The 72,089-nt window shown below is 36.3% G+C and overlaps 1 protein-coding gene across 2 annotated transcripts; it reads right to left on the reverse strand.

The window, feature by feature from the left end:
• Positions 1-12,587: 12,587 nt before the first annotated feature.
• LOC18995765 (vacuolar protein sorting-associated protein 9A) lies at positions 12,588-50,556 on the reverse strand. Of its 2 annotated transcripts, none has more exons than XM_006846545.4 (5): positions 50,062-50,556; positions 33,939-34,086; positions 19,955-20,125; positions 15,883-16,062; positions 12,588-14,006 (listed from the first exon to the last, which is right to left on the reverse strand). In XM_006846545.4, the coding sequence occupies exons 1-5, from the start codon at positions 50,169-50,171 to the stop codon at positions 13,260-13,262; spliced, it is 1,356 nt and encodes a 451-aa protein (XP_006846608.2). In that variant the 5' UTR covers positions 50,172-50,556; the 3' UTR covers positions 12,588-13,259. The 2 variants fall into 2 exon arrangements, with proteins under 2 accessions (XP_006846608.2, XP_020524304.2); XM_020668645.2 differs by having other exon boundaries at positions 33,924-34,086.
• Positions 50,557-72,089: the final 21,533 nt, after the last annotated feature.

Consider the following 72,089-nt stretch of genomic DNA (forward strand, 5'->3'; position numbering starts at 1 on the left):
TTTATGACTTCGGATCTTAATCTTCAGAGTGAAGGTCAAATTGAAATTAAAAAAAGATAAAAAGCATATGCGATATACAAAAAATAGGGGTTTTTATAGTCAATGTATTTATAAGGAGATAACAATCACTTCTACTTATTAAACGTCATATTGAATGGCTTGAGCTAATCATATAGTCTGAGAAATTTCTTCTTGGAATTTTTAAGTCATTTCAATAACACTCTTTTAACCACCCAATTTGAAATCTAAGGTACAAGAGTAATAGCGATCTTCTTGTACAAAAAGTAAATGGTTTCTTTATATATATATATATATATATATATATAAGGTTTATATAGAGCCGATGCTCTAAACAATCAAATTTGAGCCTATCTCTAAAATTTCACTTGAAGAGATTGTTTTGATGCTTAAATATCTTCAATCAAGAAGCATGGACACAAAAAAAAAAAAAAAACGATTCATGTATTGGAAATAGTGTAGTTTGTAATGTATTTTTGGACTGTCAATTTTCAAGATTTTCAAGTTTTTATAGATCTGTCGATCTACACTATTTCTTAAGCTTTAAACTTTGTAAATAAATATAAAAAGATATTTTAAGGCATCACAAATATTTTCAATATTGAAACTACATTTCTCGATACTATTTGAAGGTAGGCTCTAATTTGATTGTTTAGAGCCTAGGATCTATACAAACCGCACCTATATATATATATATATTTGAAAAAGCTAACAATAGCTGGGCAGCTATAACGAAAAGTAATATAGGCGGAATTCCAATCGTCGGCTTTTCATCAAATGGTTCAAACTACATATCACTATTTTAATTTTAATTTTGTTTCTATAAATCTTATTAAGATTAATTTTTGGGTGTATATACCTAACACTATTGCGCACCATATAAAAATATAAAATAATTATTTTCATTAATTTAAAATGTCCAAATTACCTCCATCATTTTTTAGGGGTATTTCGATCATTTTGCATTTTGGAAAATATTTTTTATATATTTCATAATTGGGCACCCTATTTTATAGTACAACCGTCTAAAATTTCATTTCGATCCGATTTCTAGAAAAAAAATTGAAATTCATATAGCTATATACATTCTAAACCACATGATGAAGATCTGACCGCTCCCATTCAACTATATTTAACCATTTTTGAAATTTAAAATTTTATAATTAGATATAAAAATAGATTTTGAGATAATCCTAAGAACATTTTACATCAAAATTATATACCATGATAAAATTTGAAGGTGCACCTTACCTCTACAGCTACGGATGCTTATCGACGAAAATAAATAGTGTTTTTTCACCTATAGGCTCATCACCGTCCGAAAAATCGATGGGCATGCGTTTTTTGATCCCCACAGAAGTAACATGTCCGTGGAGGTACCGTCATGGACATACTAGGTTCGTGACAGTAAAACATTCATGTGAAACCGCAACAGACGAGGTCCGTTCAATAAACCAACACAGACATAGTAAGTCTATGGCGGTAGCGAAAAACTGTAGCATTTTTCCTATAGGCATTTTTTAGGTTATATATATATATATATATATATATATATATATATATATATATATATATATATATATATATATATATATATATATATATGGAAGATACTACAAAATTCCTATAGGCAAAAATGAACAGTGATTTTGCCTACTCTCATCACCGTCCAAAGTTCATTGTACTTGTCACGATTGTCTGATAGTATTTTATTTTTAATTATTTTTCTACAAATCAGAATGACCAGAAATTTGGAGCGTATATTCATCAAAAATTGATGAATCTATGAAAAATATCAAAAAAATATTTTACATGAACTTTGGGGTTATTTTGGTCAATTTATTTTCTACAAATTATTTTTTTTATATTTTTATTAGGTGTGCTTCACTAAGATGTACATACTCTCCAAATTTTAGGTCATTCCGATTCATATTAAAAAAAATAAAAAATGAAACACTACTAGACAATCGTGACCATGTGATGGACTTTGGAAAGTGATGAGGGTAGGCGAAATCACTATTCATTTTCGCCTACAGATGTTGGAAAGATTTTTCCATATATATAGGAAAAGGCTAAAATTGGACCACTAGCTTGTATGAACATATGAGCCCAACGGCCCAGATTGAATCTAGGCCGTTCTGACGGTCACGACCTCATTTCGTATTTTACTTTTAATTTTTTTTATGCAAGTCCAAATAACTTGAAATTTTAGGCATTCATTCTTCTCATCAATGCACACCTAATAACAATATTTAAAAAATAATTCGTAGAAATAAATTGACTAAAATACCCTTGAAACCTTTCAATGGTATTTTGATCAATTTATTTCTCGTAAATGTTTTTTTTTATATGTTTATTAGATTATCCTATTTTTTAATAACATATGTCTAAAATTTTAAGTTATTTAGATTTGTAGAAAAAAATTAAAATTGAAATATGAAATGAGGTCGTGACCGTCAAATCGGCCCAAATTCAATCTAGGCCATTCGGCTCATATGAACTCATATGTTCCTATGCGCTAGTAGGCTAACCTCAGCATTTTTTCATATATATATATATATATATATATATATATATATATATATATGATTTCATGCAACGATTGTATAGTAGTATAATGCAACTATCTTAAAAAACCGTGTTAGAGACATTTTCTTTACACAAACTTTTAAATGTACACTCTTTTAATTCTAAAGAACAACCACACACACAAAAAAATTGTGTTAGAGACATTCGCTTGACACAAATTTTTAAATGTACACTCTTTTAATTCTAAAGAACAATCACAAAAAGAAACTTTTAAAAAAACACCCCAAAAAGTGTTTTTTAAGCCCAGGTAATATAAGCCGTCCATTTTAGTGAGATGGTTAGATATAGGCCTTAGAATGATTTTTTTATTCTCAAAATTTTTAAATAGCATTATCATCATTAGATTAACAGCGCTAAATAAGAAAAAAGTACTTTCGAATTTTTCAAGGTCAAGATCTTGAAGTTCACCAAATGGACTGTCGAGATTCATTGTTGGAGGCCACTAATTTTGATCATATCTAGGATGCAAATTGAGTTGTTTTTCTTCATAAGATTGATTATTTGGATGAAGAGAATGTGTTTGCAAATTTTGGGGTCATACAAATGCCAAAAACATGGTTTTCTAGAGATGCGGTTGCATTATACTATTATATAATCATTGCATTAGATCACTACCTTATATATATAGTATAATCCAACCACGCTTCTAAAAAACTATGTTTGTGGTATTTGTATGGCCCAAACATTTGCACATATACTCTCTTTATCTCGACAATCTAAAAAAAAAGGTTCTATTTGAACCTTATATATGGACTCATTTGGTCAAAATCAGTCCCCTCCAACAACGAATCTAGACCATTCATTTGGTGAATTTCAAGATCTTAGCATCTACGAACTCAAAATCATTTTTTTATTTTTTAACATTGTTCATCTAATGATAATAAAGCTACCTAAAAAATTTGAAAAAGAAAAAAAATCCTTCTAAAGCCTAGATCTAAGCATCTTATCAAAATGGGCGACCTATGTTAATTGGGCTAAAAAATGCTTTCGAGGTTTCGTTTTCAAGTTTTTCCTTTTTGTCATTATTCATTAGAATAACAAGAATGTATATTTTAAAAAAGAGTGTATAATTTAAAATTTGGATAAAACAAATGGCGCTAACATAGCTATTGAAGGTTGTTGCATCATATTACTATACAACTGTTGTATGAAATCATTGCTCATATATATATATATATATATATATATATATATATATATATATATATATATATATATATATATATATATATATATAAAGAGGCCATTAACCTTTTCTACAAGAAGGTCACAATTAATCTTGACCATTGAATATGAAATTGGATGGTTGCATTTATTTTATTGACCATGCAAAAACTTCAAAAGAATTTTTTCAAACTTTGTGATACACCCGTGCTATCTGATTTAACATTAAATGGTTATAAATAATTATTACTACCATGTATCAATGGTAAATGGTCTCGTCGTATACAATCCTTACATATATATAAGACACTACAAAACGCTTATAGGCGAAAATGAACAGTGATTTTGCTTATCCTCGTCACTGTTCAAAGTTTATCGCACGATCACGATTATATAGCACTGTTTCATTTTTCATTTGATTTCTATATATCGGAATGACCTGAAATTTGGAGTGTGTGTTCATAAAAAATAGGAGAATCTACTAAAAATATAAAAAAACTATTTTACATGAAAAATTTGATCAAAATACCCTTGAAAATTTTCGGAGGTATTTTGGTCAATTGTTTTCATAAATTATGTTTTTTATATTTTTATTAGGTGCGCCTCAAGGAACCCTTTCTTGTGTACAACAAAAAAATGGCATACATCTCTCTTAGAGATAAGGGATTAAAATCTGGGCTCTACAATCACCAGCCTCTCGGCACCCTTTCTCTAATCTCGGGTTTGATCTTATACACGCTTCATCATATTTTACTAACAATGGTATCAGAACGATCAGGTTCCATCTTCCCTAATTTTACTCTGAGTTTTAAGGATAGAGCTTATGTGATTTGTTTCTCTGTGTTTGTTATTACTTATGCCCAATTCTTGTATATAAATCGTGCTTCCTATTTTATCTTTATTGACAGTGTTACTTAGAGGATAAGTTGCTATCTTATCTTGATTCACTGTGTTAATTAAAGGATAAGTTGCTATCTTATCTTGATTTACTGTGTTAATTAAAAGATAAGTTGCTATCTTATCTTGATTCACTGTGTTAATTAAATGATAAGTATCGTGTCCTCCCTTTGTATTGATCAATTCCAAATCACCTCTATCCCAACTGTTATTGGAACAGCGTCTGTTACCAAAATCTTCAACATACTGAAGGATATGCCTGCACACTCTACTTAAATATTCCCAATATTTTAGAATTGTCAAAACCATATTTTGAGAGATTACTTGGGTGTGCCCTTTGGCATGAAGCGTGCCCCTTGGTGCATGCCCTTTTGAGACGTGCCTTTTGGCTTGAGAGAGATTACTTGGGTGTGACCCTTGGCAACGTGCCCCTATGTCTTGTCTTCTAAGGCTTCAGTAAGAGCCTCCGCCCAGGTTCATCAAGTACATTTACACTTTGAAAGCAATGGAAAATCTTGCACAAAGAGAGTTGAGAACGAAGATTCAAAGCCATCGAAACAGTGGTTGCTGGTGGTCGCGAACAGATTGCCTGTTTCGGCCACAAGGATTGGCGAGGAATCCTGGTCTTTGGAGATAAGCGCTGGTGGTCTAATCAGTGCTTTCTTGGTGTGAAGCAATTCGAGGCAAGGTGGATTGGATGGGCTAGTGTAAACTGCTCAGAGTTCACAGAACTCGGCTTCATCTCATGTTTCTCTTTTCTAGGCTTCAATAACTTGAAAGTGAAGAAAGTGCCTTCCTAGATAATTAGTTGAAGAAAGCAAATCATCAAGGCAGGCAACACAAACATAAAGAAAACCAGAAAGAGCAAAATTTTCTTCCTTCTGCTTTGTACGGTTAAAAGTAAATCCAGCAGAGAGGCTGAATCATGCGAAGAAAAGCTCTTGAAAGTGACACAGGTGCCTTTCTAAATTGTTAGTTAAACCAAACCAGATGGAAGTTAAGCTACCATAGAAACACAGAGCAGAAAAAAAAAAAATAGGCTCCAATCTTTTGGATTCACAGTAAATTGACGTAACTTAAATCTATTTTAATTTAGCAGAGTAATGTTCAGAACTTGTTTACCCTCTTAAATCCGTTCAGAACTTGTTTACCCTCTTAAATCTATTTAAATTTAGCAGAGTAATGTGCAGAATTTGTTTATCCTCTTTCAAAGCCATAAGGTTTGCACAAGCTCTTAAAACACAGGAAAAAGAAAACTCATTTGGAGGTATGGGCTCTTCTACCATTTCTCGAAACAATCTCAGAGCTTCTTCACAGTTCTCTTCCTCTGTGTAACCCCTCTCCTGGCTGTAAACACCACTATTATGTAACCCCTCTCATGGCTGTAAACACCACTACATCTCTCTCTAGGGTTCGATCAAACAATTGGCGTGGATTTTTAATTAAGTTGTTCTTTATATAGATATCAATTAAGTTTGTGATAATGACAATATCAAAGTACAATTCGGCTGCTTTGATGATAAACCCATTAATTTGTTCAGCAAATTCGAGGTGATTCAGGCCTGCAATTGCCTTTAGAACTGCTCTAATGGTGAAAGCATCAGGGTGATAATGAGAAGTTAGCATCTCTACAAAGAGTTGCAGAGATGAATCGAAATAGGCTTGTTTTGTAGAAGCAGAGATGAAGATGTTCCATGTCTATCTTCAAGGGGCATTGAATTGAAGAAATTTATTGTTTTCTCAAAAGGTTGGGATTTGGAGAAGATTGTGAATTGGGTATTTTTATTCAAAGTAGAGAGAGGTTTCTCATTCCATGTAGTAGAGAGAGACTTGGTTTCAAGTAATCTATAACCTCATTACTGTCACTGAATTTAGAAGGAGAATTTTGAATCGATGTAGAGAGGGAGTGGAGTTTTTTTTTTTTGCCTCTCTGAGCATGAATACAAAATGTGGCTAAATAAACGAGTGAAGTTAATTCTTGTCTCTGGTTTTCCTGTGTTCCAGAATAGGCCCATGAAAACGGTTCCCTGAAACAGGAAATTGCACCATGGTCCCAAATGGACCAAGAGAAAAACTCTAACAGACGAATCTATCTCTCTACAACGAGAGCAAGAGACAGTAGTTGCCGGAACTCGAACCAGAGTAACCACCAATAATAGTTTCCCGGAATAAGGGGAGATTTAATTTTTCTCACTCAATAAAAAAATAAAAAAAAATAAAAAAAGCCAAGAAGAGGTTTGAGATTTGACTTTCTCACGCAATAAAAAAAAGGTTTCTCTCTAAAAGGAAGGAGAGAGAAAGCATTCGCGAGTGGTGGTTTATTGTTGGGTTCGCGCGCTTGATTCTCTCTCTACAACATGCGCATGCATATGTATGCAGAGATATACATGTTATCTGGCTCCAATAGAAGTTAAAGAAGCGATAAGTAAATATCATTCTTCTTTTAAAGAGTGATTTTTTCATTGTGGCTCGGTTGAAGGCCTTACATTGGTGCCTTTACTGACATTATTAAAAACAATGTTGTACCTACTTCTAATGTCGAGAATCTCATCAGTGATTTTTTTTTCTTTTTTAGTCTTTCAAAGGGGACAGTTCTCAAAAGATCTGAAAGGCACTACTAGGGGCTAGGATTTATTTGAATTGAGACTGCATGCCATCATACAGCTGATGTGATTGAGCCTATGTGGATTGCGGTCCAGACTGGAATAACCAAACCAAAACCAATGTTAAATGATTCAAAGAAGTCTCATACTCTGCCTTAGTGAATGGCTGACACCCTACTTGTAGTCCTTGCAATAAAGGCAAATGTTTGGGAAGTATCCCCAATGGTGAAGGTGATCCATGACAGTCTAATGCAAGATTGCTAGTCAGTAAAAGGTGCAAACCCTCTGCAGAGGGATATCCCAAAACTAGGCACATTGAATGTCGCTTCATGTCGAAGGTTGCAGCATGCTTTAGAAGAATTTGATAAAGAAAACTCCATATCCTATCATCTGGGTAATGGATCTCAATTGCTATTATTATTACCCAGATGATGGGCTATGAAATAAATAGATTGAATCGTTGTGTGTATGTCTTGAAGAGTGGGAGTAAATTCATAATACTCTCATTATATATAGTACTGCTTCTATTTTTGCCGTCTAGATAAAGCGCTTCATAGATAACTTGAAGCTGCAAATAATCGACGGGCCGATCCAAATATTTTGTGATAAATAAGGTACAATTAAATTAATACAAAGTAGGGCAAATAGCTTCAAATGAAAACATATAGATATCCAATATCTCTACATTCAGGATGCAGTTGAGAAATGTGAAGTAATTGTTACTGTTGTCTAAGCACATTAGCTTAATGGGACTTAAAAAAGTTAAAGTCGGACAATTTTCATGAGTGAGAAATTCGCATTAGCGTGAAAATCCTAATGGTAGACGCACTTAAGGGGATTTAAAAAATGTTTAAGTCATGCAGTTTTCATGAGTGAGAAATCCGCATTAGTATGAAAATCCTCATGATAGACGTTTGTTATGAGAGGTAAATTTACAAAAGCATGAGAAAAACCTCATGACAAAATATTTCTTAAAGGTCATATTCAAAAGTGGGAAAAAATCTCATGACAAGATATTTCTTAAAGGTCATACTCAAAACTGGGAATATGTATGTGACTTATTTTGCTTGGCCAAGTGGGAGATGTTGACATGCATGGCTATGAGGCCTTACGTGTCTTAGCCTACATTTGTAGGAATTCCATATGTAAAAAAATCATATCCATATAAATGTAACCCTTCATCCAACGGTCATATCCATATGAACGTAACCCTTCAGAAACCCGTTGGAGATCAGGGAACCCTTTCGTTTATCAAAGACCCGTTGGAGGTGAACGTAACCCTTCAGAAACTAGTTGGAGATTAGGGAACCCTTTCGTTTATCGAAGACCCATTGGAGAAATACAACAGTTATCCATTTCTTCTCCATATAAAATGGGAAGCCAGAGAGAGGATGTGTATAACAATAAAAAAGGCATACATCTCTCTAAGAGAGAAGGGATTAAAATCTGAGCTCTGCGATCACCAGTCTTATATATATATATATATATATATATATATATATATATATATATATATATATATATATATATATATATATATATATATATATATATATATATATATATATATGTGTGTGTGTGTGTGTGTGTGTGGGATATTCTAAATTGTACAACCCTTAAATTACAAAGGTTTCAAGACACTAACTTTCAAAATGCCATTGTACTTTTATGAAAATTTCAAATTTGTCCTTGCTTAATGGTAAAATTACCTATTTAGATAATTTTTAATAAAAAAGGAATGACTGTTTTGATAAATATGATTGTTTTGATAAATACGCCTATGACAACCCCTTCGAATTTGAGGGGTTGTTATATATATATATATATATATATATATATATATATATATATATATATATATATATATATATATATATATATATATATATATATATATATATATATATATATATAGAGAGAGAGAGAGAGAGAGAGAGAGAGAGAGAGAGAGAGAGAGAGAGAGAGAGAGCTGAGGCTCTAAACAATCAAATTGGAGCCTACCTCAAAAATTTCACTAGAATAGGTTGTTTTGATGTCCAAATATTCTCAAATTAATCATCTCAACATCAAGATGCATGAATATGAAAAAAAAAACTGGATTTCAAGTTTTGAAAATAGTATATTTTGTAATGAATTTTGGATCGTCAATTTTCAAGATTTTCATGTTTTCATAGATCGACTAGTTTTTAAGTTTTAAACTTTATAAATAAAGATAAAAATATATTTTAAGGCTATCACAAAGATTTCTAGTATTGAATATAAGTTTATTTAGAGCCTCATATATATATATATAGGAAAATACTTCTGTGAGCCACTTCTGTGAGCCAATGGGCTCACAAGAAAAAATTAACCTAATGGCCCAGATTGAATCTGGATCGATCTAACGATCACGGATGCCCTATAGTGTTTGAATTTTAATTTTTTTCTATAAATCCAAATCACTTGAAATTTTATATGTATTGATAAGAAAATAGGAGAATATTCGAAAAATATTAAAAAAATAATTTGCATAAAAGAATAACCAAAATACCCCCATAAATTTTTGAGGGTATTTTGATTATTTTTAATGCGGATTATTTTTTTTATATTTTTATTAAATGTAGCTTGATGAGAAGAATATTCGCCTAAAATTTCAAGTAATTTGGATTGGTAGAAAAAAAAAATTAAAATTCAAACACTCTCGACCGTCAGATCTGCCCATATTCAATCTAGACCATTGGGCTTATACTATTCTATGAGCTAGTGGGCGCACCCTAGCATCTTATATATATATATATATATATATATATATATATATATATATATATATATATATATATATATATATATATATATAAAGTTTATATAGAGCTAAGGCTCTAAACAATCAAATTAGAGCCTATTTCGACATCAAGATGCATGAATATGAGAAAAAAAATAGATTTCATGTTTTGAAAATAATATATTTTGTAATGAATTTGGGATCATCAATTTTCAAGATTTTCAAGTTTTCATAGATCTATCGATCTACACTATTTTTGAAGCTTTAAACTTTATAAATAAAGATAAAGATATATTTTAAGGCTATCACAAAGATTTCTAGTATTGAAACCACATTTTTTGACACAATTTGAAGGTAGGCTCTAATTTGATTGTTTAGCGTCTAGGCTCTATCCTATATAAAACTTAATAATCCATTAAAATGCAAATTTTAGGCTTCATAGCTAGATGTGATCTTCTTTATGAGTTGGTTGCTACTTCTAGAAGTTACTTTTTTTTCATGAGGGAACAATGGTGAAAACAAGTACTGTTGTCATCTTTATGAAGATATAATTAGGATATGTTATTGTAAATGTACACAAGAAAAAAAAATACAATCACTTAAACGTTCAAAATAAAAATATAAATTAATAAAGTTTATTTGCACTTACTTCCCTGTCATTATATTTTTATTAGAATTTCGGTCGTCCACTTAACTTATTATTACCTGTTAAAAAGAAATTACAAAAACTACAATATTCCGTTCCGACCATTCTAATATTACCCTTATTTATTATAAGCGTAACTATCGATTGCAACTTGCGAAACGAGAGCATAGTTTCTTCCAGCGTTTTAAAAAAAGCCGAGCCCGGTTCGACTCGGAAATCGTGAAAAGGGAACGGATCGTCCAAAAAATCGGAAATCGTTCGGTTCTAGAGAGAACCGGACGATTCTGTACAGTGAATGGCCGATTCACTGTACGGAATCGGCGAGTCCGAACAGTGAATCGGCGATTCCGTAGGGGCTTTTTTTTTTTTTTTTTTTTTTTTTTTTTTTTTTTTTTTTTTTTTTTTAATCCATGATAGTTTTTTTGTAATACTTGATCGATTTTTTTGTAATCCATGATCGAATTGTTTTTGTTTTTTTGTAATCCATGATCGAATTTTTTGGTTTTTTGTAACCCATAATAGAATTTTTTGTAATCCATGATCGAAATGTTTGTTTTCTTTTCTTGTAATCCATGATCAATTTTTTTGTTTTTTTTTTTTTTTTTTGTAACCCATGATAGAATTTTTTGTAATCCATGATCGAATGTTTTGTAATACATGATCGAAATGTTTGTTTTTTTTTTGTAATCCATGATCGAAATGTTTGTTTTTTTTTTTGTAATCCATGATTAAATTTTTTGTTTTTTGCTTTTTTTGTAACCCATGATAGAGTTTTTTGTAATTCATGATTGAATTTTTTGTAATCCATGATCGAACTATTTTTTTCTTTTTTTGTAATCCACGATTGAATTTTTTGTTTTTTTTTGTTTGTTTTTTTTGTAATCCATGATCGAATTTTATGTAATCCATGATCGAATTTTATGTAATCCATGATCGAATTTTATGTAATCCATGATTGAATTTTTTGAAAATTTGTGATTTTTTTTATTTAATCCATGATCGAATTTTTTTTTGTAATCCATGATAGAATTTTTGAAAATTTGTGATTTTTTTTTTAATCCATGATCGATTTTTTTGAAAATTTGTTTTTTTTTTTTTTTAATCCATATTATTCAAAGAGAAAACGAGAGAGATGATGATTCTGAAGCCACCCTATCCCAGCCATATTATTCACATATCGAGTCCCAACAGCAACAGTATAAGGATGAACACGAAATACTGTAAATTAAATACTGAATGGCGGTTCATGCAGGGAAAGAACATATCAATATTCGCATATTCATTCAAAAACATGAAAATTCTTAATAGAGTACCCTCATTTTTTATTGAATTCCTAAAAAACAATATTTATAATGAATTTTAATAATTTTTTCCAATTTTTTTAAAGCTTTATTCTGACCGATTCACCCTATTCCCGATCCGAATCGCCGATCCTGATAAGTTTTTTGAAAGCCCGATCCGGGTCACCGATCCGTTTCTTAAACCATTGGTTTCTTCTATTCCCTCGATCAGAAGAGGAGGAACTCTTCCAATTATATAAAGGGTGTAATTATGTAATCTTTATATTGAGATTAATTTATGGGTTGAAGAGATTACACCCAATATTTGTGGTACTAAAATTAATTCTAAGTAGGGTTTTACTCAAAGCGATTAAAAGAAACAGCACACCCCGGCAAAAGTATAATATCTTTGGGGTTTACTGTCTACCTTCCGAGTTGAGTTCCATACATCATCCCTCTCTCTCTTTCTTCTTCCGCCTCCCCCTGACGGACACCGATGTGTTCCTGATGGACGTATGACATTTTCAACCCCAGCTTTACACTGACACATGTTCCCGAACCAAATCCTGATCTATACATTAACCTGGTCCATCAGTCTGCAGGTTGGATCATTCAAATAAAATGTGCTATTTAAAGAAACATTTAAAAAACCTTCACATCAAGAAAATCTTCACATACGATCTACCCCACGTTTGTTAGGGCGAGGATTTCAAAGAAAAGCATTCTCGAGTCAGTATTTTACAGTAAAACGCACATGTACTGTCCAACTTTCATTGATAGCTCATTCCTGCAAAATCAAAAATATATAAAACACGAGAAAACAAGGTTATCACAACTACACCAAATCCAATTTGGACGCCCAAATCATCACGCTCAGACCCTTCGTATATGCCAGCAAGCTCAAGAGCAGGAACAGCTGCGAACAAGTGAAAACATGTTTTTTCACATTCAAACACGTGAAAAGTCTGTCTCTCTCTTACATGTGAAAAGTCTCTTCTGTCTCCACAAATCATCGCCCTCAGACCCTTCATACATGCCAACAAGCTCAAGTGCAGGAACAGTTGCAAACATGTGAAAAACTCTTACATGTGAGAGTCTCCTCTCTCTCCACAAATCATCGCCCTCAGGCCCTTCATACATGCCAACAAGCTCAAGTGCAGGAACAGTTACAAGCATGTGAAAAAACTCTCTTTCGTATTTAGTTGATTAGATTCATCAATGTCATGCAAGTGTTACTTCATGGTGTTGCATAACATGAATCAATCAAATGATACACAGGTAAATGCAAGGAGCCCCACCTCTCATCCACACGCGGGACTCTCTGAAACTGATTCCTCCAAAGGTTGCTTTGATTCACCATTCGCCATATCAATAGCGACAATGCTATTTGTTCTATTAAGCTCATCCTGATTCTCGCTCTCAACCTCAATCCTCCCTGATTCACTAGGGTGCTCAAATCCCTTACTCTCACTATTAGTATCCTTCTGTCCTATGACATGACAAAGAGATACATACTTGAGAGCAAGCCTTTTATATTCATTGAGGAGTGCTTCCACATCCTCCATCGTTAAATCGCCGGCTTCTGAGTATAAGAATGGGAACTCCCGAAAAAACCCACTGATTTGTTCTTCCTTTAGAAGGTTAGAAGCCCCGTGCTTTTCCAAATCCAGAACAGATACTCCATTTGGTTTCAGAACTACTTCTTTACCCACCTCCTTGACCTGTTTTTGTGGATGCAAATGTTGGCCTTGTGGGGATTGTACATAATTAGAATAAGTTCTTGTTGGCTTTTGAGAGTGTGGTTTGGGTTCAGGAGTAGTTGGTGTTTCAAAACTGTTGGATAGGCCAGTTAGAATTAATCGTGCTGATTCCATGTTCATTTCGAACTCAGTTTCATCCATTGAAAGGGATCCTGCATCAAGGTTGGCAATGAAGGATTCTGCAGAAAGTAAGTTTGTGAAGAAGTACGCGGATTCAGAAACAAGCCGTGATTGTCGCCTGTAACGCTGTATATACAACAAATTTGAATGCAGCTGAGGAGGATTCGCCTGCAGGAGATCATGATCATCATTAGCATAAAAATTGCCACATGGAAATTAAAAGCATATTACACAATGACCTAATGGAGTATATTGGAACATCATGGTGCAATCTAATGACAGATGGTGATGGACTTAGAGTGAGACTCACCATGTTTCATGTCTTGTTCTAATGGATTGCACACTTTCCCACACTGTCCATCATTTCATTTGGGGGTAACAACCCAATGGCTTTTGATTCTTGAAAGGGTCTTATCAGATTGTAGTACAATTCCACAAACTAATAAACCATCTTCATGGAATGTTATCTTAATAAGGTTACATAGTTTAAGACCATCTTCATGGAATGTTCTCTTAAAAAGGTTTCATGGTTTTAAGTTTTATAAAAGCAAAATGTGAAACTTCTACCCCTGTACGTTGCAGGACTTCTTCAATGCCTAGTAAAATTTGTTCAAGAGGTACAAAGTTACTCTAACTAAGTTCAGCACCTAGCAAAGTGAATATGACAATACCTAGGAATAACACCATCTAATCCACGGAAACCACAGCATTTAATTTTATGGGGGCCAAGTTCCCAGCACCACCACTTCTAGTAATCATTTCCTAGAGACGAGATTTTAGCATGTTCCATATGATAAAATATTATCATTTGGACATACGAGTATACACATCACATATAATGCCTTCCACTTGCATTCCTAAGCGACTCTCAGAAATACCAGAGTCCAAGGTTTGACCTTTGCCTAAAGCAACTCCAAATGGAATGGCGACATCATAACAAACAAAATTAATATAGAAAGGCAAATAAACAAAAATGAGATTAAATAAAATGGAAAACTTATTTTGACATACAAATCCATTTAACAAGAAACCGAGTTAAATTACACTGAACAAATATACCATGTGGAGAATGTAGCCCATGTAGTATAGGCTCGTCCCCATTATCCATCTCAATGATGGGTTGTCGAAGATGAAATGTTGACTCCTCTGCTTCATGGACAATGGTGAACTTAAGGGTGAGATAGTGTTCATCCCAAGTGACTGTCACTAAGGATGTATTTTGCAGATGAGTCCATTTATACCACCTTCACGTCGTGTGAATAGAAAACTTCCCTTCCATAAATAGAATAGTTTACTATTGGAACGTAATAAATGCTTTGATCCATCTAGTCATAACACACCATGTCAATGAGGTTGTCATTATCACCATCCCATCAATACATTGGATGATGAAAGAGAGAGAGTGGGACAATTTAATTAAGACATGTATGGTGGGACCATTTTCCTTCCATCACCATTCAATGAGTTGTTGGGGACTGTGTTCATCCCAATTGACTGTGACTAAGGATGTATTTTTGCAGATGAGTCCATTTATACCACCTTCATGTCGTGTGTATAGAAAATTTCCCCTCCACAAATAGAATAGTTAACTATTGGGAAGAAAAAAAAATGCTGTGATCCATCTAGTCATAACACACCATGTCAATGAGGTTATCAGTTATTACCATCCCATCAATAGGATGATGAAAGAGGGAGAGTGGGACAGAATTTAATTAATGACATGTAAGGATGGACCCTTTTCCTTCCATCACCAGTCAATGAGTTGTTGGGGACTGCGATAAACCTCATTGCCATGGAGTTATCATGACCATATATATCATACTATATTTTCCTTTTACTATTCCTGCAATAGTATATGTAGAACTTTCATTAAGGTCATTGCAACTACAAGAAGCCAGCAGAATGATTATTTTTCAGAGATCTATGACCTGATAAAGAGATATAGTTGATAAAGAATCATTTGGGTTAGTTTCACATATTAAATATATATACGGCAATAATAAGAAAACAAAAGAAGGGTGTATCCATGCATAGGAAAGGTTACCTTGATTGTCACATAGATAAGCACTGGGAGGAATTCATCAGCTCCAGGGGGGTTATCATTTGATGCAATTGATGCATTTAACAGCAAGTTGTTGATGACTTTGCAGCAGTGGAGGATACAGAGAAGTTTGTCTCGTGGAGCTTTATACATATTAATTTTCTGTAGTTCTTTCTGCGCTAGCTGAAAAACAGATAAAAGCAAAAGTCTTTTAGTGGTCACAAGCTAATTTATGCAAGACACAAACACAATCTTGTAAGCATATAGACAGGTATCACAAACCTTACAAGGAATGCAACAATATTTTCCATGGCATACCTTTGTGAAAAAATTTATAGCAAGACTGAGACATATGATAATACAGAAGTGCAAAAACACAGTAACATTGGTCACTCAATTCTCCACCCATGTATTTTACCTCATTGAATGGTTCTGCTGATAATTGTAAGGGGCACAAATCATGACCCTGTATCTTGTAGATTATCTTTTCATATTATTTAGTTTATTATTAAATAATGAGCACATACATCTACATGTATACATTCATGAAAGCGCACACTTTTGCATGCCCGTACTATATGTTGCATTTCCTGCCCTAGATTACAGCCCCATCTCCAAGCAAACACAAAAGTATGCAATATGCCATTGGTCAAGAAGAATCCATGGAAAAACCTAACAAATAAAGGACCAATGGAAAAAACAGTTGTCTTTCATTTTCAAACTTCATCATCATCATCAAAGCCTTTTCTCAACTAATTGCGGTTGGCTACACGAATCTTGATCCACCATTCTGCTCTACTAAGGACCGTACCCTCATTAAGGCTATAAGACCCCATATATTTTCTCGCTACTTCCAACCATGCCTTTTTGGACCTACCCCTTACCCTTTTTGAGCTTCCACTTGAACTAACTCGCACCTCCTAACATGTGTTGTCTGTGCCACACATAGTCAGCCCACCTAAGTCTACTCTCTCATCTTATTGCCTATTGGTACCACACTTAAATTTTTTCGAATGTATTCATTTCGAATTCTATACATTCATGTCTTGCCACTCATCCATCTCAATATCTTCATCTCCGCTATACTCATTATATGGGTATGTTGTTTTTGGACAACCTAGCATTCCGCCCTATAGAGCAAAGTTGGTTTCACAGTTGTCCTATAGAACTTGTCATTCAGCTTCATTGGGATGCGGCAATCACATAAAATTCCGGTTGCACATCTCCACTTCACCTCCCTAGCTCTAATTCTATGTGTGCATTTTCTTCAATCTCTCCATTTTTTTCTCTACTTCTATTATTACTAAAATTGCATTTCATATACTCTATCTTAGTCAAGCTAATTTTAGAACATTTAGATTCTAGCATCCCTCCAAATTCTAAATTTGTATTGTCAAACCTAATTTATCATCACCAAGAATCACCTAGAGCCAGGTCCATCCCAGTTATTATTGCTATAGGAACAGCATTTCATCCTTAACATCAACAGTTCTGCCAATAGAACTTTTGCGAAGTTTCATAGCATTGAAACTTAACGAGGAAGTATCCTCCATCCATCGGTAAGATCTAAATGGAGATGTTGATACTAAAGATCTAAATCATGAGGAGACACAACTTGATATAACAAGAAAATGTTGCTAAACACAACTTCATCCAACTTAAGGGAGTTTTTCCCAGGACCTAAACCATGGGGAGTGCAGGACTGACAAGTGAACTCTACCTCTAATCGCTCAACTTGCATGATAAGCTGACACCATTGCCGCCAGCATCAACCTCTTTGCCCTTATTGTTCAATCTTATGCCTCTCTCTCTCTCTCTCTCTCTCTCTCTCTCTCTCTCTCTCACACACACACACACACACACACACATATATATATATATATATATATATATCCTTTTGATAGTTCTTTTGTTTTTTTCTTGTACTTGATTCTTTTGTTTATGTTTTTCTTTTGATTTTCCCCTTTCTCATATACACTTCCATCAACCCCTAAGGATAAAAACTCTATGCAACTTGATATAACAAGTAATTGTTGCGAAACACAACTTCATCCAACTTAAGCGAGTTTTTCCCACGACCTACACAATGAGCCATGGGGAGTGCGGGACTAACGAGTGACTTCTTCCTCTGATGGCTCAACTTGCATGATAAATTGACACCACTGCCACCAGCATTAACCTTTTTTCCCTTATTGTTCAATCTTATGCCTCTCACACATACATACATACATACATATATATATATATATATATGGAAAAAGATAGGGTCCGCAGTCTCGCGTACCCTTTTCCTCTACGTCCAATGGCGTTGATATTAAGCTCACAAACAGAAGGCTCAAATTTGTTTTCCCCATCCCAATATTTACCCATTCAAATTAATCTTTTTTAATCTTGCCCTTGACATTTCTAATCAATGCCTAACTCATTGCAGGCTCGATATAGGAGAAACTGCCTCTCTCTCTCTCTCTCTCTCTCTCTCTCTCTCTCTCTCTCTCTCTCTCTCTCTCTCCCTTCAATTTTGGACTTTTGGGAAACTTCCTCTCTCTCTTCCTCTGTCTCTCACTCAATCCCCTGCTAAAAAAACGATCTTCACTCTCTCTCTCTCTCTGCAGAAACTCAAAGAACCTCGCCCAAAGAGGCTCACACAGGCCCTTTCTCCCTCTTCCTCTATCTCTTCTAAATGATCCTACCGTCAACTGCTCTATCCATCTGTCTCTCTCTCTCTCTGCTACTCCTTTTCAAAGAAGCTCGCAGCCTCTCTCTCTACCCTGGCTAAAAACAGGCCCTTCTCTCTCTCTATCTCTCTTTCTGTTCCTCTCTCTCTCTCCCTGCTAAAACCCACTCGCTGGCCTCCCAACTTCTCAAAGAAGCTCCCAGAAGCCGAATCTGTCTCAGTGGAAGCTTCCCACAGCAGAAGGTCGCAGAAGCCCTCTCTCTCTCTCTCTCTCTCTCTCTCTCTCTCTCTATTAGAATCCCATGGCATTTTCTGGGAGTTCATATGCATTTTTGGGTACTGAAAATTTGTCTCAGAATTTGATGTATTTTTCAGTAAGAAAGTTTGAAAATATTGTTACTGTGTATTCTTCATAATCCGTATTTTGATGTAGAGAATTTGATGTGCTCTTCAGAATCCATAGGTGTGTGGGTATCTATATTTCAGATTATTGGGAAGGGGAAAACAAATTAGAGCCGTCCGTTGTGAGCATGATATCAAGCATTGTTGAGCGTAGAGGAAAAGGGTACATGAGACTGTGTATCCTATCTTTTCCTAAATCTATATATATCCTTGTTTTGATAATTCTTTTATTTTTTTCGTATTATTTTCTTCTTCTTCATACTTTTGTTTATGTTTTCCTTTCCATTTTTCCCCTTTCTCATATATCCTTCCATCAACCCCTAAGGATAAAAAAAGATCATCAAGACAAAAAGGAGAAGAAAGATAAAGACAACAAACTTAGATGAGGTTCTAAAAGCAAATTTGCTGAGTTTTCTTTATGTTTTCCTTTTCATTTTTTCCCCTTTCTCATATATCCTTCCATCAACCCCGAAGGATAAAAAAAGATCATCAAGACAAGAAGGAGAAGAACGATAAAGACGACAAACTTAGATGAGGGTCTAAAAACAAATTTGTTGAGTTTTCCTTTCACAGGGGTTTCAACTCATAAATAGGGACACTTTTGATGAAATCTTGTTTGACTATATGTTACTCCATATGTAAACATGGCAAAAGGCCACAGATTCAAAGTATGCAAGGCCTATAGCTGCCCACAAGTTCCCAGTGATGAAAATAATCACAGTACATAAACTTTATGCATTCACATAGAATAATTCCTTGAACCGAGTCATTTCTAAAAGCAATTTAGAATTTTTTGTCCTGGATGTAAATTAAATAAGTACTGCTTTTCAGAATTAAAAACATGGTATTTTAATGTCACACTAAAATGATTTACATGCAAATGCTGAAGTTGAATTCAAACTAGCAGAGTTCTACAGCATGAGTTACAAAGCTACAAAATGGTAGTTATAGTTCTAAAAAAAAAAGAATAAAAAAAAAAAAAGTAGTCCTTTAACTTACCAGCCAAGATGTTTCATTCTGGAAGTTTGGTTTAATGTCCAAATTATCAGGCCGAATGAACTGTTGCACTAAAGCCATTTTTTCTGAAAGTTCTTCATCCTTCTTTACCTCTTCTGGAATAGATGCAAATGCACGAGTAAATAGTTTTGTCATGACATACTTTTCCAATCCCTGCAATTGAAAGAAGAGAATGGGCACATCAATGATCAGATAAATAGGGAAAGAACAGACATTCATGAACCACGATGAATTTCAATGACCTATAGACCTATAGCGGTAAGAGCAAACACACAATGGAACGTTTTCCTTCAAAAACAGAAACTTCTACCAACATATCCCACATAAAAAGGTTTCCAATCTGAAGATAGCAAGCAGATGATTATGAGTATTACTTGTTGAACACTGAACATTCGCTTAATAGTGTTAAAAGACATTCATGAACCATGATGATTGTCAATGACCTATAGACCTACACTGGTAAAACACACTATAGAGCATTTTCCTTAAAAAACGGAAACTTCTTTCAACATAAAATCCCACACAAAAAGGTTTCCAATCTGAAGATAGCAAGTACATGATGATGGGGTATTACTTGTTCAACAAGGAATATTGCATTGACATCCCAGATGTGACCATTAAAAAAATTCAGTATTAAAATCACTTGAACTGTGATGATTGATGGCTAGACTTTTACTAACTTTTATGATTTTCATCAATACTACCAATCTAAGAGCTTTTATGAAATGTTTAAATCATTTATGGATATTCCCACCACCACATATCCAATCAAAACTTTAGATAATGATTAACAGAGTGATATCAAGATGGGTAGTAACCATCTTACCAAACTAACTGTTCAAAATGTTGTGTTTTCCAGGTGATATAGTTGTGTTTGTAAATTCCGAATTGAAACAAGACGTGTAATGACCAGAGTCATGCACACCCATCTGTCATCCAGGTAAAGAAGAAACGCCCCCAAATCTTTACTGTTAAAAGTAAACCAAATCTTTACTGTTATAGTAAACAGCACCATTTTGTATTTTCAATTGACAGAAACAACTTCATCAAGCATTGAAATCAATTTTTTGTTACTTCATTTGCACCAACCAGAGTAAATATATTTGGTCCTTAGAAGGATGGAATATCATGGGGAAATGCATAAAATTCAAGAAAAAGCAGGTAATGTGAGTATTTGAGACTTTTGAATCATTACCTGTTATGTAGCCAGAAAAGAGTAACTAACGCCAAGTCTACATTAATCATAATCCACCCAAAAAAGTCCGCATTAATCGTATGTTAGTTAAAAATTAAAAGCGAGCTGCCCATTCCTTTCAGTTTGAGGCTGTTGAAGACTTGAAGCCCATTTTAATTGATAATCGAATAAGATAACACAATAAATAAGTATCAACAGCATGATCAGTCTATTCAAGTGGAGCACTTAAATTCAGGTTCCCAATCTAATTTCTTCTTTTCTTTTCTTTTCTTTTCTTTTCTTTCTTGCTTTTTTTTTTTTTTTTTTTTTTTTTTTTGTTTAGTTGTAAGAGCTCTAGGTCTAATGGTCATCGAGGTGGAAGGGTCAGGTAGAATTTATCCCCCAGAGTTGGTGACAAGAAACAATACCTTATCATCACAAATATCAAAGATCAGTTCAACATAAACATTTTTAAAATACAGTAATCAAAGGATAGAAGTTTGAAAACTACAATAGAAAATATAAATCCCCTATTGCACAATACCAGAGGAATGTAGATGACGGTATGGTATGGCTAATTTATATGAGCTTTAATATATCATTTAAAATGAATAACTAGGTGTTTCAAAGATCAAACCCTTGTTTTGTGGCCCTTAAATGCATATATACTTGGTCTTTGATTAAAAGCTCTATCGTGTATTCCCATGCATGTGTCCCCATGCTTTATGTTTAGGGAGTAATCCCAATTGAGTGGAAGTGTGTTCTACTTGGGCACCTAGAGCAGGGCATAGTGGGTTCCATCACGCACCTTAGTTTGTAACTAGGCGTTGGCTAGATGAGTGAGCCCACACCCTGGGCTGGTTATGTTATCTCCCATGATGCACATGGCAGAAGAAGGTCCATAGTAACCCTGCAGAGGTTAGGTGAGATGTTTGGTTGGATAGGAGATGAAAAAGGCTCTTGTGGTGCAGGATGTACTAGAGTTGTTGGAGGTGGGAGCAGGTTTGGAAGCAGAATAGGTTCAGGGGATACCGAACCGCCATAGGGTGGAAGCTTCTTGGGGTTAGGATCGACCTCCATATATTCAACAAGATAAGGATCGAGATCCTAATATACTTGGGAGTGAGATCCCATGTCACTGGGGTGGATGGGGATCTAAGCTCCAATATGCATAAAATCATCATCATCATCCAAGCCTTATCCCAATGATTTGGGGTCAGCTGCATGAGTCATGTTCCTCCATTCTTCTATATTAATGGTCATACCCAAAGTAAGACCATATATTTTTTCAATACTCCTATCCATGTTTTTTTCGGCCTTCCCCTTGCCCTTTTAGAGCTTTCCACTTAAATCAAATCGCACCTCCTAAATAGTACTGTGTTAAGCCTACTGCACATGACTAGCCACCTGTGTCTCTATTGAAGCAATACCTAAGTTCCCTATATATATATATATATTTCAAATTCTATCATTTCTTGTCTTGCCACTCACATCCATCTCAACATCCTCATCTCAGCTAAGTTCATCCTATGGATATCATGTTTCTTGACCACCCAACATTATGTTTCATAAAGCATGGCTGGTCTTACAACCGTCATATAGAGCTTCCCCTTTAATCTCAATAGTATGCGGCAATTACATAAAACTCCGGATGCGCATCTCCACTATGCCCATCTAGCTCTAATTTTATATACAACATATTCCTCAACAAATCCATTCTCTAGGATTATGGACACTAGATATCATAAACAATCTATTTTAGATATTTCTTGACCATCAATCTTAACTACTTCCTTGTTTGAACTCCTATTATTAGGAAATTTACTATGCATAAAATTCATCATCATCCAAGCCTTATCCCAAAGATTTGGGGTCAACTACATGAATCTTGTTACTCCATTCTGCTCTATCAAGGGTCATACCTTTAGTAAGACCAAAAGTCGTCATATTTTTTCTCACTACTTCTATCCATGTCCTGTGGGTCTTCCCCTTGCCCTTCTAGATCCTTCTACTTTAACCAAAATGCACCTCCTAACTGGTGTTGTACTAGGTCTACACTGCACATGACCAGCCCACCTAAGTCTATTTTCCCTCATCTTATCACTTATTAAAGCCACACATAAGTTCCCTCCATGTAATCATTTTGAATTCTTTCTTTTCTTGTCTTGTCACTTATCTATCTCAACATCCTTATCTCAACTACACTCATCCTATGGATATATTGTTTCTTGACTACCCACATTCCATCCCATACAGCATGGCTGGTCTTACAGCCATTCTATAGAACTTCCCCTTTAGTCTCAATGGCATGCGGCGATCAAATAAAATTGAAAGTGGACGATGTGATCTCGCACAGTATGTATAGTTTAAAATTTTTCATTCTTTCTTTTGCAATACCTGCTAGATCATTTATCTGTCCAAAAATACAACATTAATTTATAGAAATGAAACCTAATACAACTTAGGATCTTCTCTAGCTTACCATTGCAATTCTATTCAATAAAAAAAAAAATGAATCAAGAATCAAGAAATGTAGAACTTTAGAATTACCGTACACCTTGCCTTAGGTTACCCCCAAGAACTTTGTACACCCCACACTGAGTCTCCTCTACTGATGGCACATGGGATCTATGTCTTTCTTGAATCTCAACAATGGGAAGTAATGCCAAACTATTTACTCAATTTCAGAGAGCATGAACACAATATGGGTTTTTCTGTTCTACTCATCTATGTGGGGCATGCCCCCCCCTTCCTTTTCTCTATGTTCTGAAACCCTAGGGGCGTGGTCCCCTTTTTCTTTTCTTTTTTATGGGAGAGAGAGAGAGCGAGTGGCGTGCCAACTTGAGGGAGGGAGAGAGAGAGAGCTCAAGTCTTAGGGTTGTATTTTGAAGACCCCCATAAGATGATTATATAAAAATAATGCTAGGTTAGGAATTCTTTAGGGTTTGGCAATCTTATGAGACTCCATCCAGACCATTGATCAAGGTGACTTGTGCAGTGAGAGATCTTAGTCATACAATCTATAGATCCACCATCATGATCTAATAAAAGGTGCTAGAACATTATCCCTCACCTTCCTTAACCTAATCCCATCAACTATTATGTTCAAAGAAATTATACCAACTCTTTCCTTTTTTTTCCAAAAATTTCTACTCATTCCATTTTTAAATCAATTAGCCCCTTTTTACAAAACCTTCCTAGTTAATCAATTTGTTTGGCTTATTACACAAGCCACAACATTTAGAAGGTCATAAGGGGTGTCCCACTTATGGTGGCATTGTGAGCCCCACACCCATATTAAGATGGGCCTCAAATGGTGGGCCTCATGTATTATTGGCCCCCATAGTAATTAAAATATTTTAAAACTCATAAGATGATTTTTTAAAAACAAATAGTATTTTTATCTCTCTGAATAATATAATACCTGAAAATGCAGTTTAAGCTATTTAAAAATCCATTTTGATGAAATAAAATATCCAAAGACTTTTAAAATTTTATTTTAATATTCTAAAAATTATTTAATACAAATTTAATTGTTTCTAAATAAATTTGATGGGAATCGGATCCAACTTTGTTAAGGAAAATTGGAAAATATTGAAGCACTCCACCTCTACTGGTGACTATGTCCCACACTCACTTTCTCAAAACTGACTCAGTAGTTCCCATGACCCACAGTCCATCACAAGGGTTCATGATTAGACTACCAAAGCCAGCCAATAGGTGATGAGAATACAATCATTAGACTACCAAAGCCAGCCAATAGGTGATGAGAAAACAATCCCAATCTATGGACTAAAGTTTCCCCAAGGGACAAGCTTAGGTCAAACAAACCTATGCACACTCATCACAATTGGTGCATGGGGGCTATCTCTAGCACACGTACGTATAATACCCTCAATGGTGTCTACTTCCTAATATAGCTATCAAATGTACATGCCAAGTGATGGTCATGATGAGGATTTGGCCCTTGTCCCTTCTGGCCTACCAATCACAAGTGTTAACCCTATAAACCCTTCTCGGATGTGTTATATGCCTAGGCATCAAAGGGTTTTAAAACTCATCTCAGCTTAGCTCGTCAAGCCTAGTTTGAGTCATAGCATCAGTATTGCCACCTTTGGTCCCTCTAGACCACAATCCTTTGGTCTCTCTAGATCGTACTCCCATTGGAGTTATCATATCACTATAGTCATAGTTTTACATGCCACATAACCCCAATATAAACTCTGGATAAATTTTTTATGCATAGATTGAGATCTTATTACAAATGCTATAGTTATAGTACTCCAATTTACTACAATAATACAATTCAATAATATCATAAATTGGCATATTATCATATTAAACTATAGTTTTCAATACAATAATTCTAGTATACCACAATGTGATACGCACTACAATTCCACATATTGTAAAGAAATAGATCTAAAATACCGAGGAGAGGAGTAGTTCAATTAATAGTATAACTCCTGTCTTTGGAGGGATCTTACAAGCATGTAGACCGAGATACCATTTTCCAGGGAACAAGATCCATATTTCTTTAAACTGAGCTCCCTCTAAGATCCCTTAGGAACCACAGGATCGAGTTCCTAAGGTAGGACCGTGGCCTTACCCCCAAGGTTCCCGCAACTATGGGATGCATAGGGGCTTTTGGGGTCAAGTGCTCGAAAACCTCAGCAATGGAAATCCTACTTAGCATCTGTGTTGCTAGTTTCCTTGCATTTGTGTGATCCTGGAGAGTTTCAAGTTTGGGTGATCATTAACATGCATATGCATGAAAGAGACCCTCATACAAAGAGCAAACCTTGGACCACGCATACAAGTATTTTTGGTCTACAGACTAGACCCTAAACTTGTCAATAGGAAGAGCACCTAGAGTCCATGGGTACTTGCAAAGTGTGGCAATTCTATGCGTTAGTCAACTTTGATAGGCTCGCAAGTTAGTACATGTAGTCATGGGTCTGTTGGATTGATTTAAGGTCTAGAAGTGATCATAGGGTAGTCCATAGTTACCTAAATCTCTCACCGAAGGTCACGATTCCGATTCAAAATCCTTATTTGGCTATTCCAACTAGGAATCTTCACGGAACGTATTTCCTTGAAGTCTAGAATCTCGATTCCTTATTTTAGGAATCCCGATTCCAACAATTACATAATCTCATTTCAAATATTTTTCGACTATCGATTTCACAATTAGTGAATCTCGATCTACACTTGTTGAAATTGGTTTCCACATTTACCGGAATTTTGCCACTTCCCCCCTTTTTTCTCTTTTTGCTTTTTTTCTAAGAAGTGAGGTTTAGAAGTTTTCAAAGCATCAAACTACTCGAGCTAGACACTCAATCTCAAGCTACAAGGTGTAGTCATCTTTAATGGCATGAAATGACCAATAGAAACCAAAGTGTTGGTCCACGTTCTCTACTTAATTCTTTAAGTATGCATTGTATTGATCCAACGGAGAGATTAAAGCTCCAATGGAGAGATTACATTATTTCCAATGATAGAAAAAATGTAATGTAAACGTGCATTTATGGCATGTCGGTTAATGAATGGCATTGAGAAATGTATTATTTCCTTCTCAATTCCCTCTTAATTCCAAAGATGTCATAATCTAAATTCATAAATAAAGGAATCTCGATTCCAACTAGGTCGGAAACTTGATTTCAAAGACCTAGAAATCTCGATTTCATTTATGTAGGGATCTCGATTCTATTTGGGTCGAATCTTGATTCCTAAAAATACGAATTTTGTCCCCACGATTCCTCTTGTACAAAGGTCAATTCCAAAAACAGGAATCATATTTCAGTGCTAGCACATTCTTCGAACAACTATGGGGTAGTCATGAAGCGCCTGATAGAAGGATCTAATTTCAGCGCTAGCACACTCTTATAAGGCTTTTTAAAAGGCGCTTTGGAGGCTTTTTTAGGGGAATAAAAATTGTTTTATTTTGTCTCCTTTGTGTAGATTGTAGGTCTCACTTGTTTTCCATCAGTGAATGGGCAGTATTGTTGACCCCTAGGTAAAGGCAGGCTCTTACCAGGATGGGTTTGTGGTAGGTCTATAGGATCAAGCCTTTTAGCTTAGATACTTCCTTGATTACTGAGTTATGTCTTCAGTTTAGGCAAGAGACTAACTCGATCCCTTTACCGTGTGGTGAGATTGCTCCCGCCCATGAGGATGCAACAAGGATTTTTGGGGCTCGGAGTGAAGGCAAGCCTCCAGTATTCTCCCGAGGGCATCCACTAGTTATGCTTTTGAGTGTACCAAGCTGCTTGGTGTCCCTTTTGAGATGATTAGGCATTGGAATGAGGCGAATATTCAACTTGGGAAATTGAGGAAAGTATTTACTGGTATCCCATATAGAGCAAAAAAACGAAAGGGTGGTCAAGCCCCTCATATCTCAATCTCGGCAACTAGAGCACCGTCCCACCGAGCGATGGCCCCTACTGAGAAGGATAGCGAATTGGGGGGTCCTGAGGAGAGCGGACAGGCTTAGGGTGAGTCTAGTCGACGTTTGACTAGAGTGGCTGCTAGGGCTAGGAGGGGGTCAGAGGAGTCGAGTACCCAGCCATAGAGGGATTCAGAGGGGATTGAGCGTGACATTTCTAAACTTGGCTTGGTTGAACTTGACATTCCCCAATTCGCTATCCTCCTCAGGACCACGGCTGAGTTTACGTCGTGTGTCCTTCTTTCTCTCTTCAGATTTGACCAAGCCTTGGTTTGACTAGGGTTTAGATCTAATCTAAGGCTGACGGTTGAAGATACATTTTCATGGAGATGGCTAATGGTCTAGATTTCAGGGTTTCATTCTAGGGTTCTATTCACATAGCAGGGTTTCTTCTCTCATTTTTCTTGGCTAACCCTAAAAGAGTCGTCCAAATTCACCTTTATAGATAGAAAACCGCGTGGAACGGACAATTACCAAAAACAAGCTTGGAATCAAATTTTGGGGGTCAGAGGATCGGGCGACCAGACCCGGACTTGGGTGACACAAGGTGGGTCGCCTAGCCCAGATTCATTCAATTTGGTTCAAAAATTATTTGGAAGCTGAAAGAGGGGTAATTGGGTCGATCTGGGCCCAACAGATCTTTTTGTGGCCCAGCCCATATCTGACCACAATCTAAAACTTCTGATGCTAGGCTGATCTACTCGTTTTTTAGTAATTGTCTTCCAAAAATTAGGATGAAATATGCTATTTTACTATTTTTCCTTGAATATTCCAAAATCAATGAGTCTGTAGGATACTGGATCATAGGATGGCGACCATGGACTACGGTGTTCTATGGTTCAGGGATCTTCTGGGATAGTGTGATCCTAAGGGTTTAAGAAAATTATAGAATTTTCCAATTTAAAAATGGGATGTCTACACTTTGCCTCTTGCTTTTTTGCATAGTTAGTTTTGTATTTTAAATAAGGATATATTTATTATAAAATCTTTGTTCTATAACAAGTATATTGTTTTAAATTTGTCAAAGAATAGAATCTACATAGAAGTTTTAGTGATCCACATGAGGGTCCCTTGTGCGACACATGGTGTGCCCATATGGGACCTACACATTTTGGCTTTTGACCCGCATGGACCCACTAGCCATGAGTGCCACGTGGAAGGAAAAAAACAATCAATGTGGTCGGGCAACAGGCCCACTAATCTTCTAAATTAAGTGTGTACTTATGTGAATCTTCTATTTTGAATTCAGAATTCTAAAGTAAATCCAAGTGGTTAGATGGTTAATATTTGGATTGAAGAGTCACAGTTACGATGTGGTAAGGATTAGAAACTTGGAAGGAGATCTATTTCTAATTGCAGTTATGAGAATCCAATTAGAAATGAAAGTTTCCTTGGAAGGTTCTAAAGAAACTCTAAATAGAGCCAAAAAAGTTTTAGAACTACGAGTCCTCTATAGATAATGGTGCACTATCCCACCTTGATTCATGATTGCTGGACAAGGATTGGATGGATAGGATTAGCCCTCTCACAACATGAACTTCCCATTTGAATTAGAAGACAAGATTCCTTTATATCCACTTTACCCCTAGAATACCATATATAAAGGGTAGCCCAAACATTTATGGCATAGATGAGTCTCTAACTCTTAGGGAGAACTCGATGTTAAGAAACCTAGGGTTAGGTCATGCTGTAGGTTGAAAAAATGGAGAGGGGGACTTCAGAAATCAAGGTTTGAGTTGTGTGAGAGAAAATGGAGAGCAAGGGGAAGTGCATGTGAGTTAGCGCTAGGGTCTGTGATTTTTCCACCTTGCTGTTTGAGAGATCTAAGTAGAGAGAGAAGAGACGCTATAACATAAAACTCTATTTCGTCACCCACAACAGAGCGGTATGTATTTCTCCTAGAGGTTTTGGTGAGAGAAAAAGAGAGAAGGTGAAGCATAAATTTTATTATGGGGTTTGTGAGAGGCATAAGTTTTATTATGGGTTTAGTGAGAGGAATATAGTGCTCTTCCAGTCTACTTTGTGTGAGAGATCTTAAGGGGAAGAAGTGCCTGCAAAGTACAACACCTTATCAGCAACATTTCACCCAAAACCAAGTGAAAGGAAGGAACCTTAGAGCCCAGATGGCGAGCCATTGATACAGGGAGACTCAATGGGTTGTAGAAGTCCTAGGGGGTGACCCTAGGCAAAATTTGGTTTGTTAATTTTCCTGCAGGATTACCCTTTTTTGGAGCACATGTTTGTGGGCGTGATAGCAATGTTTCCGGAGGCAAGCATGTTTGTGTTTTTTAGTTTAGTCTCATGCATAAAAAGTTTAGGGAACACACTTGTAAGATCAGGGGGATACAGAGGCATGAATAAAGAGTGCTCATTCTAGTTTTGGCTCAAATTCAATAGTTGCATCCTGTGTCAGCTGGTCACACCACCAACAATGAAATTTGAGCCATATGTTTGCCACTCATCCCCTCTTGTTTTTGGATTGTTTTCTGTGTACATAAGTCAGTCTTGGCTTTTAAAAACTCCATGTTAAGTCATTTGAGGGCGAGAAGTCTGATGGTATGAACTCTCTCCCGATTAAGTGTAAAAACAGCAACTTGTAGCATCAGGATAGATCAGTCTATATTTTCATTGCTTCAAACCTCTACATGGAGTAAGAGAGAGGGGAAATCCATGGGTAACTTTAGGTGGATTTCGGTGCCCTCTCTCACCCTTGGATTCCTTGATCTCTAATCTAAATATCCAAGAGAAGACCATATTTTCAGAGAAAATGCAGCCCTTGTTGAACCATGGTTTGTCAAGTGTAAGAGTCCAGACATCAAGTAGAACAAAATTTCTAGGATCGTAACCTGAAGCATCATCTTCCCATCACTTAGAATGCATTTCAAGGATCTCCCACAGACTGTGGAACCACTGTATAGAACATAGTTACCTGGATCTCCTACTTTGGTAGGCGATCCGTTCTAGGATCTCGATTCTGTCACTCCCAGAACAGCGATTTTTAAATTTTGGGATCTCGAACCCCACTGACAGGGATCCCGATTCCTACTGTTAGGGATCTTGATCTCAACCTTAAAGAACAAGACAACAACCAAACTGACGATTTTTTTTCTGTATAGCTAACTAGCAACATAACCATTGCCTGCGTGTTATCAATAATGAAATCCTGACTTTAAAAAGTAATCCTAGATTATCATATACTTTAAGGTTGGTAACAAGATCCCCAAAAAGTTGGGATCAAGATCCCAAAAGGTAGGCCAAAAAGTTGGAATCTCGATCCCAAACATTTGGGGATCTCGATCCCTAACATGTGCATTGTATGGCAACGTTCCCAACCATAGGGTCTTGTAGCATTTCACGATCCCCCGCTCCCAATCCCAATCCCGATACTGTTCCTGCTCTCGATCCAAACAACTATGGCATAGAATGGATGAGCTTATTAGCATCCTCAAGGTACAGGAGGAAAGGCACATTGCACAAGGACAGACTCCATGCAATGTGTTGCACATCGTATAAGAGGTGTATAACAAATCTCCTACGCATGGTCTAGTGTAAATATGGAAAGAGCATTCAATAATCATGTCTGTAGCCGAAATAAACTGTGAAATAGAACAAACCTGACCACTTGTTTTCTAACCCAGGTTCTATAATGGAAAATCTTGAAACAATACAGGTGATAAGAACAGAAAACTAAGGATGTAATCATAGGTACGTAGGCCTGAAAAGAGCTATTTAGAATACCCAAGCTGTGTACAGAATATATACTCATGTAGGCGTCCATGTAAAAATGGTAGCATGCACAATGGGCATACTTTGGTGTTCTGATTCAAGGTCTACGGCCCATGTCTCAAAAAAGAAAAATGGTTATCGCTCATTCAAACTTATAGGGCCTTGTGAGTAGCATGTCTTTATGAGGCCTCATTAAAATGCTCCGAGTAGGGGGCTTTTTTATCTCTCCAGGTAAATTCAATGGTCCTCAAAGAGATATACCCTAGTCTTTTCAGTTGACTAACATACGTAACATGTGCCAAATGTATTTCCTTATAGATAACAGAGTTTGAAATCCTAGAAACTTTGAGAAGCCTGGCCTGTAATTTAACATTTTCTCAAAAATAAGATTTAATCTAATTTCCTTGCACTGTTGAATAGGAACTCATAGGTACAACCCAGAATGTGGATAAGAAGCATCATCTCTGAGACCAATTCCCTAGAAAGTACTCCTCAATAGTTGCTACAAAATGCAGTTTTGTGTGACAAGGTAGCGGCAAGGTCGAAAACTGATCTTCTAAATCACTCTCCTAGAAAGACCGAATGAGAAAGATGAAAATATCACTTTTCTAGGACATTCCCAAGGGATTCAGACAAATGTGGATAGAAAACCTAGTGAGGTAGTTTTCATAGATTGAAATTTTTGCTTATATTGTTGTTGTGATGGTGATACCTCTATCTCCACAAAACCTTGACAAAAGTAATGGTAATGTAAATAAAGTGATTCGTGGAATGTCAAGATCAGTAGGAGTAATTTGATAGAAATGGACAACAGGTTAGTAAAGCAGTTTAAGTCCTAGCTCTTTGCCAAAATCCTCGCCAGCTCATTTACATTGACATGTAGGATCTGAATGAAGCAGTTTAGGCTCCGGGGATACAGGCCATTGAAGAGGTGGTTTTTTTTATTGTAAAATATTTCATGCCTCTCAGATCTTGAAATGTCCTAAGGCATTTTTTCTTTGTGAAAACTATGAGCCTGTGTGTCACTCCAGTGGTTTTTTTAAATTGTAGCAAGTCAAAGATATGTGCCCAAAGGGGAAAAAATGAGTCCTGGTCTTTGAGAAGGTGTCGATCACAAGCACAAGATGGATCTCTCATTTGTGTGGTGCTAGGCAACTCAACTCATGAGCCTCATAACAATAATGTGAAGACTGGATATATTGCAAGCCAGTTGATGGAATCCTCATAAACCTGTTGGGACCATGAACTGCATGCCATGTTAGGGGTCACTGTGTAAATGCAAGGAGGATTACTGTGTGATCTACACCATACAACCAGAACAGTGTACTTCAGGGTTTTATGCTTGGTGGAACCAAGTTTTCTTGGAGGACAAGAGGACATATTTGAATAGTTGGCGCATATCAATTACATGGCTTGGACGATTCTGAGATAAAGTCCAAAATTGGTTGAACCTCAATGGTTCGAGGTTCAAACCCAGGCAGAGCGACTCTGTGTGAGTTCTATGAGAACCAAACATGTGATATGTAATGGCTTGGACAGTCGTGTCTGTTCAGACTTGTATGGTTTATGAGATCTGTGTGATTAGTGTGCTATTAGCCAGAATTCAGTGAAAATCCAAGCATTTAGGTTAAGTCTCTATATGAGACATGGTCAGATGTTGTTTTAAGGCCAATTATGGGCTCCATGGATGAAAGAGGCGATGTGAGCCTTCCCCAGTTTTTTCTTGGTGCCATTTGGGTAGATGAGCTAATCACAAACGTAAGAAGTGATTCACAGCTAGTCAGTCTATGAGACTGTACCGGCCTTCAAAGGCCAAGTGGAAAATGTCGAGGTTTGTAACCTTTAAATGCCTGGACACTTGGTCTTCGATTAAAAGCTCTGTTACGTTCTCCCCATGTATGTCCTCATGCTTCATGTTTATGAATTACTCTAAGTTTGTGTGGGAGTATGCTGTACTTGGGTACCTAGGACAGGGCATGAGTAGGGAGCCAAGCTTTATCTCGGACATAGTGGGCTTCATCAATCTAGCATTGGTTTACGACTAGGCCTTCGCTAGATCAATGAAGCCGCAACCTGGGCTGGTTATGTACAGCCCCAAAATCTCCCACTTGATATTCAAGCACAGCACTTCAATTGCAGTTTCTAGATCTATGCTTTTTTTCCCCCCTTTTTTCTTTTTAATTGAAAGAGCTCCATGTCTAATGGTTATCCAGATGGAAGGTTCAAATAGGATTTCTCCCCTAGAGTTGGTGACTAGCAAGGCATTTTAATTAAACAAGGCATAGTATGCAATAACTTATCATAACACATATCCGAGAGCAGTTTAACAAGAATAATTATGAAATACGCTAATGAAAGGATAGAAGTTTGAAAACTACAATAACAAACACGAATCCCACAGTGCACAATACCAGGTGAATGTAAATGACATTATGGTATCGCCAATTTATATGAGCCTTAGTAGATCACTTTGAATAACTAGACTTTAAAGCTCATAAGATATTGCATGATATCAAAAAATGGGAATCCACTTGCATACATATGTTCATACTGACTGAAGTAGAAAATTCTGAATCTGTTCAAAACAAAGAAGTGAAGGTATGTACTTCAGAAAGGCTCACCTCACCAGCACTCTCCAACTCTTCCTCTGATGCACCAGCCCAAAGGGTATGAGCCCTAAAAGCGCCTTCCATATTGTTAAGGAATTCTTGAACCGCCACACTGTCCTTTACAGGATCTGGAGTATTGTTCAGAAAGGACACAATGAAGCTGCCATTTTGACCAACAACTTATTGTCAATCTCCGGCATGCATTAATGAACATAAATAGGGGTCATCCAACAAACATGGAAATAGTAAGGTCATACCGTACTTGTAAATGGATTAGACACTGATGACAAGAGCCACCAATTGGGAAAAAGAAAAAAAGAAAAGATAGCAGGCATTAACTGAAAAGGAAATGGTTCTCAAGAGACCTGTCATCTAAAATCTGTGGTTCAAGATATGGGACCCTATGATGAGCAGACCAAAGAAAAAGAAATAAACGATGCCATATTAGTTTTCTGATTCAAAAAAAAGTTGAACTAGCATTACCCAAGCATTTAAGAATTTTTGAACTAATGCTTCTATTCAATCGTCTCTTTTTTATTTGGAAAAAAAGGCTACAGTAGTCTGTTATAATGGACAAAGGCCACTGCTTCTTGCAAACTTTATGAAACCTACACCCCTAATTTTGGAGTTATGTTCTCTTGCCTTAACATAGATATGAAAGGGTTCCTATAGAGAAGAATGAAAGGGTTGTCCTCAATTAGAAAAGGCAAGGCTTAGGCTGGACTAAGGAAGGAACCTTCCGCATCACTTTCTGGCGTTTATTTTCGACGTGCAAGTGAGATAAAGCTCGAGCTATGATCTTGAGCCATGCATCATCATTAAGAAGCTGAAAAACCTAACCGAATCAAATACTCACCAAGACAATGAGAAACTAAAAAAAAAATTCACTCTCAGATAATTCAACATGTGAGCCTTGAATCATCATTGCCACATGAGCATTGACACATGCAAAGAGAAAGGTTAATTAGGTTAATTAAAGGAAAGCTCCTCCCACAATGCTTTGAGCTCGTTTTAGTGCTCCCCTATTGCAAGTATCCCTAGTTCAAAATTGCAGTGTTTTAAAAAATGGATCAGTGACCCAGATCAGGCATCTCAAAAACCAATCCAGATCGGTTAATCAACTGCCCAAATCGGTGGATCGGCCGGATTGGTCGGACTCAGCCTTAAAATTCAAAAACATTATTAAAAATATTATAAATACCGTTTTTATTATTCCAAAGAGAAATGGGGGTAGTGCATTATAATTTTTTTAGAGTAAAGTTAACTTAATTGGGGTAGTGCATTATTGACATTCATTATTTTACATCAATATGTGAATATTGAGATGTTGCTTCCTTGTGTAAATGTATGTTATGTTAACCATTAAATTCACATCTCATAAAGGAGGAGCATACAATCATCATAGATGAAGTATATAATCTATGGACTACAATAAAGCATACAATTCTTAAAATACAACCTAATACCAAAATGAAAGACGACATTGTTCTTCAACTTAATCATGTTGTCTCCACTCATTGAAATGATGAGACAATTGATTGAGTGATTGAGTCTATGAACATATCATCCACATTAGTGGTTGGCTGACTATGTCTGAATCCATCAAGAGTGATTGAGTCTATGAACATATCATCCACATTAGTGGTTGGCTGACTATGTCTGAATCCATCAAGGTTAGTAATTTGTTGCGTTCCTAACCCAAAATCCCCAAAGCTTGTCCATCCCTCATGCTCATCCCTATTGTCATGCTCACCCCCACCCTCCTGTTGCTGGGTCTTGGGCCGTGAATATCTTGGTTGGGATAGGGTAGCCTCATAATCATGATCTCTCTTATTTACCCCAATACCTTCTTCCCACTCTCCTTCAACAGTTCCACAACTCCTCCTACATCTCCAATGAATTGTGGATATTTCGGGGGGTGGCTTCCTCTTTCTTTCTCCTCACCACCTTCCTTCTTCATCTACCTCACCAATTACCTCAACGAACGCTCTCTTGCACAACACTGGCTCAAATTCCTCCACCACCGATTGTTCTGTCTTATCTGTGACAAATATTGTATCTAGGTCGATCGAGTTGTAGTCCTCAATCTTCCTTCTTATTTGTCGCTATTGGAGGTTCAAATTGTAATAAATGTAAACAAGCATATAAAGCCTCTCCGAAGTGAGCCGATTCCTCCAAGGGATATACACCACTGGAATGTACTCCAATTTCGCTCAAACCCAATAGCAGAACATGTCTGGGAGAGCACCTTGATTGTTATCCTCCTTAAGTGAAATACAACACTACCATGTATCTCCCACCATTCAGTTGGAATGAGTACAAACGGCATTGTAAGAGCCAAAAAATTTCATAAGATTAAAGATGTGAAAGGTAAAGAATTAGTTCGCAGTTAACTTGGATCCATATCGCTTTAAGAACTCCTTGCAAGTCTAGTTTTGAAGGATCCTACCACATCCCTATATAGAGAAAGCTAAGAAAAACACTTTGTTGCAATGCTTTAATTACACCTCACAAATATACTACGTCAATGAAATTCCTACACCAGATGTTAACCCTTACCTCCCACACAGATGCTAACTGGTTTTGGTGGCTTCTCTCCATCCTTCCAATAATGTATCTGACCTTGTCCATGACCTTGTTGGGATGTTTGAGTATCAAATAGAAATATTTTGGACTGAAGTAGAAACCTAGAAAATACATAAATGGAAAAAGGCCATTTAAATGCATAGTGAACAAAAAATTTTAAATTTGACATTCTAAGTATATAAATTAACATTTACCTGCATAGTGAATCGAGAGGCACAATTGTGCATTCTAATGTCGTTATAGGATCTCCACCACTTAAGGAACAAAACTAAACTTCTCCTTATAGCTGCTTTGGCCCTCTCAATCACTTTGTAAATGAGGCTCATGCAGGTTTTCTTATCAGCATCCACCATTCCTAACAACCAAAGGGTCCATAGACTCTATACTGGAACACCCAGACCACAACCTCTTATCTGTAATTGTGCCCCCCACTTTTATCCCTTACATGACTTCGAGACTTCGAGAGGCAGTCTTTTATCCACTCTTCACTGATGAACAACCTCATCAATGTGGCTTGGGATTCCTGAATGCAGTTTACAACCAAGTAATATGTCACAAAGCAGGTGATGGCGGGCCTGATTAGCTTCTTATTCTCAATCTGCTGTCTAAACATAAATAGGATTTTGAAGTGCTTATATATAAATTTTGACACAGCCCTCGCTAAAACTAATCTCATTCACTATTTGATATTGACGATCTTCTCTAACATGATATTAATGCAGTGGCCAATAGACCGGAAAGTTTAAGATAATCCATCTAATTAACTTGGTCCCACCAACTGTAATTATGAGAGTGATGCCTATTCTCGGTCAACACTGCTTATACTCCTTAAACCACTTCCTAACTTCCTCCACCTCTTCATCCAAGATCACCCCACTAAGCACATATGTTGTAGGGGGCTTCACGTCGGGCCCCGCTTTCTGGATTGTGGCGACCATAGGCCCGTATTATTGGCAATTGGCCGCATCAAAAGGGATCCCTCCATGGTAGAACCATTTATGGGATCTCCCCATAAATTTCTTCATTACGTGTCCTGTCCCTTTTAGCATGCCTCCAAGGTTTATCTGTTGTGACCTAGGCTTTGAAAAGAATGGGTCTATGCGACCTGAGCCATGGACTGCATAGGTCTAATGTGTCCACCTCTAGTGGGCCCTCTATGACACTAGCTCTCCTAGACAAGCCAAAAGCAATTTCCTCAACATCTGAGGTATGGGAAGAGGTTGGCCCAAATGACCCCTCTATCGCACCAAAACTTGCATCAAGTGCCTCTAGGCTCCCATATAATCCCTTACTGGGCCCTCCATCCAAGCCCAAGCTAGGCCTTAGATACATACTTCCACCAACCCCTCCATATATGTTTGGGTCAGCGCCGAGCTGGGCCCTCCATACATGCCCATGCTGTAACCACCAAGCATACCGAGCCCGCTTTCCTGTTAGGGCACATCCTCCAAGCCTATTATCGTCGCCATCTCCAAGTCGTAGTTGAATTGATGCTCTGGATCCATTTCACTCAATGGCATACAAAAATAGGCTATCTCCTCATCCATCTTTTGCTTCACGATTTTTCTATCCTTGTTAACCTTAAGAATGGCTGTCATCTGCATTCTTGTGTTGCTCAGGACACACTAGGGCACACAGCAAGCTCCTCTATCCCCTGCCAAGTGTTGCTTGAACCTATTTACGCCACTACTTATTACCTTTCGGCAGTAATAGCAAACAATTTTATCTTTCTTGTTTGGGACATATCAGACCCCATGCTACCATGCAGGGTCTTCCTTTGATTACAAAAAAAAAATCATTTCTACAAAGAAACTAATTTTCTAGACAAAAAACTAATTTTCAGGAAAAATTCTAAAATTCAGGAAATAATATAATGAGAAATATTAATTTTCATAAAAAATATCAATTTTGTGGAGAATAAATGCACTATAATATAGATTTTCACGACAAAATATAATTTTCAACTGCAAAAAGTTTTTTCAAGAAAGATTATTTGTAAGAAAATCCAATTTTCAGGAGATATTTTGGAACTTAAAATGATTGTGCTTTCACATGATGTTAAAATTTTAGAACTTAAAATTGACTTATATGTTGTACATCCATCAAATGCCTAAATTATCAATTTGGACCTCATTGTAGGCAATTGACATTTTTTTATTATTCTGACTTGGCTAGAGTGATGGATTGAAATGATCAATTTATAGATGATCAATTAGTGAAGTACGACTATTTTGCATGAACAACAAATAAATATAACTTCATGAAATACCCGCCTACACTTCTCGAGATACCTAGTTCTTAATTTTCGTGTCGATTGCCAGCTTCATTTTTGACCATTTGCATTTTAAAATAGTTGAACTATGTCGCAATCTAAGGAAGACCCTACACAGCAGTATGGGGTTAGATATGATCCAAATAAGAAAGATAAAATTGTTTGCAATTATTGTCAAAAGGTGATAAGTAGTGAGGTAAATAGGTTCAAGCTGAATTTGGAAAACGTTAAGAAGGGATTATTGCATGCCTAGTGTCCCTAGAAATATAAGAAAGTAGATGGTAGTCATCTTCAAAGCTAAAAAGGGTAGAAAAATCGCAAAGCAAAAGGTGGATAAGAAAATAGCTAGCTTTTATACGATACTGAGTGGGATGAATCCAGAACATCAATTCAACTCAACTTGGAGATGGCAATGAGGAAGCACACTATCGAGAAAGCGGGTTCGGTATGCCTAGGGTTATAGCATGGGCATGTATGGAGAGCCTAGCTCGAGCATGTATGAAGGTTTCAGCCCAAACATGATGGAGGGACCAGTCAAAGTACATATCTAAGGCCCAACATGGGTATGTATGGAGGTCCCGATATGAGAATACATGGGAGCACAGGGGCACCTGCTGCTAGTTCTAATGCGGGAATGGGTCACTTGGGCCAACCACCTCCCATACCTCAGATGTTGAGCAAACTACTATTGGCTTGTCTAAGAGCGCTAGTATCGTAAACGGTGCTAAAAGTGGGCAAAGTAGACCTGCGCGGCCTATGGCTCCAGGTCACCTAGACCCATTCCTCTCAAAACCTAGTTCACAATAGATAATTTATGGGGAAATGGTTCTACCATGGAAGGATCCCCTTTAATGCAGCCAATAGCCCATATTACAAGCCTATTATCGTCGCAATCCAAACCATAGTTGTCGGGGGTGCGTTCTCTGAAGCAGGAGCTGGCTCGGGTCCGTAAAACCGTGGATTGTTGGAAGCTCCTTGTGATTAGGATCGTCGTCTGTATGATCCTATATCAAGGGATCGCAATCCTTGTCAAAGGGAAGCGCGATTTCATGAGGAAGAAATCGCAATAGTAAGCTTTAAGGGATCAAGAATGAATCATGGGAGGCACAAACCTGAATCAGTGCATATGAATCAGTCCTAAATGTAAAAAACACCATATGCAATGCATCAGACACTTGAGAACCGCAGTTCAAGCCTGCTAGGAACGAGGATCACAATATAATCTGCGTTCCATCCAAGATCCCTAGCTAGAATCTTGGGATCGAGGTTCTGGAGTGGGTCCGTGACCTTTCCTACAAGGTTCCACCAACTATGATTCAAACAGCAAGGCCCAAGGAGAAGCCGCCTACAGCATATGAGCTCAACGAGGCGATCTTGGATTAAGAGGTGGAGGAAGTTAGGAAGTGAACTGAGTATAAACAGTGTTTGCTGAGAACAAACATAACTCTCACAAGTGACGGTTAGTAGGTACAAGTTAAGCAAAAGGATTCTCTTAACTTTCTGGTCAGAGAAACAATAAGAATAAGGAAGGATGCAAGTTCCTAGCACAAGTATTGGACCATAGTGGATGAGGTGGGAGAAAAGCATGTAGTCCAGATTATTACGGGCAATGAGAAAACTTGTGTTTCTACGGAATCCAAGTTGATGGATAAAAAGAAACATCTGGTATGACCCTGCATGCCGCCCACCGCATTGATCTCATGTTAGAGGACATCAACGAGATCAAAATTGTGAAGAAAACTATAGTTTCAGTGAGAGCCATAATGAAATTTATATATAACCACTCCAAACATCAATTTATGCTTCGATAGCAGACTGAGAATAAGGAGCTAAACATACCCACCATCACCTTTGCGACAAATTACTGAGCTATGAACTCCATTAGGGAAGTCCAAGCCACATTAAAGAAGTTGTTCACCAGCTAAGAGTGGTCAAAAGACCGCCTCTCGAAGTCTCATGAGCAGTGATTCAAAAAGCAGACCACCCAACGTCTAGGCGGTCCGAAAGGCCTAGACGCATCGCCCAAGCCTAGGAGGCCAATCTGGGCGGTTGATCCCTGGGCAGGCTGCCTAGGCGGTACGGAAACCGCCTAAGCAGGGGCCCAGCACCCAGCCCTGGGCAGCCACCCAGGGGTGGAAATGACTTTCGGTAGGGGCAATTTTGATCATTTTTTTTGTGTTTTCAAGGGCCAAAAATTAGGGTGTTGGAGCCAATTTTAAAGAGAAAAAGCCCCCCAAAAACTAGTTATGGTGAATTTTTTAGGATCGAAGGATTCCTCAAAGTAAACAAAAGTTGATCAAAACATCACCCATTGATATTAGATTTACTTTTTGATGTTTTGCAAAGTTATTAGCTGGTTTTTTAGAAGATTTTGAGTATATAGAAGCATATTTGAGGTGGAAGTTTCAAGATTGAGCAATCAAATTCAAAGTAAGTGATTTTTTTTTATTGCTTTAGTAATTTGCATTATTTTTTAGATGTCTTATTCGGAATCTAATAGGAGTGATGATCCCGGTTGGAAATATGGTTATAACCCAGATCCTAATGATAAAAATTGCATAAGATGCATGTTTTGTGCAAATGATACAAAATCAGGGCGTAAACCGATTCAAGAAACATCTTGCCAGTATCAGGGGGATGTTGCCGCATGTAAAAAGACTCCTGATGTTGTTAAAGAGAAAATAAACAATTTTTTGAACATGGTGAAAATGAAAAAATATGAGAGATTTGCCTTTATCGTAGAGATTAGGTCTGGGGTTCGGGTCAATTTTGATGATGATGATAGTGATGAGGAAAGGATTGGGGAGGGATGTCAAGAGGTTGAGCAATCCATTATTAAGGAAAACGGGAAGGGAGTTGTAATTGCTTCTGGTTCTGGAACTAAGAAGCCTCGAGTTAGAGGCCCCTATGGATATTTTTTACCTCGGCCTGAGCCTGAGGTTGCAGGAGAGAAAACAAAAAAGCAAACCACTATTGAAAATAGAAGCAAGAAGGAAGAGAGAGATAGACCTGCATATTATCTTGCTACATGGTTTTATGAGGCGGGCATTTCTTTCAATACCGCTCGCTTAAGCAGCTTCTATACTATGATAGAGGCAGTTGGCCAACTTGGCCTGGGATGAAACCCCCAACCCCATATGAGCTTTCAGAGCCTTTTTTAAAAAAACCAATGAGTGCCACGAAGGAAGCTGTAGAACTTAAGAAGAATGCATGGGCTCAATATGGGGTTTCTATTATGACTGATGCTTGGAGTGATAGGAAGAGAAGAAGTCAGATGAATTTGTTTGTGAATTATCCTGTAGGGACTGTTTATTTGAGGTCTATTGATGCCTCTGATCATATCCATGATGCCCATTACATATTTCAAGTGATAGAGAAGGGAATCAAGGAGGTTGAGGAGCATCTTGTTGTACAGGTTGTCACAGACAATGCTGCTCCTAATGTTGCTGCATCTAATTTGTTGCGCATAGCTTATCTTAGAATCTTTTGGACACCATGTGCAGCACATTGTATAGACCTCATGCTTGAGGCTCTTGGCGGTTTAACCGAGATATCAGGTGCATGGAAAAAGGCCAAGTTAGTTACAAATTTCATTTATAGCCACCATCTCACCCTCAGCATGATGAGTACCTTTACAAAGAAGAAAGAGATTGTGAAGCCTGGGGTCACGAGATATGCGACCTGGTACTTATGCCTAGATAGCATACATTCGAGGAGAGTGCAATCGAGGCAAATGTTTATCTCGGATGAGTGGAGAGCATGCAAGTGGTCTAAGGATCAGGTTGGGAAGAAGGTGAGAGATATTATCCTTTCTAAGGCTTTATGGCGAGGGGTGAAGGGCGCTCGTAAAGTATTTTTTCCTCTTATCAAAGTCCTTTGCATGGTTGATAGTGACAAGCCTTCTAAGGGCTACATATATGATGCTATGGAGAAATGCAAAAGAGAGATAGTCCAAAATTTCAATGATGAAGAAACCCGCTGCAAGCCTGTTTGGGAGATTATTGATGAGAAGTGGGATAGGCAGCTACATCGGCCATTGCATGCAGCTGGTTATTATTTGAACCCAACTTTTTTTTATATCGACAAGGATACACAAACAAATGACAAATGACACAATTATGAATGGGTTTAATGAGTGTGTAGAGGTGCTAGTCCCTAATCCTGATATGCAGGATATTATATGCGCTGATGAGCTGATAAATTATAAGTGCTCATTAGAGTCTTTTGGGAGTCCAACGGCGATGAGCCAAAGGACCAAAATTAATCCGGGTATTAAGAATATTCTTAAGTTCATCTTTATCAAGTTCAAGTAATCAAGTAATTCTATTATTTATTTATGATTTTTTTCTATATCTTTGCAACCCATTTGGCGGAGCCAACAGGGGTGTAGTTCTCCAAATTTACAAAAGTTCGCCATTCAGATCTTAAAACTAACCACTTCTTCATCCGGTTGTAAGCGCAATTGAAGTGTTTTTAAAGGGGTAAGGCCGTAAGAGTAATTTGTATAATTTTATAAATAATACATAAACCATAGATATTAGATTTTAATTAGTTTCATTTGATTTTGTTAGATTCATACAATGAAAAGAACACGCTTGAATCAAAGAGGCTCAATGACCTAGTCTATGTCAAGTACAATCGACTCTTGAAGGACAGGTTTGCTAAGGGAGATAAGAGAGACCCCATCAGATCAAAAAATATGGACCATGCTATGGAGTGGTTAGTTGATGATGATAAGGTCAAGGGCCATGTAGGATTGGCATGGGAGATGGTCATGGATGCTTCACGAACATCAGTTGACCTTCCTAGGGCCACTAGATCTTCTACACAGAGAACAAGGATGGAGGAAGAAGGGGCTGATTCAAAAGAGACGGAGGAGGATGGGGACGACCAATATGTCGAGGAGGGTGACAACTCTGTCGACTCCGATGAATATGATGCCAATGCAACCAACCCAAGATTTTTTGATGATGAATGAATGATGAATGTTGATTGTTGTATAATTATTAAACTTTGAAGTTTGAACTTTGATTGAAGTATTGTGTATTGAACTATTGAAGATTCTATTAAGTCTTCAAGTATTACTTTCATAGTTTCATAATTCAATTTTGTTTTCTTCCTTATGGTGGTGTACTGTAGTACTGGTGTGATACTATTTGATAACTTGGTTTGATAAGTTGGTTGGTTGGAAAATTTTAAGTTTTAATTGGATATGGAGTATGAACCGACTTATGGATTATGGTTATGCTTATGGAGTGTGTGTTAAATGCTAATATGTAGTATAATTTGAATTAGGTACTGGAATACATATAACTGATACTGACATAACAGCAGAAACCTTATTTGGATTCAACTGGACCGCCCATGTTCTGGGAGACCGCCCAGGTTCTGAGAGACCGCCTAGGCGTTGGGCGGCCTGGACCCCCCTGGCCGCTTAGAACCCGCCTAGCGCTTTTTGAAACATTGCTCCTGAGGGACTAACAGTGGAGGGCATAATCACGAACAAGAGGTTCAAGTCTAGGTGTTCTAGTATAGTAGAGGCCACTGCTCTTTGGTCACAGTGTTAAGAATGGTGGATGTTAAAAAAAAAGCCACCATGGGCCTCCTTTACAAAGGAATTGAGAGGGTCAATGCAGCTATTAAGGAGAAGTGTAGTTTTGCTTTTAAAGTGGGAGATCATAGAAAGATGGTAGAACACACAATTGGGTAGCATGATTCACTATGTAGGTAAATATCCATTTATATACTTAGAATATTAACTTTTAACATATTCTTCCAAGTACATTTAAATGGCCTTTCTCCATCCATGTATTTTCTAGGTTTCTACTTCAATCCAAAATATTTCTATTTTACGTCCAAACATCCCAATAAAACAAGGTCATAGACGGTGTCAACTACATTATTGAAAGGATGAAGAGAAGCCACCAAAACCATGTAGCTGCAGTGTGGAAGGTAAGAGTTAACATCAAGTGTAGGAAATTTCATTGACTTTTTACATTGTGAGTTGTAATTAAAGCATCAAAACAAAGTGTTTTTCTATTTACAGGGGTGCAGTAGAATACTTCGGAACTAAACTTCCAAGAGTTCTAGAGGTGATATGGATCCAAGTTAATCCCTAACTAATTTGTTGTTCTTTCACACATTTAATCTTATGGAAACTTTTTGGCCCTTAAAATGCTTTTTACATCTCATCCCAGTTGAACGGTAGGAGATACATGGTAGTAATGCACTTCACCTAAGGAGGATAGCAATCAAGATGATCTCCCAAACATGCTCAGCTACTGGTTATAAGCGAAACCAGTGTTCGCAAAATCAAACCGGAACGCTTAACTGGATATGGGCCCGGAAGCGGTTTAACTGGCCTAACCGGTAAACCGGCCGATTCAACCATTCTAACTGGGGAACTCCCGGGTGGTCGAAAAAGTGTTGAAAAAATAAAAAAGATACACAAAAAACTACTAAAATATGAAAAGTATATAAAGAATGATTAAAACAAAACACATTCAAATAAAGTTGAAAATTAATTAAAAAAAAGATTTTAACAAATAGGGTCAAGCAGAGAGATCAAAGTTCCATTTAATCTCTTGGGATAAAGTTTGCCTACCAAGACAATAGGGAGGCCACAGGATCAAAATCCTAAGAAAACATACCCAGGCTCTTCTAGGTAAATGGTGGTGGCATTTGGCCACCCAAACTGATTCTCTATCGGCACAAGTCGTGCGGAACAAATACAAGATCCCCGAAGGGACATGGGTGCCAGAACCAAGCAATTGCAACAACGCCTCAGGAGCGTGGAAATCCTTCTCATCTTCCCTCTCCGTCTTCAAGAACTTCATTCGATTCCATCAGTGTGAATCTGGTCGGCTATCTAGCTCGGACACACTCCCCAAAGGGACCTCTATCCCTCCCTTTACCACATTGCTTCAAACAAAGAATCGATAGTCGCAGAAGATATGGCAGTGGTGGGAAATCGAAGGGAGTGGAATCCCTCATTCAGAAGGAACCTAATCGATGAGGAAACACTACACTTTCTCTCCCTGTCAGCAACCCTACACTCCTCCTACATAGCAATACAAGGGAGGGACATGTTAGTATGGTCTCTCGCACCCTCTGGTATGTTCTCGGTTGCATCCTTTTATAAAAAACTTATTCAGCGACCCACTTTTCCACACAATCCCTCCTCGATTTTATCAACGGTGTGGTTTACCACTGCACCCCCCAGAGTAAAGTTCTTTAACTGGATAGCAGGCTCGTAAAGGACCCTTACAGTGGATCAGCTCCAAAAAAGAGGCATTCCCATCCCCAATAGATGTGTTTTATGTCAATGTGAAGAAGAATCAAACTCACATCTTTTCATTCATTGCAATATGGCCCATGACATTTGGGGTCATATATTGCAGCTTTGCAGAGTTCCATCGGTAATGTCATCAACAATCAAGGACCTCCTATCCTATTACCCTGCCACACATTGGCTCAAGGCAGAACGAACACTTTGAAAGGCAGCAGTAGCAGCCACAATTTGGAATATCTGAAAAGAGAGAAATTCCAGGACATTCCAAGGAAATGTTACTGAAGGTCCAACCTTACTCCACAAAATTACTTCCTCAGTAATTTTTTGGGCAACCAACAACCGATTCTTTTCAGGGATCACCGCTAACACTTTTTTAAGTCATTGGAGAAACATCATGCGCCATAGTCCTCACAAAAGAAAGAGATCCCACAACTGGTAACCTCCCCCACAAGGAACAATCAAACTTAACTTTGATGGTTGTTCCATGGGAAACCCCAGTCATGCCAGAGTAGGAGGAGTTTTCAGAGACTACAACCGCACAAGTTTGTTCACCTACTCTGAATACTTGGCATTCAAGATTCTCAGCATGCCGAAGCTGTGGCTATTCTATTGGGCATCAAGAGCTTCAACCGATCTTGGGGGTAAAACCTAATAGTGGAGGGAGATGCTAGAAATATAATATCATGGGCAAGAGGGACTTCCTCTCCTCCATGGTATCTTGCTTTCATCTTTGACGAGATCGTTGATATTTGCAGGGATATAAACGTCTCATGGACGCATACCTTGAGGACATAAAATGAGCTAGCCGATCTCCAGGCAAAGGACGGGGCCAAGGCTCTGGGTGAAGCCTCTATCTTCGAACCGCACCACAGAGGGACCACAATGTAACACTGTGTGGCCTGCTATTTTGCTTGCTTAAGATCACAGACTGACAATGTAAAGGGGCAGTACTAGTATAAGCCCATTTTTTGTAATCTCATTGTATACTTTGTATAACATTGGATAGATACATACAATCATTTTGTATAGGGTCGGTTGACCTAATTTTTACGGAGACTCCTAGCATGGAGGGACACTCGGTTCAAACAAACCATGTAAAATATTTATAGAAATACATTTAACTTTATCAAAAAAAAAAAGTAAAAAAGTGAGTATTAATGACAAAAACAATTTTTAATCTTTACCATAATGTAAAGAATATTAAAAAATGCATTACAAACAAAATTCCTTATTTTTAGGAATTCATATACATTTTTTGAAATTTTTTTTTTAAGTACCGATCAATCACCAAAACCTCCCAAAACCGGGACCGTCCACTAGCCGATTCCGATCTAACAGAGCGATTAGCGGTTAGATCGCTCGGTTTTTCTAGCAATGAGTGAAACTAGAGTACATTCCAGTTGTTGGCACACACCTAGTAGGAATCCGCTCACTTCGGAGAGGCATAATAAGCTTATTTACATTTATTACAACTTGAACCTCCGAGAGCGACAAATAAGAATGAAGATTGAAGACTACAACCTGATCGACCTAGATACAATTTTTGTCACAAATACAACAGAACAATAAGTGGTGGAGGAAGAGAAGCCAGTGTTATGCAAGAGAGTATTCCTTGAGGCAATTGGCAAGCTAGATGAAGAAGAAGGGTGAGGAGCAAGAAAGAGGAAGCAGCCTACCAACATATCCACAATTTGTTGGAGATACAGGTGGTGTTGCACAACTGTTGAAGGAGAGTGAGGACGGGGTATGGGGAGAAATGAAAGAGATGATGATTCTGAGGCCACCCTATCCCAACCAAGACATCCACAGCCCGAGACCAACAGCAAGAGGGTGGGGGTGAGCACGAGGGATGGACTTCGGGGATTTTGGGCTAAGACCACAGCAAATCACAAACCCCTAGGGATTTGGGCATAGTTACCTGGACACTAATGTGGATGATTTGTTCATAGATCGACTCAATGTATTGTCTCACCAATTCAATGAGTGGCCTGACCAAGATGAAGAATAACATCGTCTTCCATGTTGGTATTAGGTTGTATTACCAGAATTGTATGCTTTATTGTAATCCATGTATGATTATATACTTCATCCAAGATGATTGTATACTCTTCTTATGAGATGTGAATCTAATGGTTAACAAACATTTATACAAGGAACAATGTCTCAATATTCACATATTGATGCAAAATAATGAAAGTCTACCCCATTTCTCTTTAGAATCCCAAAAAACGTATTTCTAATGATTTGTATTTTTTTTTCCCAACCAATCCACAGATATGGACCGTCGATTCACTGCTCTAGAGTGGTTTTTGGGTTGCCCAATCTAGGTCACGAATTCGTTTTTTAGAACACAGTAAGAAAGTGATTGTGAATGACACAAAGTAGAGACCAAAAAACCCTTGAAGTTGTTGGGTGGTGGGTAATTTTTGCCAATTTTTAGCCTAGATTTATTTCATTTCATAAAGCAACTTGTAGAGGTGTGGCATCCCACCTATATATAAAGATCAGCGCAATTAATGTTGTGTGGCACCTCTCTTCTTTGTCCTCTTTGAAATTAGCATTTGGGAACTTTTTATTTCCTATGCATCTATTTGGAATGGGCCTTTTACAGGAGTACTGACCAGATTGGGTAGTGAGTGCATCATTCCATCTATGCATCTAAAGCAGCAAGCTAGCACATTGGGCCTGAGGAACCAGCATACCAGTTTAATCATGTCCATAGATTCCAAGCCTTGTTTATGAGAGTTCAGATTCCAAGCAAAGTTGGTCTCACAAAAGGTAAGTGAAGAGAACCACACCTATTACAGCAATTTTTTAATATCCTACATCAAAACTTGCAATCTTTGCATGAGAGTCAAGATCTAAAAGAGTCATTCGTCAAACTGTGTGAAACTTAGCAACTCTTAGACATTGTATTGATCATCTTCTCTCGCCTAATGATTAACGAAAAGCATCTCACATGTCAGGTACTCAAAACCATGTCTCTAACTGCCAAGAAACTGAAGCCATTGCTTTGGCAATGCAAGGTCATCAGACTGAAAGATTCCTAGAAATTGATCAAACCAGAAGATCAGAGCCACTTTACTTTATACGCAAAAAATCCTTGGTTATTGCATGGGGAATGTGAAGAAGAGCATGAACTATTCCAGTGTGCACAGCAGGAAGTAGTGTCTCAGTTCACATGGAAATGAGGCACAGATCAGCATCATATAATTCGGGCTAATCATTACTATGGGTAGGTGGTAGAAACTAAAATTGGGCTTTGTAATTGGTTCATCTTGGGACATCTAGCAATGTTGAAGGATAATATGATCATCTTCAATTTGATCTTGTTGAGGGATTAAGCAAATTCCAACAACTGATAACGAAAAGAAAAACAAGACCCAAAAGATGCAAGCTACTACTTTACTTTCCTGCTTTTATTTATTTTCATTTTTTTTATCTGCTGCAATTGAGGTGATCAAATGAATGTAATAAGTAATGATTTTGAAATGGAAAGTTTTTGGCCATCCCATAAACATGCTCTCCCATAGAATTTTCAATTTACTACTCATATACAACAAGAGGACTATAGCTATGAAAACAGGATGGAATATCCAGTTTTGTACTCCTCCAAAATCACAAGTCAATTATAATGATGAAACACATAATTCTCCCAAATAAAGTTGTAGTTTGTGTATAAACAGCAAAGACTCTCCAAAGTCTAGCAATTCTACTATTAGCATAATCTAAAGTTAAGGATTGTCTAAAGACCACTCATTTTAATGAATCTAAGTTCAGTTACCAAGATGTCCAGGACATAGGCCCTAATAAATGCTCTGAAACAATTCACACAAACATCATTCAACGCATTTTCATCTTTTAAAGGATCCCTATTTAACAAACCATGACAAAAAAGGGCCCATATATAAAAAAGCAGTCACCAAAAAGAGATGCAATTTCTCAAAGTAATTTCCAAAAACAAAATAGAAATAAGGGTTTCACACCTTTTGATGGATTTAACGAGATCAGCTGCAGAAGGGTGGCGCATCCTGTCCAAGAAGTCATGGCAAGTAAGAGGAGCAGTGGCCGCACTGAGAAAATCTGAATTCTCCATTAATAAACAAAATCTTCAGCGAACCAGACAACCTCCAAGCTCCTAAAGTTCACACATGACCATTTGAAACGTAGAACCGTCTAATGAAACCGACCATAGAAGACTCTGCAGAAAACCCTAAAATGCAACTTATTCCGACTGATTTTGCTTCTGAATAGAATGAAAAAGGAGAGTGTGATATAAGAAAGAAAGAATAGTGTGGGTTATGCGCTATTGGACATAGAAAGAGGTAGTCCTAGGTTTTGGATCCCGGGCTCCAAAGCCAATGCGACGCGTCAACAACAACAAAACCTCGAATTGTTGGAAGCGCATGAATCACTTAAGACTCTGGTAAGGTGATTGGTCTTCGAAAGGGGAACAAGAGAGAGACGATTACAATCAGAATAGGGAATCCAAGAGAGAGACTGCTATGGTGACCACAGTTCGTCCATGAAAAATTAAGGGAAAATAAAAAAATAAAAAATAAAGAATACTTTTTATGCAACTTATCCGGCTAACATTCTCTCACTTTTTAAAAAAAAAACAAACTCCCTATGCAAATAACCCCTTATCCCAAAAATTAAAAAAAAGCACAACTACCCTTACTTTTTTTACCCATTACCCACACCTCTCTCCATGTTCAAGTGCGTTCCGACACGGTAACCCACCGCTCTAGCACTACGTAAGTGGGCTCTGGCATTCCGAGTCATAAGGCTTCGGTACCGTTTAAGTGTACTTCGCTAATGTGTTATGGGAAGGGCACAATATTTCGTTAATGTAATACAACACTCCGACACTGTGTAAGTATACTTCGACAGTGTAACATAGCGCTTCGACACAACGTAAGTGCGCTCTGGCATAATAGCATTATGACTGACAAGGCTCCGGCACTATTTAAGTGCACTCTGGCAACAAGAAGGGCATTTTCGTTTAAAAAATGAACTTTTTCCCTTGAGGTTATTTGCATAAAAAGTTTGGTTTTTTGGAAAAAAGTGAGAGAGAAAGTTAGTTGGGGTAAGTTACATAAAATGTATATTTTGGGGGGCTTTTGTCATTTTTCCAAAAAATAATGAGAGAGAGAAAAAAATAAAGGAAAATAAACAATAAAAAAACAACAAAACAAAACACAAAGACTAAAGTTTCTATGCAACTTATCCCAACCTAACTTTTTCTCTCACTTTTTTCTCCAAAATAGACTTTTTATGCAAATACCCCCAATCAAAAAAATATATTAAAAAAAAATACCTAAACTACCCTCTCTTAACTACGACTCTCTCTCCTCTATTCCACCAAAATAGGGGGCTCTGGCACTGTATACGTGTGGTACGGCAATAGCACTCCAGCATTGCGGTCGGGCAATAAGGCTTCAGCACTGTATAAAGTGTGGTACGGCAGTAGGGCTCCGGCACTATGTAATATACAGTCCGGCAATTGAAAATGGTGGTCCAGTAGTCGCAAAGGGTGGTCTGGCAATTGCGAACGGCGGTCCAGCAGTCGCAAAGGGCGGTACCGTAGTTGCAAAGGGCGGTTCAACCGTTGCAAAAGGTGGTCCGGCAATTGCAAAGGCCGTCCGGCACTTGTGCAGTATGGCAATGTGATGGTGTGCTCCAGCAATGCGCTACTAGTCCAAAAGTCAATGTTCAAAACTGATTTTTTTGTATATGGGAAGGGCATTTCTATAAAAAAAAAATGAACTTTTTCTCTTGGGGTTATTTGCATAGAAAGTTTGTTTTCGAGAAAAAAGTGAGAGAAAGATTTAGGTTGGTGTAAGTTGCATTAAAAAGTACGATCTTGGGGTTTTTTGTAATTTTCTCAAAGGTTAATGACAACGTGCGTGCCAGAGAAAGAGGGAGGTGTGATAGGTTTGATTGATGATCAACATCAGAGGTACGGTGAAAGATTTCTCATATGGGAAATATACAAAAAGCCGGCCATGGACCTCATGATTAATCAATCAACGGTTGAGATGAGCCAACGTTCCAATAAAAAAAGTAGCTCATATCCAAATTAACTCGAGGGAAAAGACATAAATCTAAGCTTGCTTGGGTGTGGTTTGTATAGAGCTGGGGCTCTAAACAATCCACGTTGAGCACACGTTCAAATAGTGAGTATCGTGAAATGTGGTTTCAATAATGGAAATTTTTGTGATCATCTTAAAATATATATTTCATCTTTATTTATAAAATTTAAAGTTTCAAAAATAGTATAGTTCGAGCAGATCTATGAAAATCTTGAAAATTAATAGTTAAAAAATGCATTACAAGATGCATTATTTCCAAAACTTGAAATCCATGTTTTTGTTCATGTCCATGCATCTTGATGTTGAGATGATCAATTTGAAGATATTTGAGCATCAAATCAATCAACTTCTGTTAGTGAAATTTTTGAGATGCACTCTAATTTGATTGTTTAGAGCCTCGGCTGTATATAAACTTTTTCCAACTTTAATGGTCCTTTATACATCCTTGTGCCATACAGCCCATGAACCTCCAAAATTCAAAAAGAAATGGGACATAATTCCCTAATTTCATTTTTTTAGCTTTTTCTTTCTCTAAATTGCCTCTCTCTTTTTTCACTTATACCCCCACAATCCAAATCGCTTCTTGTTTTCCGTTGTCTCTCTTCTACTAAAGGTTCATGGTGGAGAGACATAACAAGATTAATCGATTGGGAAGGGATTTGGACTATGGGGGATTAGTGAAAAATAAAAGGACAAATTAGGTAAAGAAAAGGCCAAAAAAAGGGGTAGGGGGTTCTTTGATCTTGTGTTTAAAGTTTAGGTTGTCTATGGGCTACCATGTACCCGAGGGTGTATATAAGATCATAAATTTCGAAATGGAGGTTTGTCTTTTTTTCCCTAACTCAATGAGGAGACATTTAATGGACACCATATGTACCCAAACTCATGTGATTGCTTAAGGAATGACATTTTTTTATTATTCTTTCTAAAGGAAAAATAGTCAACCCCCTCCACACTAGGTAGATATTCCCCATGATCACCTTGCATAATTAGTGAATCAGGGACATGTATTGACAAACCCAAAAAACAAAAAAATACAACAGGGGAAAAGTTATATAAGATTGACGCTTTAAAGTGTAGAATCAAGGTGAACCTCAAAAATACATTGAAAATGTTGTTTTGGCTTGAAAAACAATTTAATTGATTAGCTTGACATCGAGATGTATGGTGTTGACAGTTATAAAAACCAGATATTTAGTTTCTTATGTTGAGTTTCTTATTTTGTGAGATTACTATTGTAGTGAGGTTTGTTTCCTAAAAGACAATCATTGTAACTTTGTAAATATCTGGTAAACCAGAGTAATCCCTTATGAATGAGATACTAGTTTACACTCTGTAGACATAGGCACTATTACCGAACCACGTATATATTGTGTTGATTTTTCTTTTATCTCTCCTTTATCTTTATTTCTTTTATTATAAATTCTAGAGAAAATTATGTATATATCCGTTATATTATGCGTTATTACAAATCCACCTTTCAGTTTCCGTTATTACCTCCATGTCCTTTTTTTCACTTTCATAACGAGACTTTTTTTAAAAATATGATTTACCCAATTTCGGGTGTTGAACAACAGAAATCAAAAAATTTCGGTTTTTCAACAATCGAAAACGGGAATAGGTCTTTTAACCTTCCCGCTCTAGTTACGGTTGTTCAACAACCGAAATTAGGGTTTTCTGGTGTTGAAAAACCGAAAATATAATTTCAATTTTTCAACACCCGAAATTAGTTGGGGCTCTTTTTTTTTAAAAAAAAAGAGAACTATTATTGGGCTGTTACGGTCGAAGAACATCCGAAAATACTCCATCCCCCTCTTTTCTAATTTTTCTTACATACTTAACCTAAATAACTATATAATTTGGACACTAGCATTTTGACAGAGAAATAACGATATTTGATGCATTTTTTGTTCTTTTGGCGGATTCCAAATTTGTAGTGAAGGTATGTATTATTTGAGGTTTTTATAACTTTAATTTTGGGATTTTTATAACTGTGAGTTTGTGGTGTTTTTTTAATTTTTGAATGATACACATGAACTATTGATTTATGTTTGTTTATTATATATTGTTCAAGAATTTGTAAATTTGGGGTTAATTATAAATCAATATCAATAACTGAATATAGTTAAATGTGTTGTTGTGCCAATGCCTATGACAATATATTTTGATTATTACGAGAGATTTCGATTATTTTTTTAAGCTTTTGAATGTTGTTTGTATCATTTTTCATTTTGGGGATTTCGTTATTCAGTAGTTGCATATGGTTGTGTATTGTGGTTGTATGGAAATGAATCCATATATAAATTGAAATATATAGATGTTATTATGTTTGTGCAGTATCTATTGATTACGCCTTTGTAAATTTGGGGTTATTGAGAACTTCAAATTTGGGGGTTTTATTATAAATTGATATCAATAACTGAATATAGTTAAATGTGTTATTGTGCCAATGCCTATGACAATATATTTGGATTATTACGAGAGATTTCTATTATTTTTTAAGCTTTTGGATGTTGTTTGTATCATTTTCATTTTGGGGATTTCGTTATTCATTAGTTGAATATGGTTATGTATTGTGGCTATATGTAAATGAATCTATATGTAAATTGAAATATATAGCTGTTATTACGTTTGTGTATTATCTATTGATTACGAATTTGTAAATTTGGGGTCATTGAGAACTTCAAATTTGGGTGTTTTATTAGTTGAATGGGTTTGTGTTTTTGTAACTATATGTAAGTGAATCCATCTGTAATTTGAAATATTTTGTGATTATATGTAAATGAATCTATCTATAATTTGAAATATATTGCTTAATATAGCACCCTCTGTTATAATTGAAGACGTATGACTTATGCTATGTTGGACTTGTAATTTCAAATTTAGTAGCTTAATATGGATTTTTATATGTTTCTTTGTGTTGTTGGATTTTGTTGTTTGTAGTTTGTTATAAATAACATTTGAGTTATAATTAAAAGCAAAAAACAATAGTTGTTTTTATTTCTTCCCCTTTTAACCAATCTTTTAGTTGTATGAAATGGAGTTTTAATGAACGTGTGCGGGTTTTGAAGTTCAATATTTCTTATAGCGTAAATTTTGACTAGGTATAGAGATGGTACAGAGATGTATAGGTACATTGTCTTGGTTATCATATAAGAACAAAAATTTTGCCTCCTTTTATACTTCATGCCCATTCCATTGTTATTGATATATATTTATTGATATATGGATTACATACGATCTCATTCTATTGTTAATGATATATGATTTACTCATATATGGATTACATACAAGTTGTAGATGTGTTAGTAACTCCATTTATAGTTGGATATGTAAATTTATTATCACATTTTTGTCTTAGAGTAGTAATGTGCATGAAAATGCATAATGCAATTTTAATATCCATGATGAGTTATTGTTGTCTTGATTTCAGTCAATATGAGTCGTGTCCATCTAGAGGGGGGATACCCAGGAGGTCCTCAAGACCCCAACTTGCTACAGCTACATCCAAACCATTCATCATATTACATATGGGAAGGAAATGCATATGAATTTATTCATCTGCTATTTCCATAAGTTTGTTATATTTTAATAAATTTTCAATTGCATATGGGAAGTACATGTGTACATATAATGTGACTTGTATGTGTTATATTTGTTATATTTCAGGAAAAGCAAGAAATTAGAATCGATGAGAAGACATTTCAATTGAACAATTGGCCAGTAACTGAAGAGCAAGTTCAATTAGTGAATGCGTCTTGGTTAGGTGCTCTGTCTATCATTCGACCAGGTCGAATTGATCATCCATTGGTTGCGGCCAATGCAGAAAGGTGGCACTCAGAGACCAATTCCTTCCACTATAACATTCAAATCGGTGAGATGACACCAGCTATATTTGATGTGTACAAGATTTTAGGATTGTTTGTGGATGGCGAGCCTGTTACATGCCGTCCTATCAATGACCTACGCAAGTTCATAGAGGATAATTTGGGTATAATCCCCATTGAAGGCAACTTGATAACTATAAAACATTCATGATTGAAGGCTAATTTTTGGGAATTGCCACTTGATGCATCCCTTGTACAAATAGCCAAATATACTCGAGCCTATCTACTCTTCCTAATTAGCTCTACCATTTTCACTGATGCATCAGTTGCAACAGTCCCAACAAGGTATCTGCAATTCTTTGAAGATATTGAGCAAGCTAACAGATATGCATGGGGTGCTGTAGCCCTCGCATATCTATATTGTTCGCTTGGAAAAGCTTATACTTTCAAGCGAAGACATTTCAGTGGTTTTGCCACTCTTATGCAAGTTTTTGTATAGATATAAGCATAATACTTTAAACTACTTTGAAATATTTTTTTAACTTTTCATATCTTGATATAATGCAGTGCTAGTCTTATGAGCATATTATGCATATGAGACCCATACCACATAGTATATCTCTAAATATGCCAAGGACAAAAAGGTGGGAGTCACCCAAGCATTATTATGGCAATCCACATAATTTGATGCCTCCCATTAGACAAGAGTTAGATAACCTCCAACCAAATGAGGTCAGTTTGTACTTTGATATTCAATACGTTCAATTATAGTTTGGTATTTGTAATTTTTGTATTGACTGATTGTCATACGTGTGATTGCACTTCATATAACAGGTAATATGGAATCCGTACTTCAAGTCTGATGAAGCAATTTCAGATGATAGGCATGAGGCATTCGAAGCTGCAATGTGCGTAATCTTTGATGATATTATCGAGCCATATATGTCAGATCGTGTTTGTCGCCAATTTGGAGCTAAGCAGGGCATTCCAAGAAATCATTTCTCTGTTGGTAAGAGGTCCAGCAAATATGGTGAGCAGAGAGATTGGCGAAATGTCAATTCTAACAAGATTCATCATTGGTTATCTTGCTATGATCACATGATGACAAACATTGAAGTTAATACTGTGAATGGGTTGGCCTCACAGGAGTACAAGGCATGGTACAACCGAGTGTCTCATCCTATCATACACAATGTCGCTAACCCACCTATTGATATTTTGCAACATCATAACCAAGAAGAAGAAGAGGTGGTTCCTGCACATGAATCACAATATATAATAAGACCTCGAGGTTATGAGGATGATTTGGTATGCATATTTTAACCTACAAATTATTTTAGTTTTGTATTTGTCAATCAGTTTGTATGTTTATTAGCCTACAAAATGTTTTTGCAGGTTAGTGCAGTTCAGGCTAGTACAACCATATTATCAGAGGCACTTACACTTAGACAGAAGTGGTACCCTAAAGTATATAGTCAAGTTAACGCGTTTGAAATGTTGTCTAAGTTTGTGCCAGCTAACATGGAAGATATGGAAGCCATGATGGAATTGTTACAACGTGAAGTTAATGAAGAAGCTATACAAGAAGTAGTGGGTAAGAGTAGTTGAGCTATTGTTGATGACTTGGCTCTATCCACACAACCTGTAGTTGAGGAGCATAGAAGACATAACACGAGACAGAAGCAGTATCAGCCAAAGAGAAGGCGGCATCCATAATTGTATTTTTTTAGCAATGTAATGGTCATTTTACCGTTGTAATATTATGAAAGGACAATGTAATGGTCATTGAATACAATTGTATTGTTTCTTAAGGATGTTGTAAATGACTCTAATTTTTTGGGAATTCTTTGTACTTAGTCGTATTATATATAGGGTGTGGTTTCTATAAGGTTGCAACCTTAAACAATCCAATTAAGGTGCACCTCCTAATTTTATCATAACATGCATTAAAAATGCTTATGATAAAATGCATCTAAAAATGCACCTCCTAATTTTATCATAACATGCATCTAAAAATCTATTTTCACATCTAATTATAAAATTTTAAACTTTAAAAATGTTAAAATCAAGTAGATCTATATGGAAATCTTCAATGTTCAAGTAGATCTATAAACATTTGAATATTGTTTTAAATGTTAAAAAATGAATGTTCAAGTAGATCTATAAACATAACAGTAAAATACTGTTTAGAATGTTAAAAAAAGAAAAAAAAACATTTTCGTCTGTTGAACAACCGAAATTGCTCTAATTTCAGTTGTTCAACAACCGAAATTTTGATTTCGGTTGTTGAACAACCAAAATTATAGAAATTTCAGTTGTTGAAAAACCAAATTTCTGACTGTAAATTCCATAAGCTCCTTGGATTTTTACAGTCAGAAATTCGGTTGTTCAACAACCGAGATTCTGACTCAAAAAAATGTTCATTTCGGTTGTTGAAATCAACATTTCGGTTCAAGAACCGAAATCAACATTTCTGTTCAACAACCAAAACAACCAAAATTTTGATTCAGAAAAATGTTCATTTCGGTTGTTGAAATCAACATTTCAATTGTTCAAACACCAAAATTCTAATTAAAAAAAACGGAATCAACATTTCGGTTGTTCAACAACCGAAATTCTAATTAAAAAAATGGTTGATTTCGATTGTTCAACAACCGAATTTCTGACTGTAAAAATCCAAGGAGCTTTTGGAAGTTACAGTCAGCAATTCGGTTGTTGAATAACCGAAATTGCTAGAATTTTGATTGTTCAACAACCGAAATTTTGATTTCGGTTGTTGAACAACTGAAATTCTAGTAATCTCGATTGTTCAACAACCGAATTTCTGACTGTAAAAATCCAAGGAGCTTTTGGAATTTACAGTCAACAATTCGGTTGTTGAATAACCGAATTGCTAGAATTTCGGTTGTTGAACAACCGAAATTAGAGAAAGTTCAGTTGTTCAACAGCCAAATTTTTTTTTTTTTCATTTTTTAACATTCTAAACAATATTTTACAATGTTATGTTTATAGATCTACTTGAACATTTATTTTTTAACATTTAAAACAGTATTCAAAACAGCATTTTACAACGATCTAACTTGAGAATTCTTGAGTTGAACCAGTAGGCTTGGGATTAGTCCAAGTCGGATTTAAAACTATGACATAGACATTGTTACGTTTTCTTTTATTTGCCATACAACACTTGTTTGTGCTATTTCATTTCCATCTTAGGAAAATATTTTGTAGGGTCATTGTTTGTGCTATTTCTTTTCCATCTTAGGAAAGCATTTTGTTGTGCACCAAATAAGCTGCAAATTGTTCATACCTCTTTGGAAGGACTAGATTCCTAGCCATATATATAGCAATTTCAGTTGTTCATAAGCATTTTTAAATCACTCATTTTATTAATTCCACACAAGATTGACTGCTAAATCACTCATTTCATTAATTCATCAAATTGTTAATTCCATTCTAACACATAAGATTGACAACAAATAATTCACTCTATGTATGCCTTCCTATTATGACCCACTGTGCGCATCGTTTGCATTTTATAGGCCTGGTGATGGGTTGTTCAGTCTCATATATTTTTCGTCGTTTTTTTGGTCTACCAGGAAGGTCTGTCGTCCTTAATGGCAACATTGTACGGTTGAACATACCAGTCAACTCAATATCATCCAGGACAGGCCCAAAGGGAGTTTGAAAGGCCCTTTTAAATGTTTCAACTGTTAAATACTAAAGGCAGTACGCTGTGGGATCCAAATTCATACGCTTAATAGCCGCAATCGCATGAGTACATGATATGTCACTCAGTTACCATTATCTACAATTGCATGTCTAATGAATTAAATCGACAGCGTACTTCTTCCCAAGATAGTAGATCTCAAGCTGTGTATCCATGGCAGATATAACTGTATGAAAAAATCTAGCCTCCATCTTTCGCAAGTCCAGTAAATCTTGGGCTTTTAGTACTGGCTGGTCGGTCCAACTATTACCTAACTCCATCTTCTTTTCAAACCTGGTCATCAACTATACCATTATTTCTTCACACATTGTAATGTTCGGCTTATCTCGAACAGACATTATCCAAGCATTGGATGACTCGGCTATATTAGAGGTAAGATGATTGTATCTTGTCCCTGTAAAATAAGCATCTGCCCAATATTCGGGACGGATATTCTTAATCTACTCATATGTATCTGGGTCGACACATTGTATGTCAAATATAATTTTTTCAAACCCACTAATGGTTGCTTTACGGGCAGCCTTCCAAAACAACATGAGCAATACTTCAATGTTTGCTGACATGAAGCCCTTGAAGTTCTCTCCCATATATCGTATGCAGAATGCTGGAAAACACATGCGAAAGCATTTTTCTATGGCTTATGGTAGAATTTTCTGTCGATCTGATATAATTGTTAAGGCAGACAAATTAGAAAACTCATATAATAGCTCACTCAGTATACTAAAAAACCAATACCAACTCTGGTAGTTCTCCTTCTCGACTACTGTAAATGCCAAAGAAAATAGCCAATTATTTGCATCTATAAAAATGATGCACAATAATATGCCTTGATACTTTCTTTTTAATAATGTCCCATCAATACCAATTAGTGACATGCATCCATTAACAAAACCCATGATGCATGGACGGTAAGCAATGAATAATCGTTTGAACCTGTTTTCATCTATGTTGATGCGAACTACGGTTCCTGGGTTGGTTATTCGAAGCTTCTACGCATAGAAGGGGAGGTCATGATATTGTTGTTCTTGTGATCCATCTATCATATCTCTAGTAAACTCTTTTCCCCGCCAAGCTTGCATGTAGGAAAGCCTGACGCCGTGATCGCATTGAATAACATTTACAATATCTTTAGCTTTAAGTTTTGGTTAGTCAATAAGGCGAGCATTAATTTTTTGACCACCCAATCACCACGAGCTAGTGGCTGATGGACCCTCCTTAACCATAGATTTAACTTTGAAGTAAGTCGTACCGCCAACTCGTAAGCATCGCCAACTCGTAAGCATCGCACTTGCCATGTGCATCCCTCTGCCTTACAACTTGCCCATACCCATCCCAATTCACTTTTGTCAAACTTCAGAATAAAATTATTGTGAATTGCAAAATCTACAAGATGATGCTGACATTCATTGACACTTTCAAAAAATTGTCCTATATTCAATTGAACCTCATTACCAACTCCTCTATATGGGCTCTTTAGTGGTTCAATATCCTCCATATCACGCTTTGGTACATGCTCAAGGTCAAGCGCCACTTTAATGTTTTGATCTTGATCAGGTAAAGTGTTACGTCGACTATTGACAAAAGATATAGTGTAAGATGAAGCAACAATAAAATTTCTATGCATAAAAGAATAAATTAAAGCAAATTATATATGAAAAATTAAATTATAGATATACCTAGTTCTTGAAGATGGACATTCACCAATAGATTCTTGTTCTGGCTCCATTGTAGATGCAATATATACAACAATTTTTGAAGATTCCCCTCCCAACATAAAAGATACATCTACATCATCACTTACATCAATCAAATCAAGCCCACTAGAAAGACTTGTGTTGTGGTACCTAATAGTTAAATTGTTTGGATCACACATTGTTAAATTACCGAAATGACTTTTTATTTCCTCCAAAGAACTATTTCCATTATACTTCGTAACCTTCAATTTCCCCCCCTTGTAAAAAATACGACCATCATCTGCATTCATCTCAAATGACCCCCCATATCGGAATACCAGTTGCACTCCCTCAATAACCATCGTCAATGCTACTGTATTAAATGAATAACAAAATTTGTGTCACTATAAATTGATACAATAAAGAATACAAAAATTTTGGATATTTCTAACTACTTTATGGTTCATAAAAAGTGAGTATTACATAACAAATTCAAATAGTGTACTACTATAAAAGGACAAACAATCAATAAAGAACAAAAATAACAAATACTCAAACAAACTCCAAATAAACAACAAATATGGACACAAACCAACAAGTTCAACAATTTTGACCCAGTACAATAAATAAAATGTATCAACATAAAACAAACAATACATATTTATACAAACAATAAGTAATTATACAAAGAAACAAGTTCAGCAATATTATAACAAATATTACTTATTAATCAACAATACATCAAAATTACAAATATAGTACTATGATATTCTAGTCTATTCATTGCGACAAAACTAACAAAAAACAATAAAAAAACATAAGGCAAGAGAAAGTACGGTATCAATCACGACCGCAGAGCAATCTCGTGGGATACTGTATTAGACGTATGATATTATATTTCTCGTTTTTTCCCAACTTTATACCCTAAAAAACTTTCTTACAGTAGAAGCGCGCGAAGTATTGGCGTGAACATTTTTGGTTAATCAAAAGCCGAAGTCCATAAATTTTCGGTTGTTCAAAAATTGAAATCATGCTTTCGGTTTTTGAACAACCGAAAATATAATTTCGGTTGTGAAAACAACGCACTCCATGGTTTCAAATTTTGAACAACCGAAATTAGGTTTTCGGTGTTGAAAAACCGAAATTAGATTTTCAGTTTTTCAACACCAGAAAACCCTAATTATGGTTGGTAAACAACTGTAACTAGAGCGGGAAGGTTAAAAGACCTATTTCCTATTTTCGGTTGTTGAAAAACCGAAATTTTTTTATTTCAGTTGTTCAACACCCGAAATTGGGTAAAATTGTCTTTTTTTAAAAATCTCGTTATGAAAGTGAAAAAGCGGACATGGAGGTAATAACAGAAACTAAAAAGTGGATCTGTAATAACGCATAATATAACGGATATATACATAATTTTCTCTAAATTCTGTATGGTATCAGAGCAGATTGATCTATCAGTAACGATCTATTGCTGACCGGGGGTCACTTCATCTCTCTCATTTTTTTTGTTTGCTTCATTGTGCAAGCGTCGTGACCTTGATGTAAACCTTCCTTAGTACCTTCACCTTGCTTTCCATTGTGGGACTTTGTTATGCGTGAGGAGACCTAGAAGCCAAATATTGCATTATGCTCAAGTATGCAAATTTGCTTTATGCGTGAGGATAGCAGGTCCATCATCAAATTTCAATGAAATTTTCTTTATGCATGAGAATACAAATTTGCTTTCTATAAAATTTCCTCATCTCATTGAAACTGAGGAAAGCCCTTTAGAGGTCGTTTGGTACCTAGAAATCTATTACACAACAATAGATTTCAAGGAACTATGACATTCTACCGTTTGGGTACACTTTAATAGTAAGGAAATGGAAAGAGATTACCCTAGATTTCCCCAAAAATCACAAAACGATTACGCGTGGTGAGGGTGAAAAATTTATTACGGCTTCACAGGTAATATTTGGTGCACCTCTCTCTCCCCTATCACCGCTTAAAAAAATGGCAATCCATCATTTTCCTTTTCTCAAATACGTTTGAGTAACTTTCTCTCTTCTTGAGCCATAATAACTGGTTTACATATGTGCTCCCTCCCTTTTTAAGCCCGACTCCTCTCTCTTGAGCCCTAATAACCAGTTTGCATAAGGTGATCCCTCCCTCTTTAACAAGTTATTTTCTTGAGCCATAATAACTGGTTTGTAAAGGTACTCGCTCCCTCTCTAAACCCATGCTCTCTCTCTCGAGCACTAATAACTGGTTCTCTAAACCCACCCTCTCTCTCTTGAGCACTAATAACTGACTCTCTAAACGTGCCCTCTCTCCCTTGAGCACTAATAACTTGTTTGCATAGAGTGATCCCTCTCTCTCTCTAAGCCCGCCCCCTCTTTCTCTTGAGCCCTAATAATTGGTTTGTATAAGGTGATCCATCCCTTCTCGCTCTTGTGCACTAATAATTAGTTCTCTAAACCCACCCTCTCTCTCTTGAGCACTAAAAACTTGTTTACATAAAGTTATTCCTCTCTCTTTAAGCTCGCCCCCCTCTCTCTCTTGAGCACTAATAACTTGTTTGCATAAAGTTATCCCTCTCTCTTTAAGCTCGCCCCTTCTCTCTCTTGAGCCCTAATAACTGGTTTGTATAAAGTGATACCTCCCTCTTTAACATGTTATTTTGGTGTAGATAAGCCCTACCTCTTTAATCTCCTCCAATGTCTCAAAATTTTCTACTGCAATTACCAAACCTTCTAGTTTACTAATCAAACTTCTTCCCATTTTTTAACTTGTACCATAAAAGATTTGAATTTGGTATCATAAATTTATTGCTTATTTGAAATTATATAGAGACGTTTAAAAGACTTCTATAAAAAAAAAAAAAAAAAAATAAGGCTTATCACGATAAAAATATGTTATTCCAATCATATTAGTCCAATGACTTATCATGTTGAAACCAAAGTCTAATCATGTTAGAAAACATGTGATTCCATGTAAGTACCAAAGGCATGCAAAATAAGTAGAAAATGGTGTGATGACTTTAGAATGATACAAGTTAATACTAAAAAATGTTTTTGGATTGGTGATGATGTTAATTTTAGAAAATCTTTTTGGAATGGTGTGATGATGACTTAATTCCATATTTCGGTAGAATTTTGTAACAAAAAAGAACGAAATGATAGTTTGTAGGCAAGTGCTGGTAAGATATTAGTAATGCATTTCCCACATTTCTTCCAGACATGGCCAAACAGTAACCATGTATTTCCCAAGTTGCATCTAAATACTACTCAAACAGTAACAATCCATTTACAGGTAATATATTACGCAATAATATATTTCACAGACAATATATTTCTAGGTATCCAAACGGCTCCTTACTGTTTAGTTAATCTATCTTCATCGAAGGTTGAGGATATCATCTTCGTTGATGCATTGGAAGCTCATACGATGGTTTCAAGTTGCAACTGTATTCTTATTGACAAAGCACCTCTTTCATTCCTTGTGCACATCAGATTGAACCTTCAAGGGTTAATTATTGGATACATATTGGCAATTTTTAGAGAGAGGAATAATAATACTTATTTGGGTCTTTGATTGTTTCTGATTGAGGCATCTTCTACTTTGATCAAGTCAGGCTTCTGGTTACCTTTATCTTCTTGTAAATGGTTGATTCAGAAAATAACTCCAGCATGAAACTTAATATTGTTCATTTGAATAAACTTAATTATCTTGTTTGGTCGATAGCTGTTTCTCGTTCTCTCTTTGGAAAATCTAAACTTGGATACATAATTAGGAATAAAATCATGAATTTTGCTCTCAAAACCTTTGAAGAAAGTGTTGAAAAATCCTCCTTAGTTGCTAATAATGAGAAATATGAAAAAAAAAAGCATCAAATAATGGTGGGGGTAGAAACCCAAACAGATCTTTCGCTTAAACCGCAACCACTCAAACTCATCACTGCAATTGTGATCATTATCATCAGCTAAGTAACAACAATCACTCTTCTTCTACACAAGATCTTTCTTCTCCATTCCCAGACACAGGTAACCCTTCTGCTTTTATGGCTTCCTGTGACACTTTTTATTGGATAATAGACTCAGGGACCACATATCACATGATTGGCAATTTACAATATCTATTCAACCTAAAAAATAATGAAAATGTGAATCATGTGTCTATTGACAATGGTTCCTTGATTCGTATCCATAGTATTAGTAAGATCAATTTCTTCTCAAAACCCAAAACTCTGAAGTTCGTTTTGTGCTTCTCTAACTTGATACATGTTAGTAGAATTACTCAGAGCACGAATTGCAATGTTATTTTTTCTTTCAACTCCATGACTTTCCAAGACCAGGCCATGGGAAGGAAGGTTGGTGAAGGAAGACAGTCTCATTGGTTATATTTATTTAATCAGGAGAATAAGACTTTAGTTGCCAGTCAATATAATCATGATATTAATAAATTATGACATTTGAGATTTGGACACCCCTCAGATAAAGTTTTAACAATTTTAATGCCCTCTCTATCTTTAAACTCTAACTCTTGTAAAGTCTGTAAATTCTCTAAACATACAAGACTTCTTTTTCAGTCTTCTATGCATGTTTCAAAGGAAGCACTTTTTTTTTATACATTCTGATGCGTGGGGACCATCCCCAGTTGATTCTTATATCGGCTTTAAATACTTTGTTACTTTTATTGATGACTGATCTTGTACTACTTTGGTATATTTATTGAAATAAAAAACAAAAGTTTTCCCTGTGTTCAAAGAATTTTCCAAACTGATTTCTACTCAATACAATGGTAATATTGGAATTTTGCGAACTGATAATGGCACAGAGTATATAAACAAAGTTTTTTCTGAGCATTTATTGAATCTTGGTATTATATACCAAACTTTGTGTGTTGGAACACCTTAGCAAAATTGAGTTGCTGAAGAGAAAAATAGACACCTTTTGGAAGCTACAAGGTCTTTGATGTTTCAGATGCATGTTCCACAGGTCTGAAGCTATTTTAACTGTTTCCTATTTGATTAACAGCCTTCCAAGTAAAATTTTTAAGGATAAGTCTTCCCATGAAATTTTGAAAAATATAAGAATTGATTTGTCTCATTTGCGAGTATTTGAATGCGTGTCTTATGTTCATGTGGCTAGGCACAATCAGGATAACTTGATAAGCGTTCTAGTGGATGTATTCTTCTTAGATATTTCTCTACTCAAAAGGGATACAATTGTTATGATCCCACGACTAGAAAAATGCATATTTCCAAAGACATTCAATTTGTTGAAACAAATTCCTATTTTCATGACATATTGAAGAGTGGTTTGGAAAATAGGACTCAAGGATAATGTTCAAGATGTCATTTGCCATTCTCAGATATTAGCACAAGTGATGTGTTCAACACAACCGGAACAAGTCATGATGATTAAGCCAAGTTGCAGATACTAGAAGACTCCATCGTGGCTAAGGCTCCACCTGATCTCCCTTGCGTATCTCTTCTCATATATCTCAACCTTCTTTTAGCCTTCAAGATTTTTATACTTATCATGCAGTTTCTTATCCTGTTTAAAATGATATTTCTAATGAAAATATCTCTCCTGGCTATTTTGCTTTTTTTAGTTTTATTTTTAATCATTCTGAGCCAACTAATTTTCAAAATGCTATTTCTCAACTTGTGTGGAGTGCATGAAAGAAGACTTTCAAGCACTTGACAAGAACTATACTGCGGACATTGTCACGCTATTTAAAGGGAAGAAAGCAGTTGGATGTAGATGAATTTATAAAATTAAATATAATAGTGATAGGCCTGTTGAGAGGCATAAGACCAGGTTGGTGGCCAAATGATTTACCCAAACTTATGGAGTCAACTATAAAAAGACTTTTGCACCAGTTGCCAAGATGAATATGATTCATGTTCTTTTGTTTATCGCAATTAATTATGGATGGTCTCTGCATCAAATAGATGTTGAAATGCTTTCATTCATGGTGACCTTCAATAAGACGTCTCTATGAGTCTTCCTTCAGACTATTTTAAAGAAAATGAAAAAGGATTTGTATGTAAATTAAAGAAGGCTTTGTATGGACTTAAATAATCACCTCACACATGGTATGCCATACTCAACTCAGCCTTGATGAGCGTCGGATTTTTTAGAAGTTTAACCGATGCTTCGATGTTCACAAAAATTGGAACTTCATGTGCAACAGTTGTACTCATTTATGTTGACGATATTATCATTACAAGTAATGATTAAAAACATCATGAAACTTAAAAATTATCTTCACAAGAAGTTTTACATCAAAATCTTGGACAACTAAAGTATTTTTTTGACATTGAAGTAACACATTAAAAAAAATGACTATTTACTTCTCAAATAAAATATATATTAGATATGTAGAAAGAAACTGGGAAATTGGGTATCAAACCCGTTGACACTCCAATTGATAATAATTGCAAAATTAATTCCACAAATGAAAAACCTCTTGAAGATGTGGGGCCGCTTTCAAAGACTTGTGGGCCAATTGATTTATTTGACTGGGATATGACCAAATATAATGTATGCAGTTAGTTTTGTGAGCAATTTATGCATGCTCCTAGATCATGTCGTATCGAGGTTGTCGATAGGATTCTCATATCTTAAGTCGTCACCCGACAGAGATGTTTGGTTGAAATCGAATGGTTACATTGATATTATTCGTTATTTTGATGCTGATTGGGCAGGTAGTCCAATTGACAAGAGGTCCACTACCAGTTATTGTACATTGGTAGTTGGAAACTTAGTTACTTGAAAAAGCAAGAAATAAAATGTAGTTGCTTGATATAGTGCAGAAGCCTAATATAGAGCTCTGAACTTCAACTACAAGTGAATTGATATCTCTAAAATACCTACTTCGAGATATGGGGTTCCCAACGGTCAATCCAATAAAGACATTATGTGATAATCAAGCAGCAATGCATATAGCCTCCAATCCAGTTTTTCATGAAAGAAACAAGCACATAGAAGTTGATTGTCACTTTGTGAGATAAAAAGTTCAATAAAAAATTATTAGTACTCCTTATGTTCGAAGTGAAGACCAACTTGCAGACATGTTTACCAAAGTTATTACAAAGACAAAATTTCATTAGTACACATTACTATAAACGCCTCATCTTGAAAGTTAGCAAATTAAATGGTTTTCTAAACAATAGACAACCTTTGGATCACACTATCCCAGTAACCCCCAAACCATAGACCACCATAGTCTATACTCCCTGCCATGTGATCCAGAATCCTACAGAACACACTGTTTTAATAAAAAAAACATTAAAAATAGCAAACCATCTAGTAAATAGTAAAATATCTCGTTTTGACCCAAATTTTGGCAAGCAGCATCACAAGGCACATATATCCCTTAAGAACTGGAATATACCAATTCTGGGCAGATTTTGTCCTTATCCAAACTGAGCCAAATTAGTTACTTTTTGGCAAGTAGCATCCCAACAGTCCCAAAATCAACCCAGACAAGAATATGCCAATTTCCGATAGATTTGGTCTGGGCGATACCACTGGGTCGCCCAGCTTAGACTGACGCAAATCTGCTGCTTTTTAGTAGGCAGCATCCCAACAGCCCAAAATCACCCCAGACTAGAAACTTCCAATTTTGAGTAGATTTGGTTTGGGCGATACCACTGGTGTCGCCCCAGCTTTGGCTGCCCCAAATTGGCAGTTTTTGTATACCAATCCCTCCCGAATCATTTTTTGCCAGGTTCATTGAACCTAGGCCATTTTGGTATGGGCGACACTATCAGTTTCGCGGTTCAGGCTGGGAAATCTTTTGGTTATGGTTTGTACCCATTATAAATGATTTTCAGCTTATAAAAAGGTCATTTGGGGATCATTTTAAGTTAAACTCTTTAGACCTTATTAGCTTGTGTGCCTAGAGAAAACTTTGAGATTGTGAGACTTGAGAAAACCTAGAGCAAGGAAAACCTTAGCTTTAGGCCACCAATTGCTCTTAGATTAAGAGATCCATCCAACCAAGCCAAGGGGTCTAATGCTATACTTCCCATACAACATAGAAGATCTATGCTTCCCCTACAACATACCAGCCATCCAATTTTGATCAAGACAGTCACTCACCGTTTGATCTTAGATCCGACATCTTAAAATATTTTATTTTTAGTTTTTTTATACAAATTGTATGAATATGAAATTTGGTACGTCACATCTTCCCATTGGGGCGTACTTATAAAAAATATTAAAAATAATTTTTTGATAAAATATAATAATCAAAATACCCTTTAACATTTTCAGGGGTATTTTGGTTATTTTATTTTATTAGAAATATTGTTTTTATATTTTTTGCACGTACGAGTTTAATAGAGAATTGGAAGTACAAAATTTGGTGCCAAATTAGTTTATAGAAAAAAATTAAAAATAAAATAGTGTAGAGACGTGACATTGTGATTGGGGCAATCTTAGCCCTCCATTCATAATGGATGAAATATATAAGTTTATGTTGTAGGGGAAGCATAGCTTGCCCAAAATAAAAACTCAAATATGTAAAATAGTGTGTTATATTGTATATACCAATGAGATAAAACATAAAAAATAAAAATATGAAATTAATCAAACTTTTCAACTTATAAAGAAAGCAACAAAATGCTTAAGCAAATTCAAATCTCCCGTTGAATTCCTAGTTGCTTAAGTGCCAGTTTGGATATACCCAAAATTGCAATATTTTTGGATTGCAATTCAAAAATAGATTTGAACCATTTGGACAACCTCAAGATTTTGTTAGATTTTTAGATTTAAATAAAAAATACTGCAGCGTCAAGGCAAAATTACCGTAACAAAAATTCAAGTCAAGACTTGAATTGTTTTTTATAAAAGTGCAGCTCTCCACCGTGCAAACCTCAACCCGTGACCCAACACCTCCGTGAAACCTCAAAAACCTCAAATCTACTCTCTCTCTAAATAAATAGAGTATTTCCATTTTATCTCTCTAAAAAAACAGAGAATCTCAAGCCCCATCCATGGCAGCCCTAGGTTGCGTCTTTGTAAAGTCAAGACCCTTTCTCTTTGTACAAAAGGCGAGCCTTTTTTCTCATACCACACCCATGGGAAGCCCCTTCTCTTTATGAATAAGGAGAAACTTGGGTTGCAAAAAACCAAAGAAGCTCAAGCCTCATCCATGACAGCCCTAGGCAGCGTTAAAGCCAAAGCCCTTTCTCTTTCTACAAAAGGCATGTCTTTTCTCTCGTACCACACTAATGGGAAGCCCCTTCTCTTCATGAATAAGGAGACGCTCGGTTTGTAAAAACACAAGAGAAGCTCAAGCCTCATCCATAGTAGCCCTAGGCGACATGGTAGCCCTAGCAGTGTTTTTGTACAGCTCAGGCCCTTTCTCTCTCTACAAAAGGCAAGCATTTTCTCTCATACCACACCCATGGAAAATCCTTTCTCTTTATGAATAAGGAGTAGCTGGGGTTGCAGGTTTGCTTATTATATGGAAGCAAATTTTTTAGGAAAAGATTTATGTAAGGATGCAACCTTATAATATCGATGCACCTCAAAAATCCATTGGAAAAGGTAGTTTTAATGTTGAAAAACCCTTTGATTGATCATCTCGACATTGAAATGTATGACCATGAAAAATAAAAATATTTTAACTCTAAAAAATAGTGCATTTTACAACATATAATCTACACCGTCCATTTTCAAGATTGTCATATGTTTATTGATCTACTAACCATTTTTGAAATTTAAAATTTTAGAATTAGATATAAAAATAGATTTTGAGATAATCCTAAGAATATTTTACATCAAAATTATATACCATGATAAATTTTGAAGGTGCACCTGACCTCTACAACTACAGATACATCCGTACGCCAACTGCACCTAATTTTTTATTTATGCCAGAGACACTTTTTTATTGCTGCCAGAGACATAGGAAAACCTTCTGGATTGGCTAGAGAATTTTGGAAGAGTAGAATGACTTTGCTTTTAGTATGTTAACTCCATCCAAACAGTCCAATATAATAATAAAAAAAGATGGCAATGTATTTTAATTAAGGATGAAAAAACCTACGAGTTTTTTCAATGTGAAGGTTTTTTTATTTGATGTCCAAACTGACCCTTAAATCATTAGTATTATTGAATATCTCTCTCTATAAGGACACTTTGGGTTTAAAGAAAAAGATATTTTTCATTGGGTTACTCCTGTTCTAAATCTACCTATTATTTTGAGATATACGACTATTTTGACACCTTATTTTTTGAGGACTATATTGCTTGTAATTTTTTGTACACTTTTTTTTAGGGAACTTATTGGTGAAATTTTTTATGGAATTTTTTTGTTAAATCAAGATTCTTAATTTACTCCCACTATTCATGTGTTTCACTTTAAACCAAAATTCAATAATATTAAGTTAATGAAGAAAAAAAAGTTATATGAAAAAAGTTTTTTCAAAAATATAAAATACGAATTTAAATAGGTCCCATTAAAAATATTTGATTTATGAAGATTTTTTGAAAAACTGTATATTTAAGCCTATTTTGAAAGAGAAATAGTTCCTGGAGACCTACCTAAATAAAAATCTGAAAAGCATCGATAGAATGGTTGATTCGTCGACATTTGATGTTGACGCCCATCTAAGTGGACAGGTAGAAAATATGTTGGTAAAAATCTATGGTTTTCATTTCCCAAAAGAAATAGCGAAATTATCAAGCGCTG

The sequence above is a fragment of the Amborella trichopoda genome, chromosome 4, assembly GCF_054954075.1.
Source record: "Amborella trichopoda isolate Santa Cruz 75 chromosome 4, AtrichopodaSantaCruz75HAP2 v2.0, whole genome shotgun sequence".
Taxonomy (NCBI): domain Eukaryota; kingdom Viridiplantae; phylum Streptophyta; class Magnoliopsida; order Amborellales; family Amborellaceae; genus Amborella; species Amborella trichopoda.

What these genes read in the sequence shown, in the direction of transcription:
- LOC18995765 (XM_020668645.2), bottom strand. Translation starts at nt 50,171, where the DNA reads ATGGAGAATTCAGATTTTCTCAGTGCGGCCACTGCTCCTCTTACTTGC. An exon ending in CTCGTTAAATCCATCAAAAG is followed by an intron (nt 34,087 to 50,061) that starts GTGTGAAACCCT and finishes TCAAAATGGCAG; the next exon opens with CTTCATTGTGTCCTTTCTGA. An exon ending in AGAATGAAACATCTTGGCTG is followed by an intron (nt 16,063 to 19,954) that starts GTAAGTTAAAGG and finishes TCTGTTTTTCAG; the next exon opens with CTAGCGCAGAAAGAACTACA.